The 69750-nt window shown below is 53.0% G+C and overlaps 1 protein-coding gene across 1 annotated transcript; it reads left to right on the forward strand.

Annotated features, from left to right (window-relative positions):
- The first annotated feature begins 20034 nt into the window (after positions 1-20034).
- TSPAN14 (tetraspanin 14) lies at positions 20035-47752 on the forward strand. The gene is made up of 8 exons (XM_032423821.1): positions 20035-20364; positions 34801-34851; positions 36677-36823; positions 38544-38714; positions 40656-40781; positions 41871-41915; positions 44248-44367; positions 45396-47752. Exons 1-8 carry the CDS (start codon positions 20284-20286, stop codon positions 45465-45467), a joined length of 813 nt encoding a protein of 270 aa, XP_032279712.1. The 5' UTR covers positions 20035-20283; the 3' UTR covers positions 45468-47752.
- The last annotated feature ends 21998 nt before the right edge of the window (positions 47753-69750 follow it).

A 69750-nucleotide genomic window follows, 5' to 3' on the forward strand; every position in this document is an offset into this window, starting at 1 on the left:
ACAGCCCCTTGACGCTGGACGACCCTCCCTGTTTGACCCTTGTTCCTTGGCTTCTGTACCTTGTATTTCTTGTTCTCTCCATCCTGGGCAAACCAGTCCGACAACTTTGTGGATCATCCTCCTCCTAGGGACTGGACTGCCTCACTTGTCTGAGCCAGGCCCAGGGAGGTGCTGTGTGTGTGTGGGGGGGTCTCCTTCCCCTGCCTGGACTGTGTACTCTGGGGCCTTCTGGTGGGAGCCCCTAGCCTCCTCCCCTGTTTAAGGCCTTCCCATACCTGCATCCAGCGAACCACGTGTGATGCTCCTTGTTGGCTCTCTGCCCGTCCTCTCTACTTGGTCAGTCCCCACTGATGACCTTGTTTGGTGTGTCTTCTACTCCTGGGGCAGCTCCTGTCTCAACAGCCAACTTTTTGGGAAGGAGGCCACCTGCTGTTGTGAGAAAGAAGGATGTGTGAAGAAAATGTGTTGGCTGTGGCTTGGGGGGCTTCCTCACTCCTGAAGCCTCCAGGCCAGAAGCTGGCTCTGTGCCCTCATCCTGCCTGCCAGAGTCACTGCCGCCTGTCTCCTAGGTACTTCCTGTGAAATACAAGTAATGGTGTAAGCACAGATACATTTTGAAGGGGCATCTTGACAAGGGAGTTGGGTGGTGGTAGTGGTGGGGTTTTCATTCCCCAGGGAGCAAAGAGGGAGGGAGTGGCTTGTACCGGGTGCAAGGGTGGCTCAGGGCCCCTCTGGGTTCGGGTAGCCCTGAACTGCTCTCTTGTGGGAAGACAGATGAGGTTGTGGGGCAGGTGCCAGCCGAGGTGCCACAGGATTTGGTGTGTTGAGGATCCGTGCTTACTTGGGGGTGAGGGCCTTGCCCACTCATGCAGGAAGATAGTTGGAGAGGAGCCGGTCTTGGTCTGATGGAGGGTTCTAGGATTCTGGGCAAGAGCCGCCGAGGGGTTGCACTGGGCCCACTGAGAGGGGCAGGGACTTGCTTCCCAGCAGCTGAGGTTTGAGGGCTCCAAGTGCCAGCCTGATTCTGCTTGTTGTGAAATCTCATTTGTGCTCTTTAATTGGGGGGCTACTAGTTGAACATTGAGCAGTCATCAGAGAGCATCTTATGGCCTAGGGGAGCCAAACATACACTCCCCCTCTTTCTAGCCTTCTTTGCCTGTGGCCTGGGCAATCTGTGAGCTTGAGGTCATTAGGAGATCTTCGCTGGGCTGGCCTGGGGGTGGTGGCAATAAGTGGGGGCCTATTTCTGCGAGGTAGGAAGAGCTCCATTCATGAACCACTCCCTGCTTTCCAAATGGTCTCACCCAAACTGTCTGGCCAGTCCTGGTTGTAATAGGCATTGTGTCATACCCTTCAGAAGCAGGAGAGACTGGGATGGTTATTATATTGCTCCTTAGGGGGAAAATCACTTGGAGGAAATACATCAGTGCTTCTGAGTGCAGAGTGTTTATTGACATGCAGTTAAGGGAGGCTTTTAAACAACATACGTGTATCCCTTTAGTAAGGAATAAATACGCAGACCCATCACCCGTCTCACTGACTCCATTTTGCAGTTCCCATTTCCCAAAAGGTATATACATGGGGTTTAGTGGCACAATTAAAGAGCACAAATGAGATTTCACAACAAGGGATTGGGGTTTTTGAGCTGGGATTTTGGAGAAACTGTTTTTAGCCTATACTTGGAGTTGGGCCAGGCCCAGAAATCTGTTGAAAAAGCTTTCTTTAGCTGCTAAAATTGGGATGGGTTCATACTACTAGGATCTTGAGCCTCACCAATGGCTGGGGAGGGCCCTGCGAAGGGTCCCTGCTGGAGGCCTGGGCTGCCTGAGGCTCAGCCTCCCCCATGCCTGCGCACATTGCCTAAAGCTTGGGGTCTGCCAGTCTCACCACGGAGTAGACCTGCCCCCAGGGGGTCCTTCTTGTGGGATCACTTCAAGTTTCCTTTCTGCCTTTGGCAGAATCTGCTCTTGGTCTTCCTGGGAAAACTTCTATTTTGGGACCTGGGGAGGAGTTGTGAGCAGGGAGCTCTCTGAGTTGGTCCTCTTTCTTGGTGACAGAAGCTGGCAAACACCCCCCCCCCATTTCATCCCTGCCCCCTGTTCTAGGGAGATACCAGAAGCTGCATGTGGAGAGTTACAGGTGCCATTTTTTTGTGTGTGCCTGCAGTCACAAACTTGAGGGATTTTATTTGTTTATTTTTAAACTTGAGGGATTTTAAATGTCAATGTAGGTTTAACTTTTTAATTAAAAAATGTATACACGATTAAAAAAACACATAAAGATACACAGTGAAAATTAGCATTTCCATGCCTGACCCCTTCAGTTCTGCTCCCCTGAGGCCTCCACCACCAGATGCTGGGTGCCTAGTCAAGCATCTCCTTTCTGTACTCCTCTTGTGTCCCCTTGCTAGTATACTAATTACTCTGTTCTGTACTTAGTGATTTTTACTCTAAAGCTTATTTTGGGATTGTTCCATTTCAGCTCACAGTTCAGTCCATTCTTTTTAACAGCAGCACGTTCTTCCGCTGTGTGGTACATCGTGATTCACTTTGTCAGCCTCCTACTGCTGGACATTGAGGTTGCTTTCAGGACCAATTTTGTTTCTAGAAGCCAAGCTGCAGGAATGCCTTGCACATGCTCGCAGGTCTATGATAGATGGCTGGGAGAGGGGTGCAGGCATTGAGTGCTTAACGAGAAAGGAAGCACGTTGTTTTGATTCCAAGGGGGAGAAGGAAAGTTTCCAAGCTTTTCTTTCGGAGGGATCTTGTATTTATTTCTGCAGGCAGAGCCCAGAGCTGGAGGGAACACACTGTGGGTGTGCTGGTGTCCTGGTTCCTACCGCAAGTCTTGTTTTGGTTCAGCTCAGGTTAGCCTGTCTCCGCAGAGCACCTGTTGTTTGCAGCCCTTGGCTGTGCCCTGTGCATACCCAAAAGTGTGATATAAGAGGAGCCGGCCCAAGTCAGATGAGGTCCTGGGAGGGAGGAGAGGCTTTGCGGATGGGGGTTTGAGCAGGCCCAGGAGTGCGCAGGACTTGGGTAGGGTGTGACTCCGGAGTCTTGGCTGAGAACCCAGCAGGGGCTGAGCATCCACTTTCTCCCTCAGTTTCAGGGGTTGGTGTGAGGGTTAGGCCTCCTGTCGTGGCCTCACTGGGCCTTTTGTTGCTCTAGGATTCCCCCCTACCCCCCACCCCTGATCTCCTGCCTGCTCTGCAGCCCCAGCTGCTTTAGGCCACTTCTGACTGCCACCCTGTGATTTTAAAAAGCCTGGGTGGAAGGCACCTGGTGTAAATAATAGATGGGTTTTCTCAGGCGGCTTCCTTTCCTAGCAGAAGCTGGGGGGGTGGGGAGGTGAGGGCAGCTGAGTTTTTCCTCCTGGGTTGGGCTGGTGGGGAGGGAGGGAGGAATGTGAGAGAGGGTGCATGTGGGAGCCTTGGCCTGGCATCCTCCTGGGAGTTCTGGGAGCCCTCTGTCTGTTTCCCCATCCCCGTGGCCACTGTGCGCCTCTCAAGTGACCACAGTCTTGCCCCCTGTGGCTCTGGCCGCCTGGGCAGGGCCGGAAGCAGGGAGATTTTAGGGCTGGCTGGCAGATGAAAGGGGGCTGACACGACCCTGAACTGGTGGGTTTGAGGCCTGTGCCCCTGCCCTGTGTCTCCCAGCACTGCCATCATTTGCTGCCCCTGTGAGAAGTCCAGAACTTCCCATGCCCACAGCTCGGTTGTATGGGGCTTGGGGCCTGGGCAGCACAGAGGTTTCTATTGTGGCCGGGTGGCAGCTAGGGGTGACCTGTAGGGCTGAGGAGGTGGGGCCTGGGGACTGACAGTGGAGCTATTCACAGGCTCTGCCCTGGTTTCCTGCTGCCTCCCATTGTGGACTTTTTGAGGGGGGGGAGGGGAAGAGGAGGAGGGTGGCTAGTGCTGCTATTGTTGTTGGCAGCGGGAGCCCTTTATGCTCCTAGAAGTCTTTTGGTAGACCGGTCTTAGCCACTCCAGGACCCTTCTTGTGTTTTGTGATGCTGGGTGAGCTGCCCAGCCCGGACTCTGCCCTCTCCCAGTGCCCCCCATCCCTGGAGGTCTAGGTGGGCCCTGCTTTTTGTGGTTACCTCCATCAGGATCTCCCTTCCCCGCCTCAAGTCTCCATGCCGTGCTTGGAACTGCCCGCCCCCCCCCCCCCCCCCCCCCCCCCGCCGCGCCGCCGGGGGGGGGGGGGGGGGGGGCGGCCCCCCCCCCCCCCCCCCCCCCCCCCGCGCCGGCCTGGGAAACTCCCCCCCCCCCCCCCCCAGCCCAAGAGTTCAGAGCAGCTGGGCAAGGAGTGGGAGTGCCTGTCCTGTCAGCCACCTGCCTGCCACCTCTGGGACTGGGTTCAGCCTGAGCTCTCCTGGGCCAGCTGTGGCCTTGGGTGGCATCTGGGTGGCGTCCAGGTGCGTGCCTGGGATGCTGTCAGTCTCGCAGGCTCCACTTTGCTTTGCACCTCGGTGCTCAGCCCAGTGTCCCCCGTTCCTGCCTGGCGCGCTCACTGCAGAACAGCCTGCTTGCTGGCGGGCTGGCCCGTAGCCTCCACGCTGCCTGAGCCCCGGCCATTTTCCTTTGTTCTGCCGTGTCCGCACTCTGGAATCGCAGGCGGGCGGCAGGCTGGGCAGGCAGCGGGCGGCGAGTGTACAGCACCGGCGGAAGCCCTTAGGACATGAATCTTCCCACTGAGCCAGAGGCAGGCATTCCCGGGCTGCACTCCGTTCTCCCAGCTGTCCCCCCATCTCCCCAGGGGTGCCGAGATCTCTCTTTGATTAGAGGCGGTCACCCCCTCTTACTGGATCAGAATCGTGGCGACTTGTACAGTGGGGACCTGGAGAGGTCCCACCTGTTTGTGGCCACTGAGGGGGTGAGAGAGAGAACACACAGCCCCTTGGGAGCGCTAGCCTCCTGGTCTTTGACAGAAAAAGCTACTCCCAGGCACCAAGTGTGGTCTTCCTTTACCTCCCGGCCCTCCTGCATGAAGTCGGTGATGAAGTCCGTGGAGGATCTCTTGGCATTTAGTGGCAGGGGTGGTTGAGAAAGTTTCTTTTTATTTTGGTCTATGGTTGTGGGAATTTTTCTCCCAACTGAGGGGACCCATCCCCTGCCCCTGTGTCTCACCTCCCCCAGTCTTTGGTGGGCATAATGAGCTTCCTCCTGGGGGGCCCGATTTTACCCACGGGTGGGATTGCAGGCAGAGCTGAGGGCTATTCCCAGGTACCTTTTTCTGGAGTTGAGCCTGCCCCAAACCAGAAGTCTCTTGCTTTGTTTTCTAAATGCAGCCAGAATCTGTAATAGTCACCTGCCTTTGAAGTAGAGTTGTTTTGCATGAGGACTAGTAACTCACTATTTTTATTGTGTTTCCATTTTATGTTATCCTTCCAAAATCCATCCATCTTTGAGGATCAGCCTGCCTCACTGAGGGGAGGAAAAATAATTTTCCCTCTGCCCTTCTGGGTTCTTGGCTGAGAGCTCCTGTAGTAAAAGACAGATGAACAGGAGAAAAACAGAAGTTTAGTAACAGGTACACCTCCTGCATACATGAGCGAGATCCAGGAGAACTTGAGGAACTCCCTGAAGTGGCCCAAGCCATCACCTTAAATGTGTTCTTCAGCTAAAGACACAAGAAAGATGACTGGGGCTGGGAGGGAAGACCAGGAGGCAGGGTTAGGTTGTTATGCAGATTTAAGTTGGGCTCTGTCTCCATTGATAAGAGTTTATGATTTAGTGTCACCCTAGTCTTCCTGGTACTGAGAGGAGACACCCTTACAAGTGGAGACTTCCCTTGTCAGTGTAAATTTCCCTTCAGTAACTTCTCCTTGGTTTTCAGAGCTTCTCCCCTGCCTGCTGTCTTTAAAAAAATAACCAGGTCAAGATAATCCTTATGCCAGAGAGGCAGATTTGGGGGTGGCAGATTCCGCTCCCCTCCTCATTAGCCAGGTCTCACAAATTAGGAAATGAGTTCCAGCCCTGGATGGGGTTGTACTTTGGAGTGGCATCATTTCAGCAAATGTCCAAGACGCAGCAAAAAGAGCTAAGTTTACTTTCAAGTGCACTGCAACACAGGTGGTGCTTTTACGGTAGTTGGACCCAGACAGGGTCGGGCAAGGTCATGATTGCGGCAGCACGGTGCTCTGGAGAAAGCAGACGGAGGTAGAAGGCTCGGGTTGAGTCCCAGCTCTGCCACTGGCTCTTTGCAGGTGACCGTGGCAATTCATTTCCATGGGCGCTGGTCTCTGGAAAATGGCAGCGTTGCAAAGATGAACTTCAGAAACATTTTAGCTGTGACTCTGAGTTCTTTGACTCTAACTCAAAAACGGTTGGTCACTACCTTGAAAGCCCTCTTGCTAACTCAGGATTTTTGGGGGAAGAAATGTTATCAGGTGGGATTAGCAGAAGGTATCTCTTCCTTAGGTTCTTGAGAGGTGGTGGTGATGGTCACCTCCACAGATGTTTTTCACATGGAAACTCACCCACCCCGAGGCCTAACACCTATACTATCAGTTCTCAGGGGCTGGGTGTGGTGCGAGTGAGTAACTGTTCTCTTCGAAAGGCAGCATTCCCTCTTTGAATCATGGGGTCAGGGGAGGAAAGTAAAGCTCTGCATTTTACCTTCCCTTAAAGTGAGGCCCGGCTGTTAAAAGTAAAGACAAAACATGGACATAGAGACACCCTTTGTACCTAAATATCCCCTCTCTTGTTCCTGCGGGGGGAGGGGGCTAGGTTAAATTTTGTCTCCATGTTGGGTTGTAGATTCCAGAAGGCAAAACCATCCTTTTGCTGGTGCCCCTTTAGGGTTGGTTTCTGGCCCTTTATCTGCCTTTCCCCACCCAGCCGCCATCCCCTGGGCCTCCTGAGCCTGCTGGCCCAGTGGCTTTCCTCCCATTGTCTGCCTCACCGGGCTCGGCCTATGTGTCACTGCTCTGGGCTGTGTGTTTCTGCCAGACCTCACAGCAGGCCTTCTTGGAAGATGCCCAAGAGGCAGGGAGTCCCACTTCTCCAGTCACTGGGTTAGAGAAGCTTCCACAGCTGTGAAATGGGAATAAAAATAACCTGTAAGGATCCAGTGGGATGCACTGAAATACCGAACGAAGTCCAAAACTACAGCACAGCTCCTGGAAAGCGGATTACATCCCGGGTCAGTCTGGTCACAGTCAAGGTGGGTGGTGGCCTTTCCTCCCAGGACTTGCCCTAATGGTGGTGGCTTTTCTGTTAGGCATCTCAGGTCTGCTCCGCTCACAGGCCTGTCTCAGGGCAGCATTGGCAACACCGGGCAGAGCTTGTTGAGCTGCAGCGTTGACATTTTCACAAAATTCCCAGGTGATTTGCATACACTTTCAAGTTTGAGAAGCCCTAGCTCAGACACCTTTGTTCCGCCCACCTGTTGCTCTAGCACCTTCCTTAGTCTGTTTTGTGGTTTTGCAGACCTCGCCCTCTTGCCCTCCTGAAAGTTGTCGACTTCCAACAGGTCTGGAGCTCTGGCAGCCCCTGTCCCCTCGGGTGTGCAGTTCCCAGCAGCTCTCCCTGGGTGCTCGGGGCGTCTGGGAGGTGGGGCTGGGAACCAGAAAGCACCCTCGGCCGGCAGCCGCGGGCACCTCCCCCAAGCCTGCTGGCGAGGTCATCTCTGGGGCGCAATGGGAGCCCTCCTTTGTGAAGGGGCGGCAGGCAGCCTCCCTCAGCCATCTGGTACCACGCGCCCCGCCCTATCTGTCCCAGCTGGACGACAGGATCAGAATCAGGTTGTAAATGTTTTCTCGTAGAAACACAAACCATTCTATAGAAAGATGTTATGGTGTATGGTATGTTGAAGTTCAAATAAATCGTTCAGAAAGGGGACTATACATTTATTTTTGGAGCAGAAAAAAGTTTGATACGCCTCCCCTGATATCAGTAGGATCGCCTGCCCACCTCCTGCATTCTTTTTTTTTTTTTTTTTAAGATTTTATTTATTTGACAGAGAGAGACATAGCGAGAGAGGGAACACAAGCAGGGGGAGTAGGAGAGGGAGAAGCAGGCTTCCCGCAGAGCAGGGAGCCTGATGCGGGGCTCGATCCCAGGACCCTGGGACCATGACCTGAGCCGAAGGCAGACACTTAACAACTGAGCCACCCAGGCGCCCCCACCTCCTGCATTCTGATGGGGGTTCGTGGGCCTGAGTCTGCCAGGCTGGAGGAGACCTGGCTCCCTGCACAGCTGCAGGGAGGGGGGGGCTGGCCTGCTGGGATTCTGTTTAGGGGCTGAGCTGCTAATCCCCTGACAGACACCTCTCAGCCTTTTTCAGCAGTGTCCCACCATTGATTTGCAATTTTTTAAAAAAATCTACTCTCCCCCCATTCCTTTTCTCTTTATGTTTTCAGTGCACAAAGTTCTATTTATTTTTTTCCAGCAGGCTTCATTTTTCTTAGCTTGTTTAGTAAGTTTGTTTTGTTTTCTTTGCTCTGTGACCTCCCCCGCCCCGCCCCGCACCGGGCTGTTTGCATTGCTGGGAAGAGGCCAGAAGCCAGGTTCTGCCCTGGCCTTGGAGAGCTCCCGCCCTGGAGCAGGATTCCGGGGTGCTCCCAGTGCTGTTCTTGGAGTGAAGTGGGTTGGTTGTCTTAAAACACAGGATACTGTAGCAGACTGTGCAGTGTTGGGTACAGGGATTTTTAACATTTTACAACTATAATCTTTATGCATTTCAGGCATGGAAAATTGGAGGAAAAGGAGTCAATGTATGTAATTGTCAGTTCTCTTACGTAGTTTGTGTGTGTGTGTGTGTGTGTGTGTGTGTGTGTGTGTTGGGGGCGAGCAGGCGGGGGCGGGGCAAACTACAAAGAGAACATTTCAGGTCTACAGGAGACATGCAGGTCAAATCCTTGCACTTACTGGAGCGGCGCCCCCCAACGGCGGCAAAGACTCAGTCATTGGAGCAGAGTTGATACCTCCCCACGAGTGGGCCCACTCATCATCTGGAAAATCCGTGGTGGGTGGGGCCCCAGTTGTGTCAGCTCTGCGGGGGCAGCCACGCGGGCGTGTCGTGATACTGTTGGCAGGGCCCGGCCCGGAGCGGGGCACACACCGGGGACTGTGCTGCTAATGGCCTTGGAGAGTCTTGGGGGTGAGATGGTTGGTCTGTGTTGCGCCGCAGTGTGGTGTCCCCATCTCAGGGCAAGTTGGTGACTGTCTTCGATGTGGAGCGCTTATCTCGTTCACATTTAAAGCATCATCTCTGTAGAGCGTTTCCTGACCAGCTTCCCGCCTCCTCCTTCCTTCCTGTGCAGGATCCTGCCCTTCAGCACCTTCCTGACGCCGGATTTCGTAGAAGGAAGTGTGTCCCCAGCCCCCTGAGTCAGGCGCCGGTCTCGCTGTGAGTGCTTGGCCTCCACAGCCTCTTTCTGGGCGCCTTGCATGCAGCAGGGGTCCGGACATGCAGAAGCAAGTTGGAGGTGTGTGTCTTCCACAACAAAAGCCTTTGCACGGGGAGGGACCGGCCTAGCGAGTTTGCGCACTGATGGATTGCTCCGCACATCATCTTCACTCGAGGGAGCCCGGGCCCCAGGCCCTTAGTTGAGAATTTCAGAGTGGACAGAGGGCCCAGTTAGATCCTCCTGAGGTCTAGACTCGGCAGCGTGTTGGCCTCCTGGGGTCTTGTCCCCATTGAAGATGTCACTGTGAACTGGGCCCAGATTCTCTGTATCTTGTGTACAGCCGGCTTCGGAGTGTAGACATTTCATGTGCACTTAGGGTTTCAGAGACGGGCCTGCCGTGATGATCGGGCACCATGCACCGTGGCAGCAGGGGCTCCCCATCCTGCAAACCGCCGGCTTCACCTTCCACGACGGAGGGGATAGCAGCTGGGAAGACAGGAAGGTGCCAGGCCTCCTTTCACCCAGCTTTCTGAAAAGTTGGGGGGCAGCAGCTGTGGGTGACTAAGCCCTGCCTCACCTGGGTGGGCCTGCACCGTCTCTGTGCTTGCTGGTGCCGATGGATGAGCTGCCTGATGAATCATCCTCAAGGTCTCTCTCTGGGCCCCTGGCTTGCTTTTTGTCCTAAGGTTGTATTTCCGTTTGTTGTTGTTGTTGTTTGTTTGTTTGTTTAAGGAAAATGGCCACAAGCTCTACCTTTTGACCTGAGGCCAGTTATTTTGTAGAATCTCCCTTAATTTGAATTTCTTGGATTTTTCCTTACAATTAGATTCATGTTCTGCGTCTTCATCAGGAATACCACAGAAATGAGGTGTCTTCTCAGTGCATCCCCTCAGGAGGGACCCGTGTTAGTTTGACTCATTACCGATGATGGAAACAGCAATGACTTAGTTAATAAGGTGGTATCTGCTGGGTTTCTCCACTGCTGAGTTACTATTATGTTCTCTGTAATTAATAAGTGTCCTATTGGGAGATGCTTTGAGACGATGCAAACATGCTGTTTCTCATCAAACTTTCATCAACTAATTTTAGAGCCCGCTACTGTCTGAACGTTTGTGTCCCCCAGATTCACATATTGAAATCAGTGCCCGATTTGACTGGCCTTTGGAAGGTACTTAGGTCTGGAGGGTGGAGCCCTCGTGAATAGGATTAGCACCCTTAAAAAAGACACCACAGAGCTCCTTGCTCCTTCCACCACGTGGGGACACAGCAGAAGGTACCAGCTTCGAACCAGGGAGAGGGCCCTGACTCGGCCATGCTGGTGCCTTGATCTTGGACCTCCCGAACTGTGAGAAATAAGTTTCCGTTCTTTGTAAGCTACCCAGTCTGTGCTGGTTTGTTGTAGCAGCTGTAACGGACCAAAACAGAACCCTCGGATGATTCTTGACACAAGGTTCTTGACAGTTCTTTCTGTCATGGTTGCTGAACAGTGATATTTTAATTCCATTAATTCCTTCTACATTTATCATTTGGCATTTTGCTGTAGAGAAGAGCTTTCTCTTCTCCATTTGTTTATTTATCCATGTATTTGTATATATCTGAGTGGACTCGCGGATTCTTATTTTATTCAGTGAGTTAAAATCCATTACTATAATTGTTTAGTCTGATGCTCAGATTTCTTCCAGATTTGGCCGGCAAGGGTCCCTTCAAATTGCTGTGAAGGACAGCTTTTAAAAATGTGAATTTCCAGGTCTGTCACAGTCCTATTGAACTAGTCTCCATGTGCAGTTTGGAAAAAGCTCCTTGAGTGATTCTCATGTTCTTTGGAATTTGGGATCCTCTGGACCAGGCCCATTATTTTCAGGTGTGCACCTCACGGAGCCTCCCCTTTCCTCCCAGACACCTGAGATGAGTGACCTGCTCTGCCTGTCTTCATGCTGGGTTTCTGGGTCAGAGTTCCTTTGAACAAAACCTCCTGTAGCTTACAAAGTAATAAAAATAGTAAGTTTGAAAATCACTGGATTAGGTGACCTCTATTCCAGGCCCAGCATTGCTCCCGCTGAGCCCTTGCCTCTCCGCTTCCCTCCTCTGACCCACTTCTGTCCCTCCCTCTGCTTCTTTCCCGGTGACTGCACTGAGGTAGACAAAGGTCTCTCCTCTCACCAGATCAACAAGGAGGCCCCTCGGTGCGCCTTAGACTCAGCAGGTTTTAGGTTGTGGGTTTTGGTGTGGAAACTCCTAATGCTGTGTTTGCTAAGTTCAGGGTTTCATACAGGAAACCAAGCACTTCGAACCCCAGGCCCATTGGGGAGCCTGCTGGGGCTCAGAGCTGGTAGCCTAGGCTTTCCTGGACCTCCACATGGGCCTCCAGTCTCTGAACACTGGGAACCTCCCTTTCCCCACACCTGTGTGCCAGGGGCACGGTGACCCCGTGATAAGGGAGGGTGGCCCAGCCTCACCCCTGTGTGGCTTTATAGTGTCTTCCCCTGAGGAAGAGTCAAACTTCTGGATACCTCTGAGTGGCTACTACCACCATGTCCAGTTCACACTGTTTCTGGCAGACCCTGGCTGTGAGGGGAATGGGCTAGAGTGGGACATAGAGACTTCTGACTCTGAGTGTGACTCAGAAAGCAGTTGAGAGCCTGTGGATCTGAGCCCTTCCCCTCTCAGTGGGTGACTGTGCCTTGGGGCTGAGGCCACATCATTCCTGTGGGCAGTGAGGCAGCCTACTCTGGTCTGCCTTTGTGAACACCCCCCCCCCCCCCGCCCCGAAACCTCTTCCCCTTCGTATTCACCTATGTCTTCCTAAACCTGTCACCTTAGGCCTGCCTGTTTCTTTGGCCTGAGAATGTTCCCCAGCCCCCAGTGGGCTCTGAGGACTCCCTTCTTGGGTGGTAGGGATGTCCAGGGCTAAAGGTATGCTACCTGGAGGTGCAACAGGGCCCCCAGCTCCCTGGGGAGTATGGCTGCCCTTCCCTGGGATGGGCCTGTGACTGGGCCAGGTCCAGTGCTGGGAGCCTTGAAAGCCACGTGGAAAGGTTGAATCTTGGTGAATGGTCGACTGGAGAGTGAGTGGGAGAGGAGACCGCAAGGGTAACTTGGGGGGTGGGGGTTCTAGGTTATGAGTGGATGGTGCTGTCCAGGTACAGCATAGTTCAGCTGGGATCTCTGCCTAGGGTTTCACGTGGTCCACATCTAGGTGTTGGCAGGGTTGCATTCCTTTCTGGATGCTCTGGGGAATAATCTACTTTCAAGCTCATGCCGGTTGTTGGCAGAATTCAGTTCCTGACTGTTGTAGGACTGAGGCCCTGCTTCCTTGCTGACTGTCGGCCAGGGCCACCCTTAACTCCTGCTCCGTGCACGTGGCTCCCGTACCTCAGATCCAGCAGTAATGCACTGCGTCCTTCTCAGGCGTGGAACCTGACTACCTCTGCCCTCAGCTGGTAGAAAGCTCTGCTTTTCAGGGCTCACATAATTCCCTTGGACCCACTCTGATAATTTCACTATTTTGAGGTCAATTGATCAGTCATCTTAATTACATCTGCAAGGTTTCTTTTACCCTTTCTTTTATATGGTGATAAATTACACTTTCTGGTTTTTCACTTTGTTCTGTAAAAAAGATGGCAACTAAAAATATTTTGAAGTCTTCCTAGAGATCTGGGTAAATTGGTGGATTGAGTGGACACACCTAATTTTACTTTATTATGGAACCCCACAGAAGTTAAGATAGAAGGAATTTGTATTTTTATTTGTTTTTTTAAGATTTATTTACTTGAGAGAGGGAGAGAGCGAGTGCAAGTGCGTGGGGTCAGGAGCAGAGGGAGAGAGAGAATCCTCTAGCAGACTCCCCGCTGAGCGCAGAGCCCGACACGGGGCTCAGTCCCAGGACCCTGAGATCACGACCTGAGCCGAAACCAAGAGTCAGCCGCTTAACCAACTGAGCCACCTGGGCGCCCCAAGATAAAGGGAATTTTTAAAAAGGAATCAGTCTCTGAGGACAGGGAGAATGGGAGAAGAAACGACAAGAAAAAATTTGCCAGCCGGGAAGAGATACACGAGTGACCCGGTTTAAAATAGAGAACTTGGTGTCACTACATCGTTATTTTGGGGTTGGGGAGGCAGAGGGGCATACAAGGTGGCTAAATGTAAGGATTATTGGAGAGTAGCTGATGTGGTTAGATACATAGATTCCTTTCTCCGCGATGCTTGGTGACACCCTCTCCCCTTTAGCTGGACGTTGGAGATTTATTCTGCTGAAGGAAAAACCTTCTCCAGAAGGTGAGATTCCAGGTATTCCTGGAGGTAAAAACGGAGAGCACATTCACTTCCCAGCTTTCTACTTCCATTTGGCTTCTACAGTACTAACAGCCAGCCCCGTCCCTTCCAGGGAGGAGATTAAAAGAGACCTCACTGGGAAAACCTGACTGGCCTAAGAGGAAAGAGTTAATGATGCCAACAACTAGGATTTCCCAGCAAATGGCAGCCGGATCAGCCTACATAGAAATACATCAAACACACAGATCAGGAATCTGAGTGGTTTCATGGCTTCTCAATATGCTGGAAAATAGAAGATGGTAGAGTGGCACCTTTGTCATTCTTTGTGACATTGATTCCAATTGTATACACAAACTTTTGTTCAAGAATGAGGGTAGTATAAAGGTGTTTTCAGACATACAGGGTCCCAAAACCTTGCCTTTTGCACAGAAGGGTTTCTCCATCAGGGAGAGCAAAGACTGGATCTCTCATGGGCTGTATCCCAAATTGAGGTAAAGGGAATTCTGCACACCAGTCCAGATCGAACTCAGTAAGCTCCAGGAGAGTTTTCTTCTGAAGAAGAAATGGAAATAGAACATCTGGTGTGAATGAACGTACTGAGAGGAGACTTGGACAACTGGCATTGGATTTGGGGTTGAATGTTGATAAATTTGCAGGAAATTAAATAGGAAAATAAGAGAATTATTAATTCCAGAGGACAAAAAGTAGGAACAGTAATGATGGTTTATATGGCTCACTCTGGTGGCTGAAGTGGCCATAATAATGTAAACTCTGAAAATCACTCCAGCCTTTGCTGGAGTTTGACTCCAGTTGGGGTGGAGATACAGGAAAGGAGAAGAGTAAGGGATTTCAGGGGACAAGTGGTTTCTATGGAAGTAAAGAGAGGTATATCCTTGCCTTCCAGGGTAGGAAGTGGGTAGGTAATACCTAGAACTGAAAAGCCAGGGAATAGTAACACAAGCATATTATATACAGAAATTTCTAGGAGCTATTGTATGGGGTATAAATATCAAGATCAGCCAGAAGTTGAAAGGGTCCCTTGGAGAGGGGGAGCCCTGGCCCAGGATCTGCTCTTTTTCTCGACACAACTTTTACAGCAGTTGCTTCTTAGATAATGTGTAGGCGTGATCTTGAAAAAAAAAAAAAAAGACGGAAACAGCAAATCTAGAACGCACAGCATGCAATAAGGGGAGGGATTGTTTCATGAGCTCAGCTGCGCATGTGAGTATGTGGGCGCTGGCTTGATTTTGTTAGTGTGTTTCTTACTGTGGGTCATGGTGAAAATGTGAAAACCAGTGTTTAGTGGTTTCTCATTGCCAGTTCACTTCTCATACTTCTGAATTGTTCAAATATTTTACAGCGGAGCATGAGCTTTTTTTTTTTTTAATTAAAAATAAATGGGGAGCTGGGGTGTCTGGGTGGCTCAGTCGGTTAAGTGTCCAACTCCTGGTTTCGGCTCAGGTCATGATCTCAGGGTTGTGGGATCGAGCCCCGTGTCACTCTCCGTGCTCAGTGGGGAGTCTGCCTGAGGATTCTCTCCCTCTGCCCCCACCCCCATGCACTCTTTCTCTCTCTCTCTCTCAAATAAACAAATAAAATCTTAAAAAAATAATAAACAGGGAGAGGGAGAAGGAAGGACTCTTACAGGTTGAAATAATCCCAAAGTAGACAAGCCCTGTCTACAGTGCTGGTAGAGGTCATCACGTTGAGGGGGCAGTAACCTCTGAGGTAGGCACACCCTTTTCCCCAGCAATGGCCAGTTTGCATTTATAATGCAGCGGTGGTAATGGTGAGCACAGCAGTGGAAATGTTTTTACAGAATCACTTAGAAGTCCACCGCCCCATGCAACCATTTCCATATTTTTATATTCCGTTTTGGCCTTCAACCACATGCTTACAAATTGTTCCATAATTGCAAACCATGATATTCAGATTTCATACTTAATGCATATTCCTTTTCCTCTGTTGGTTTATTTTCTGGAGGCAAGTTCTTAGTCATGACTTTATTGGATTAAAGGTATGACATTTTTGTTTGTTTGTTTGTTTTGAATATCTGTAACCATATTGCTTACCCAAGGGTAGTCACAGTTGACTCTCCTGCCAGCAAGGTATGAACTTGCCACCCTCACCATGGGCTTGCGGGCAGTAGTGCGGGTGATTTCGTTAAACAGTGTAACATGAGGGGCGCCTGGGTGGCTCAGATGGTTAAGTGTCTGCCTTCGGCTCAGGTCATGATCCCAGGGTCCTGGGATCGAGCCCCACATCGGGCTCCTGGCTCAGCGGGGGAGTCTGCTTCTCCCTCTCCCTCTGCTTCTCCCACTGCTCATGCTCTCTCTCTCTCTATATCTCTGTGTCTCAAATGAATAAATAAAATTTAAAAACAAAACAAAACAAAACAAAAAAACAGTGTAACATGAAATAGTATCTCTGGATTGTCTTTAGGTTTCCCGTCCAGTGATGTTGGACATTTTGCCATCTGTTAGTTATCTTGTCCTTCCATTTCATGTAGTATCCATATCCTTTGTCCTTGCAACACTGGAGTCTTTTAAGCATGGATTTTTATGTATTGTAGATTTTTACCCTTTGTCATAACTGCTGCAGCTGCTGAAAACATCATTTGTATTTCTTTTTATGTTAATGTTACTTTTAATTATATGGGAATTTGAAAACTATTTATCTGTTTCACATTGATATTTTTATACTTTGTATTTTTTCCTGTTGGGTCAAAGAAAGGGACGTCCTGAAATGCTCTGTTGTGTTGTGTGTGTGTGCTTGCAACCTTAAATATTTAGATTTATTTTGGCTTATTAGTTAGCTCTCAGACTGCTAGCCAGCTCTCTCAACACTATGACTTGATTCTAACCTTCCCCCTTGTTTTGAGAAGTTGATGTTTTGACAAACAACATGTCTATTTGCCCTGTAAATGCTTTCTTCTGTTTTAATAAGTTCTGGAACTGAGACAGTTTCAGGACTTAGAATTAAATTTTTCTGATGATTGTTTTCTATGTATTTCCACAGAATACGAAAGCTACAGAACAGCTTTTGGAGATCCTTCTCTGTTGCAATGTTAATTAGTACTTGTGAAAAGTTTAGCCATCTTTTAGGATATTTTGTTATTTTGTTAAAATAAGATTCTTTGTGTATATTTTAAGGTAGATGGTCTTGATGGGGTTTTTTTTGTTTGCTTTTTTAAAGATTTTATTTTTAAGTAATTTCTACACCCAACATGGGGCTCAAACCTACAGCCCTGAGACCAAAAGTTGCCTGCTCTACCTACTGAGCCAGCAGGTGCCCCTAAATGGCCTTGGTTTTCGTTGAATTCCTTAGTTGGTGGAGAGCTAAGTTCTGCCTTCCTCTGATGTGACTGGGTTGAGCAAATAAGGTGAGCTCTCAGGGAGCACAGTCACTTTGGAGTTGTTTCGGCTGAGTGTTGAGTCAGATCTGGGTTCTAGTGAGCACCGGTGTGTTTGTCCACTTCTTGGGGTTCTTTGTTGGTGTGGGTGACCCTCAGGTTGGAGGCTCAGGTGTACCCATCAGTCCTTTTTCCTTCACTGAGGCAGTGAGGCCACTGAGCCAGACCTTGGGAGCTCAGCGCTGGCTTTGTTCTCCTCCAAATGGGGTCCCGAGGACCTTGTGTTGGAGGGTGTGGCTTAGGCTGGGGTCCAAACAAACCTTCCCATTACCTCATTACCTCATTACCTGCTCTAGTTTATACCCTGGGATGCGCCCCTGTGGAGACAGGCTCTTTCGGTGACATTGAAGTTCAGGATCTGCTTCTCCACCCTCTGGCCAGCAGGATAGAGAGCCGTGCGAGGGTGAGAGGCAGCTTTTCCTCCCTGCTCCTCAGGTCCACGGGAAGGGGTGGGCGGGGAAGGGGGCTAGCTCTCCCCACCCCATGGTTAGTTGAGTGCCTTATCATCCCATGGGGAGGAATAAACAAGTGGGTGAAGAAAGACTGAACTGTTTCCCCTCAACAGTTTCCTCATTTGTGAGTGGGATGGGGAAATGGTGTCATTGGGGCATTGCCACCCCTAGGCCGTAGAGGGTTATCTTGGTTCAACAGAAATGGTGTGATGCCCCGTGTGAATGCTCTGGGTTGTGCATGGCAGATGTACAGGGACACGTCTGAGTGTGGTACACTGTGTTGTGGATGCTTAGGGTGTTTCTGGTCCTTCCCCAGTGTGGACCTGGCTAGTGTAGTTCCAAATGTCTGAGTTTCCAGGAAGTAAGGGCTGGGAGTGTATGTCTTGGTTGTTGAGATTCTCTGGGTCTGGGTTTGGACCCTGACGTCTGTGAAAGCAGTTTTACCTGGGTGGTTGTGTGTCTTTGTGGGGCGAGGTCTTTGGGGCCACATGAAAGAGGGTGAAACCTAAGGTGAGGGAGGCCAGGTGCCCTGTGGAGAATTCCCCCCTCCAGAGCCTGCGTGCCCATGGAGTTCCTGTGGCCTTTCTGTGTTCTCCACGGTTAACCGGTCAGAACTGAAGAACAGGGATCTCCAGGTCGAGAGTCTCCACATCACCTCAGGGTAATCATTTCCCAAAAGCCCCAAGCAGGGGGCAGGGATGAGGTTGCCAGTACTCTGGAAAACAGACAGACGTGCTAATTAGCTGGTTTCTCTGTGGAGGAAGGGAGTCTGGCTTTGTTTACTGCTTCAAAGCTTTTGAGAGAGAGCTTTACCATGGTTAGGTTAAATGATGCCCAAGGAGTACTCTCTAGGACTCCTAAACTTTGGGGTACTGTGCCTGAGCAGCCTTCCCCAGTCTCTGGGGTTCAGTTCCACGGAGGGTACGGCCATCCACCTTCCAGGCTTCTCTAGGAACCACGAAGAAGAGGAGGCTGTGTTTGACAATTCTAAGAAGCAGGATTGTCTCGTCCATAAAAAGGAACAGGGTTTCTACCATTTAGAACATTTTTCCGCCTTCTAGGGCATTTCTGGCCAAGTTGACTGTTTTCTGTGATAAACTTGCCTGAGCTTTAGGTTAAAAAAAGTTTATTTTTCTATATGCATGAAGCTAGTCATCTGTAGTTGGAGAAAACCCCAGAGCTTTGGGGTTTTTGTCATGTGTGCAACATGAATGGGTGAATGTTGGTTCCCTTTAGTTAGTTGCCTGCCACGAGCCATCCCGACCCTAGCCCTGGTCTGCGTGCTGGGCTGCAGCTAGCAGGGTCCTTCCGCCTTTGCAGGAACCCTAGAGGGACCGCAGCCCTTGGTGCCCAGGCTGATACCTGGTACGTTGGGCATGTCAGAATCACCGGGGAGTTTGTCAAAAATGCAGATTCTGGGCCCCACCCCACACCTACTTCTCAGAACCTGCAGAGGGGAGAGGCCCGAGATCTGTATTTGGAATGAGTCGTTCGATGCTGCCAGCTGGGTCCCTCAGCTCCAGGGACGCTAAGGATCAGTTTTAGTTGAGGATGCGGAGGCCTGAAGGAAGGAGCTCGGCTCCCTGCAGCCGGCGGCGTGGCCCAGGCTGTGTTCAGGCCTCCTGTGTGCCCTGTGCCTGGGGGTGTCCCTGGTACCCGGGATTCCATTCATACTCCCTCCTTGGAGGGGACTTCTGTGGAAGTGCTGTGCTGAGGGTGGGGCCGGGGGCTGCTGGGTCGCGGTCCCCTACCTGGCTGGTTTCTGAGGCCAGACGGGCCCGGGCCAGACTCTCGCATCCCTGTCGGAGGGAAGAGGTGAGCAAATGGAGGCGTCCAGACTGCTGTGCTGGTTGGTGCTGCCCCGTGACCAGGAGGTCGAGTGGGCACGGCACCCATTTCCAGAGGGGTGTGGTTTGCATGTCCCTGCTTGGCGTCCCTTTCTCAGAACGTCTCGAGCCCGTGGCCAGGCCCCTGAGGCGGCTCCCAGGAAGGGATTTTGCAGTAGCTACTCCTTGCGGCAGCAGCTGGTTTCTTCCTGGCAGGTGTGGGCCGGTTGTCTCCTCACTGCCCGAGTGGCCTTGTCTGTTTTGCCTCGGGCCCTGTTACGATTTGCCCTTCTCCTCGGCCCCAGGAGGTGGGAGGGGAGCAGGGGCTGAGGGTGAGCATTCCCCAGTGAGCCCTAGGTCCTGCCGCCCCCCCAGGGGTCAGCTTAAGGCCCCCACCTCCTTCCCCACCACTGAGCCACGGCTTTGGCAGCAAGGGGTGGTGGAGGAGTTAAGGGCCCACCTGGATTGCTGTCGGGTTCCAAAAGGAAAGTAATGGGAGCACCTGGTGGCTCGGTCGGTTAAGCGTCTGCCTTCGGCTCAGGTCATGATCTCAGGGTCCTGGGATCGAGCCCCACGTCGGGCTCTCTGCTCCGTGAGGAGTCTGCTTCTCCCTCTCCCTCTGCCCCTCCCCCTGCTCATTCTCTCTCTCTCACAAATAAATAAATAAAATGTTTAAAAAAATAAAAAGAAATTGGCATCCTCCATTCTTTCAGAAATTCTCTTCTTTTTTTGGCTCTTTTTGGAGAGTTGACTTAACATGATTTTTGCCCAGTCTGTAGCTGGCACTGATGGTAAAGCAGTATCTGGACTCGTGCAGGAACACGGAAACGATTTGGAGCCTTCTGGAGTCTGTGTGTGAACCTCACCTTTGCTCTTTCTGGGGGAGCAGGTTTGGGGGAGCCGTTTTGCAACTGAACCTGTCATCTCATCACTCCCGTGTCTGTCCACAGATCCCGCTTCTCAGAAGATGCACTATTATAGATACTCTAACGCCGAGGTCAGCTGCTGGTACAAGTACCTCCTTTTCAGCTACAACATTGTCTTCTGGGTGAGTCACCGAGAGCGGCCTCGGGTCCCTCGCTTCGTCCTTTATTCAGTAGATATGATTGTTCACGTACTGCTGATTGGCCGGGGCCCCTGCGAGGCTTGGAGGAGAAGGTGGGCGGGGCTGAGAGCCCAGCTCAGGCAGGACCAGCGACAAGTTAATTATAAAACCGGCTGTTAACAGTACTGTGACAGGGATGGCCAGGGTGATGGAAAACCAGGTTAATGGGCCCCTAGCCCAGCCTTGGAGGTTCAGGAACGCTCGGAGCTCTGGCCCACACGTAGGTCTGTTTTCCCCCTTCCCTGCCCTGGGGATGCTCCCAACGACACATGGGCAGCAGGGCGCTTCGTGCCCTCCTGACTGTGGGCCGGGCCCTGTTCTGTGCTCTGGGAGCGAGGAGTGGACCTATTCCGTATGGTGCTTGTGTTTAACCAATAATGGTATTAGCCTCCTGAGCAGTGGAGCAGGGAGGGGAAGCTCCTTGGCTAGGGAGGTGGGGGAAAGGCATTCCAGGGAGGCGACTTAAGGGCTGAGACCAGAGTACCTGTGAAGAAGCAGCCAGTGGGGGTCTGGGCAGAAAGCTGCAGGCTGGAAGAGCAGCATTTGCAAAGGCCCTGAGGCAGGAATGCGCTGGGCATGTGCAAGGGACAGTGAGAAGGCCCTGTGGCTGGAGCTCAGTGAGTACAGGGGGAGGGTACACAAGTGAGGACAGAGAAATGAAGGAGCCAGGTCATGTAGGACCTTACAGTGCTCAGTAAGTAGGTGGAATTATTCTCTGCCTCTTTTAGTAACTGTTGGTAGGTTACAAGTTGGATCTGATTTTGGAATGATTCTGCCGAGTGAAGGGATGGGTGGTGGTACCACGTTCTGAGAGAGAATTTTGGGACAGACGTGTTCAAATGGTCTCTTGGCCGCATGGAGATGTCCGTTTCCTATGTCTGTGACCATCTTGGAGATGAAAGTCTGAGCCGCATCAGGGGAAGGGGGGGAGGCTCGATGAGATCATGGAGGGAGAGTGTGTTGACTGAGAAGAGGAGAGGTGTGACTATGGAGTCTTGGGATGCTAGAGGTGACCTTGCAGAGGAAAGTCCATTCCAGAGTTGGCTGTGAGTGGGTGGGCTGAGGGGAGGCTAGGAGACTCTGAGGCCTCCCGCGTAGAGAGGACAGTCAGCTGTGCCGCAGGGGGGGTGACGTAGGATGAGGACAGAAAATTGGCATTGGCTTTGACGAGGTGGAGGTTGTTGGTGACCCTGACCAGAGCTGCTGCGTGCTCTGGGGGTGGATGGAAACCTACCTGGGGCTGGCTGAGGAGCCAATGGGATGTGAGACAGTGGAGACCGTGACTCAGCGCGGTTCTTTCAAGGACTCTTGCCTTGAAGAAGACCAGGAAACTCAGGCACTGGCTGGAGACGGTCAGGGCGTCAGGGGAGGTAACATAGCATGTGTGTGAAACCAGTGGGCTGGTTCCGGGGAGAAGCAGACACGGTGTCCATGCAGGTGGCTGAGGGGACGCGGTCGTGCACCTTCAGCAAGTGTTGCTTGTCAGCTTCTGTGTGGGGGGCACTTGGAGAAGAAGGGACGGAATGATCGGCCGTCATGCCACATTTTGCTTCAACTGTGGGTGTCGGCATGCCCTGTTTGGGCCTTGTTTGCCTTGCAAACAAGGCAGATTTACTAAGACTTCTCAGCTTTTTACCCTTGATTTTATAGCATCATCTCCCAATGATGTATCTCAAAGTTTTGGGGGGTTTCTGTCCTGGAGAAACAGGGTGGGATTCAGTGGGTTGGTCATTCACCCCACGTCTTTTTTCTGTGCCCGGACAACCTGTCCCCAGCAACTTCATCATTTCCCTTGAAATAAGGCAACGCAGGACATCGTTCCTGTGGGCTTCTCCTAACGGGAGGTGTGTGTGGCTGCCTCATCCCCGCAGCGGATGGCTTCCCAGACCGGCCCTGCCCCCTCCCTGGCCCCACCAGGAGGCCCTGCCCACCGGCCAGGTGTCTGGTGGAGGGCCCCTTGGCCTAGGCAGGCAGGCTGACACTTGGGACACTCGGACACCTAGCTGACGTGTTGTTCTCTCCCACCCCCAGGCTGTGCTTGCTTGGCCTTTGCCCTGCCCTCTGAAGGTCATCCTGAATTTTGCAGCAAGAGCAAAACTTCCCGCTGCTGTGGCTGAGGGCCCGCTAATCTCCATTTCTTCACATTCTCTTCAGAATAGATTCTTTGCTCTTGGGAAGCTTTTTCCCAACTTTCCCAGTAATAACAGCTCGGCCGCCCCAGATTCGAATAGCGGAGCTCCTGATTCCAGAATCGTAGCAAGTCTGCTTGATTGAAGGGTGCTGCCGTGTCATCGGCCTTCTGCAGGATTGACAAGTCTGTGTGGTCGAGAGTCTGTTTCTCAGTTGGTGTGCGCTGGGGCCCAACAGGAAGGGACAAAAGCAGTCAGGAAACCAAGGCACAAGAGAGCTTGGTTGGGGAAATGACCCAGGCGCCTCTCTGCCGGGTCTCTAGCAGTGATTGCTCTCTTCATCTGCCCAGGAGCTCAGGGGTGGGGTGAGGCCTGAGAAGCGGGGGGTAACCACCCGGGTGCCAGGCTGGACTCGCACCCACACTGAGTGATCCCGAGGAGTCTTCGTGTTTTCATTGTGAAATGTTGATGTCACAGGCCTGCCGCCTGCCTCCCAGGGTCGCTGGAAACAGATACAGTCGTATGCCAAGCCTTACCTCGTCAGAGAAGTTTTCTCTTTGAAATGGAAGAAATAACCAAAATCAAACGATCTAACAACCCCCCATGTTCCCATCACCTCTCTTCAACATTTATCAACTCATAGCCAATTCTAATTTATATCCTCCCCACACCCCCCTCCGCCTGTTGTTTTGAAGCAAAGCATAGATAATTGTTTTGCACAGAGAGTTTTTGTATTTGTTTTGTTTTGGCGAATGAACAGAGGGACAGGATTGCAGCTTTGCTGGCAGACCTGGGCTTAGCAAGCAGGTTCAGATACACAGAAGGCAAGCTGTGGTTGCTTTGATCAGTACTAAGGGCTAGAACAAACAAGGTTTTGTTGAGCGCTTTGCCCCATTCAGAATCATTTGCACGCTGACATACTTCACAGCCAACACCTGTGCACTCTAACAGGGATTTTAAAGCTCTCTCCCTCCAGTTCGGGGCTCAGATTTTCCTGAGGGACTGTTAGTACTCGCTTGGGGTGACAAACGGGGATGCAGTTGATGTCTGTGTACGGAGTGAGTGGGGAGCAGGGCTTCATGCAGTTCTCACGGGGTTGTCAGGTAAACATGCTTCTAGACGACAGCATTGTGAGGGCACTAGCACTTTCTACCTTTTTTTTTAAAGATTTATTTATTTATTTGACAGCGAGAGAGGGAACACAAGCAGGGGGAGTGGGAGAGGGAGAAGCAGGCTTCCCACCGAGCGGGGAGCCCGATGTGGGGCTCGATCCCAGGACCCTGGGACCATGACCTGAGCCGAAGGCAGACACTTAACAACTGAGCCACCTAGGTGCCCCACTTTCTACTTTTTAAAAAAATGTATTTTATCTATGTATGTATGTAGGCTCTATGCCCAGTGTGGGGCTCGAACTCACAACCCCAAAATCAGGAGTTGTATGCTCCACCAACTGAGCCAGCCAGGTGCTCCTCTACCTTTTTTTTTTTTTAATCATAGCCATTCTTTGGTTGTATTAATGAGACCTGTTTCAAGTGCAGAATGTCACTTTGACTTAAGAAAATGCAAATCAAGGAGCGCCTGGGTGGCTCAGTCTGTTAAGCGTCTGCCTTCGGCTCAGGTCATGATCCCAGGGTCCTGAGATCGAGCCCCACATCGGGCTCCCTGCTCAGTGTGGGCGGCGGGGGGGGAGGGGCCTGCTTCTCCTTCTCCCACTCCCTCTGCCCCTCCTCCCTGCTTGTGCGCTCTTTCTTTCTCCCTCTGTCTCTCAAATAAATAAATAAATAAATCTTTAAAAAAAGAAAATGCAAATCAAACGGCAAGAAGATACCATTTTGCACCCATTAGGATGGCTATTATTAAAACATACAAGCACACACATCCCCCCACCAAAATAACAGATGTTGACGAGGATGTGGAGAAATCGGAACCCCTGTGCACTGTTGGTGAGAATGTAAAATGGTGCAGCCGCTCTGGAAAACAGTATGGAGGTTCCTCAAAATGTCAAAAAATAGAATTACCGTATGATCCAGCAATTCCAGTCTGGGCATAGACCCAAAATAATGAAAGAGCAAGATGTCTGCACACCTATGTTCACAGCAGCTTTATTCACAGAGGCCCAAAGACAGAAGCGGCCCAAGTGTCTACCGACAGATGAATGGATAAGCAAAATGTGCTCTGTACATGCAGTGGGATCTTTTTCAGCCTTAAAAAGGAAGGAAATTGTGACATGTGCTACAACATGGGTGAGCTTTGAGGCTATCATGCCAAGTGGAAGAAGCCCATCACAGAAGGACAAATCCTGTACGGTCCCACTTAGGGGCAGTACCCAGAGTAGTCGGATTCACAGAGACAGGACAAGGGGGTTGCCAGGGGTGGGGGGAGGGACAAGGGGAAGTCAGTGTTGAGTGGGGACAGAGTGCCAGTTTTGGTGGCGGTGTTGCTCAACACCGTGGCCGCCCTGAGTGCCCCTGAGCTGGCCTCGCACACATGGTTCAGACGGCTAAATTCTGTATTGTGGCTACTTTCCCACAGTTGCGATTATAAAGCAATCTCTCTGACTTGCAGAGGAGGGGCAGCTGGGAGAGGTAAACCCTGGAGGAAGGGCTGTGGAGGGCCCTGTTCTTTGTTCTCACCCCACCTGGTTCCACAAAGAATTTGAGCCCTCGCGGTCTGGCCGAGTGACTCCTCTGGAGGGGATGATTCAGATGATGTCTGCAACTGCAGGATCGCTTCCCACCGGCATTGAGTTTAATCGGCGAAGATTCAGATAAAGCCCTTGCCTGGATCTATTTCACAGTTGGATTGAAAGTGAAGAACTGAGGCCCCTTGTGGCACAGACAATGAGCCCATGTTCCGAGGATAGGAGAGCCCCCTGCCACTGGCCTTCTCGGAGATACGGGCAGCTTCCCTGTGCGGGGAGTGCGGGCATTAGCTTCGGAGCCCAATGGGCAGCCTGTTTGTAGGTGAGCAGAGAGCCACAGGCCTTTGGACTCTTGACCAGAGTCGCTTCAGGTCCCTTCCTCAAAGCCACAAAGGCCTCCCATGAGTAGGGTGACAAGTCGGGAAACTTTTAAGGGTGAAAGAGAGGTTATTAAGAATTCGGCCAGAACAACAGGTGTATCCCAGGGCTGTCCCAGGCACACCAGGACATGTGGTCACCCTACCCAGGAGAGGCAAAGCAAGTCTGACATGGAAGGAGTGAAAGGTCAGTCCCCTCCCCCTGCCCCCAGCACCTTTGTGGGTAGAGGGTCTAATTCTCTTTGGCCTTATGGTGTGCATCCTTTGATAGGGGACTCCCCACATCCTGCGGTGAGCTCGTGTCTCTGGATCACTCTGACTGATCTAGAATTGCCCTTATTTGAGCTGAACTCTGTTCATGTAACACCACATCCCAAGGGCCTGACACCCCCCGCCCCCCGCCTCAGATCTCAAATGCAATTTCTCTGCTTCTGTCTGCGTAATTAGTGCAATCAAAAAGGAAAGTCTAGGGCTTTAATAATGAATGCAGAGTATTTTCACTTTCATTGCTGAGAAATGGTACCTTTTTCTCTTCAAGTTTTATTTAACAAATTTTTGTAATTGCATGGAAATTCTAGGAGACTACACAAGGCATCCCAGCTTTGCCCCGTTCCCTCCCCATGCTCCATCCTGTCTTCAGTCGCACACGCTTTCCCATCTTTGTGAGAGCATCCTTGCAGTCATGAGGTCTGCGTTCTCATGTCAGCATCCCCTAGCATAGAACATTCTAGGTTGCCACATAGTTTTCCTGATTGTATTTTTGGAAATTCCCGTATTGGAGATTTCGGTTGTTTCCAATTTTTTTACTATCCTAGATAAGGATGCAGTGATTAGTTTGGTGTAGTACAGATTTCTCCCTTTGGTCAAGGGAGGGAAATTATTTGCTGGGATAGAGTCCCAGGAGTGAGACTAAATGGGTCAGAGAGTGTTTATGTTGTTTTGACCTGGTTGACATATTTATACAGTCAAAATTACTTCTCTAGAAGGGCTGCCCCAATTCATAGGAAATAGACCGCCTTATCTCCTAGGGGTGTGTGTGTATTTTTCCACATTTGCACTTGCCAAGGCCGAGGGCAAGGATTGCTTAATCAGGGATTCCACTAGAGCGCCCTGATGCTACTCCCTGTAGGCTTCAGCTCCTGATCTCACTTGGGCATGTGGGAGGCCGGGATCATCAGCAGGGATTTCTGACGAAGGGCTGTTCACAGCACACTGTGATCATTGCCCGGTGCATGTGACTATTATATGCTGCCGGGGTGGTGTCAAGTCTGGGTACCTGGTGATATGTATAACTCTGCATCCTTCCCTAGTAGATAGCTGGCAAGGCCCAGTCTGCTGATTTGTCTCATGTGCGCGAGTGCCCTGTTCCCATCTTGGTTCCCATCTTCCCACCTTCTTCTCCTCTCTCTCGCTCTCTTTTTTTTTTTTGCTCTAGGGAGATGTAAATATCACCTCTATGGAGGTGTAGATTTGATAGAGTAACACTTACTCACTTGCAGTGTATAGTTCGACGAGTTGACAGTTGTATACTCCCATGTAATCACCGTCACCCCGGTGAAGGCGTAAAACCTTTCTGTCCCTCCAGAAACTGTCCTGTACCCCTCTGCAGTACTTCCCTCCCACCCCGTCCTCAGGCAAACCGTCCATCTGCCTCCTGTCACTCTGGTTAGGATGGACTCTCGGATCTGACTTCGTTTAGTGTAGGTGGTGTTTTCTCTGTTGTTCTTCTGTTCTGAATTTCACTGATATCTTTAAAGACTTTAAAAAGTATTTTTAAATTTTATTTTTGAAAATTGTAGTAAAGCATACAGAATGATTTAGAATTGTCGTCATTTTTCGATGCACAGTTCAGGGGTATTAGGTCCGTTCACATTGCTCTGCAGCTGTCACCACCATCCATCTTCAGTCTGTTTCATTGATTCCTGCTCCTATTTTTTAATTATCATTTTTAATTTTTTTTTTTAGCCAGAGAGAGAGAGAGCATGTGTGAGCATGTGGGAGGGGCAGAGGGAGAGAGAGAATCTCAAGCAGATTCCCCGTTGAGTGTGGAGCCTGACACGGGGCTCGATCTCACGACCCTGAGATCATGGCCCGAGCCGCAATCAAGAGTCGGAGGGTTAACTGACTGAGCCACCCAGGCGCCCCTGCGCCTATTTTTATTTCCTTGATTCTACTTTGGGATTACTTTGCTTTTTTTCTAGCTGGGTAAAATAGATTAGATCATTGATTTTAGATCTTCTTTCCTAGTATAGGTATTTGATACTCTGTGTTTTTTGCATCCACACATTTGATACATTTTCATTTCATTTGGTGAAAATATCTTGTGTATGTGTACTCTGTATGTAATGTGTCCTTTCTTCTCCCTTTGGCTCACTTCAACAGTTTCTCTTTATTACTGGATTTCAGCAGTTTTATTATAATACGGGCTGGTGTGGTTTTCTTTATTCTGTTTGGGGTTCATTGGGCTTTTGGGATTTGTGGGTTTATAGTTTTCATCAGATTTAGGACTACTTTGACCATTATTTCTTCAAATACACACCTCCTCCCGCTTTTTCTTCTCAGACTCCTTGTTGTCTCGTGGGTCACTGAGGCTCTGTTCAATCCCCCACCCCTACCCTTTAGTTCAAATAGTTTCTATTGCTTTGTCTTCAAGTTGACTCATCTTTTCTTCTGTAGTTAGTGTCTAATTGCTGTTAAACCCATCTAGTGAATTCTTCATTTCCAGTGTTGTATTTTCTATTTCTAATAGTTCCATTTGGACCTTCTGTTTTCTATTTCTTTCCTCATTATATTTCCTTTTAAATCCCCAAGGGTGTGTACAATATCTGTTTTCATGTCTTAGCTAATTCTACCTTCTTTGTCATGTTTGTGTCTTTTTCTAGTTACTGAATATTTTTCCTTGTTATAGATCACAAGGAAAAGTAGATTTATTTCCCTTCTTGCCTATCTAGTAAATTTTTTGTAATTTTTTTATTTTAAGTAGGCTCCATGCCCAACTGGGGCTTGAACTCACAGCCCTGAGATCAAGAGTCCCACACTCTACCTACCGAGCCAGCCAGGCGCCCCTGTCTAGTAACTTTTGGTTAGATGCTAGATATAGTTTTCCCACTTAAGCATTCCTCCTGTTTTGGTCAGCTCAGGCTGCCATAACAAAATACCATTGACTTGTTGACTTCAATGACAGAAATTTAATGTCTCACATTCTGGAGGCTGAAAGTCAGGGATTGGGGTGCCGGCACGGTTGGGTTCCGCTGAGGCTCTCTCCTTGGCTGGCAGATGGCTGCCTTCTTGCCGTGTCCTACATGGCAGAGAGAGCTCTGGTCTCTCTTTCTCTTAATAAGGCTACTAATCATGGAGGCCTCACTCATGACCTCATCTAACCCTATTTACCTCCCAAAGGCCCATCTCCAAACACCATCACATTGAGAGTTAGGACATCAACATACAGATTTTGGGGGACACAACATCCAGTCCATAACACCTCCTTAACAGTATGATGTCTTCTGAATCTGGCATTTTTTGCTAACTATTGTGTGTGAGATTCATTCATGCTGTCGTATGTAGTTGTGGATCATTGGTTCTCACTGTTCTATAATAGTCCATCGTGGGGATGGATCATTTGAGATTTTTTACAGTTTTAGGCTATTTTTTATGACCTGTTCAGGTACTTTAAAGACAAGACCAGGTTGGAGACCTGAATTATAGGGATGCCCGGGGGTTCGTGTGGCCAAGCTGAAGGAAATCCTGTCTTTGGTCTCTAGGTCCAGATGGTTTCAGTGTGAAAGTTCAGTGCAGGACTAGGCAGACTGCGGCTCACAGGCCTGGCTCTCGGCCGGGTTTTGCACATACAAGTTTATTGGAACACAGCCCTGCCCATTCGTTTACGTATTATCTCTGGCTGCTTTCCTGCTATAAAAGCAGAGTTGAGTGCTTGAAACAGAGATCATCAAGCACAAAGCTGAAAATGTTTACTATATGGCCCTCTACAGAAATGTCAACTGCTGGCTTAGTATTTTGGTTTTCTCCCCACTGTTCCTCACTGAACGGTGCCGGCAGTGGTAGAGGCTGGGGTGAAGGTGGGGCTGAGGCTGGGTTGGGGTTCCTTCTCTCTGTGCCTGGGGAGCTGCCTCTAACCTCCCTGGATGACTCTGCCCTTCCTCCTTCCTGTCAAAGGCCTTGACACAGTGATTCCTGGGCGGGGCTTGGTGGGGGTGGGCTCTCTGTTATCTGGACACTCAGAGACATCTGTGGAAACTGCCCGAGTCCTCTGGGTAGTCCTTCCCCCTCCTCACCGGGGCCCCTAGCATGTGTTTGCTGGCTGTGCTGGGAAGGGCACACACGCTTCTTATTTTCAGAACCGCCCTTCCGGCAGGAGGAAAAGCTGGTGTGTGATAGCTGTGTGACCCCGCGCAAGGCACCATCCTGCCCTGCGCTTCGCTTCCCTCTGTAATGAGGAAGCCGGGCTCCAGTGTCCCTTCCGTCTCCCAGACCTTGCAGACTCCCACTGAGAAGTGGCTTAGTTTTGACTCTTTGAACGTGGGACTATTTGAAAGTGGCATTCCCTGTACTCTGTAGGGTTCACAGTGGCTACAGTCTTGAAGGGCGAGGCTTCCTAACCCCGACAGATATCTTGAGACTCACTGTCAGCCCCCCGGGCTCTCAGGGTCAGGTTGGGTCTAGAGTCTCTGCCCTCTGGAGTCCTTTCTGGCCAGTAGTTTGAGTTGTTGGCATTTCAAGTGGTCACGAGCTCTCTGGTGTTCTCTGAACTCACCAGGTCTAGAGTCAGGGTTTCCTATCCTGGAAAGTGCCTGGACCGTGGGGTTGCCACCCTGGCATGATTTATGAAGGCAGAGCTTAGGCCGTGGGAGGTGTACAGGCCTTTGCAATTACCGCCTCCAGCTGCTCAGTTTTGCAGACTGGCAGACTGAGGTCCAAGAGAGGGATGGTTTGCTCAAAGCCACAGGGTGAATTAGAAACAGAGCTGAGGTTCTGTTCTAGCTTCTTCCACTCTGTCCTGTTTTCTTTCCATCATTCTTTCTTACCTTACTTAAAAAGCCTTCAGAGGCCCTGTTTCCCTGAACTCTACTTCACTGTTGTCTCTGAGACCCAATAAAACAGATGCCTCTGGAAAGAAGGACTTTCTCTTAGGACAAAGGCTGGAGCTGGAAGTTATTGGGGGGGTGGGGCGCAGAGAGTCTAAAGGCCAGCAGATGCTGGTGGCATCTGGACGGCCCCTCAATGCCTCTGCTCTGCTCCCCTCCCTTGCAGGAGGGCAGGGCTCCCTTGGGCCGGCTCCATGCCCTGGGGTAAGCATGTCACTTGTGATATACTTCCTTCAATCCCTGCAACCCTCCTATGACCCAGGAAAGGTCATTCCCATTGTGCAGAGGAAATCATAGGCACAGAGGAGTTCCTGGACTTGGCACGAAGTCCTGTCACCAGACAGTTGCAGAGTGGAGACTGGAGCCAGGACCAGCTGACTTGTGCTGTGTGTTCAGCACTACTCAGGCCTTGAGTTTGGCTTACTCTTGGGTTTCCTTCTCGTTTTCATTCTGAGACTCCCATAGGCAGCCCTGTGAACGTCAACCTCTGACAACCAGGGGATTTGCAAGAACCAGAGGCCAGTGGGCGCAGAACCTGAGAGCGTTGCATTGCTGCTGCTGGTTTGACTTGAGCTCCCTGCAGGGAGGCCTCTGAGGCCTGTAAGAATTGCCCAAGTCCTTTTACACACCCCGAAATGAAATCTTGCAAGGGGCCAAGGCCACTGATGTGTGGGTGATGATGGGCTGCTTCTGAGCTGCTTGGTTTTGGAACCCTGCTCCTGTCCAGCCTGCCCAGTATCCTGGCCAGGTGTCTACACTTCCATTGTCACTTGAACCTGCTTGGGTGAAGTGCCCCAGGCTTGCTCTCGTGGGGAGTGGATTCTGTGTAGCTTCTAGCCCAGTGTCCAGAGAGGACCCCTCACCTTCCACAGGGGGCCTTTGCCTCGGGGGGAGGGGTCAGTAATCTTTACAGTGACACCCCGCTTCCTGGCCACAGAGTGGGCCACAGAGTGACCCTCGCCACCTGAGGATATGGGTCGTGGGCTTCAGAGTTGCACAGCCCGAAAGCCCCTTCTGCGGAACTCCCGTGCCGTGGGGCCCCTGTGCCTGCCCCTTGCGGTGGGGGGCTCAGGCAGCCGCTTGTCTTCCTGGCCCGGGTGGCTGCCCTGTGGGGGGTGGGATAATGTGCCGTCAGGAGGGTCAGAGACACCCAGTTTGGTTTGAACTCTGGCACTGGCTAGTTGTGTGCCTTTGGGCAAATAACCAAGTCATTCTACATCCGAGCTTTCCTGTTTGGAAAGGGGGGTAATAGTACCACACACCCGTGATGGGGTGTGAAGGGGCCCTTTAAGCGTAGGAGGTGTTGAATGCCGGCCTCGGCGCCCAGGAAAGAGCGGTACCACTTGCCATGGTGACCACAGTGCTGTACATACCTGATGGCCCAAGGCCGGCCTCCCTTTGGGCTTAGTGGGAGTCTGGCCCCATCCTTTGGGAGGGGATTTAATCAGGTCATAAAAGACAGACAAAGGAGGTTACTCTGAGGCTGGAAAGCACCCAGCTGAACTGTCGCTCCCAGATGGTTGGCCGCCAGGGACAACAGCCCAGCCCCACGGACCATCTGCCCCAGAGAGATCCAGGGGAGGGGGCCCCACTGGAAGCTGGGTGAAGCTGGCAAGTGTCCCGGCCTGGCTCATTCACGGGGCCACTTCCCCTGTCTGGTCCTCCCTCAGTCTTCTCATCTCTAGAATTGGTCCCCAAAGTTCCTGCCTCGGGCCAGTGTTCACTGAACTCATGATCGGACATGTAATCCCCCCCAGCCTGCCGGTTCCTGTCTGTCTGGTGCAAGTTCACGTTAGTTCTTTCTTTAAAACCGAATGGAAAAACCCATGAGCCCTTTTCTTAGTGCCCAGTTGTTGTAAGAGAAGGGAATCTGGGCTGCAGTGGGAGGGAGCTGGCCCTGACTCAGCCAGGGGTCTCAGAGGGGCAGGATTCTCTCACCATCCACCGTGGTGCCAGATGGGAGGTGGCTGTCATGGAAATCGGTTAGGAGGGGCTGCAGTGCTGTTGGGGACACTGGATGAGGCATAGGGAGGGACAACTTCCAGGACAACCTCCTGTCCTGATCCTGATGCCTCTTTGTAGGGCGTGACCATGGACCTGGCCCAGGCTGGGCTTTTGCTTGGCCCCCATTTGCTCTGAATGCATTTGGAGAGCATGAGGTGTAGGTTTTCTCATCCAAACAACCCAGTGAGGTGGCCATGGTGCCATTTAATGAGAAGGGCAAGAGTTGGCAGGGGCTGGTTGGGGCTGGGAGAGCAAGGCTCCATTTGGGGCCATGTGAAGACTGAAATGTTGTCAGCTATCTTCCGTGCACAAGTCAACGTGGACATTAAGTATGGAGGTTTGGATTTGTGGGTCAGCTGTGTAGAGATGGTGTTTCAAGCCATGTGAATTACAGCCTCATCTGGAGAACCTGGGGGAGGCGGAGGAGTCCTGGACAGAGCAGTGAGGCTTGCCAGCCTATAGAGGTGCCTGGGGGAGGATGAGCCAGCAGGCAAGGCTGAAGAGTGACCAGTGCTTTGTGTCGCCACAGCTGAGCGCCTCAGCGCAGGAGGGAATGACCAGCTGTGTCTGGTCAGATCAAATAAACAGAAAAAAGACTTGACCTCTAGCTCTGGCAAGAGGCTAAGTCATTGGGGACCTTGAGGAATGGCGGGGAGGGCAGCCTACCGGATTCAGTGGGCAGTGATTGGTCACCTTCAGGCTTGCCTGCCCTGCAGTGTAAGATGCTTGGGGAAGGAGAGGAAGTGCTCATGCACCCCATCAAGAAAAACCAAGGCCTTTAGCCACTAGTTAAATCAGCGGAGGACCACAGAGTTGCAAAACCAGGGTGGTGTCACCAGACCGCGTGTTGTTTCCTGGAGTCGAAGCTGCAACAGCATCGGGGCTTTGCCTGCGTCCTCAGTGCTGGCCGTGGAGCCTGGCACTTAGGAGGGCCTCAGGCAGTATCTGTTGAATGACTTGGATTCTAGGCCCTTCTCCTCCACTGCTGGGTGTTTTCATCTTGGCCCTCTTGGGCCCATGTTCTGCTTTGTAAAGTGGACGGATCGGGTGCAGGCAGGGCTTCTGTGGGAACCAGCGGTGAGGGGTCTGTGAACCCTCTGCAATCCCATCCCAAGTATTGGGCATGGAAGCATTCTGTGAAGGTGGTTTGTGATTCCAAAGAGGTTGCGATCTCCTGGGGGCTTTCTTTGAAGGGCCTTCCCTTCCCACTCCAGCCCCCCCGGGGCCAGTAGTGAACAAAGGAGGCAGGGATTCTTAAAGTGTGAGAATATGCCTTGGAGAGGTGAGTCCTAGACAGACCTGGCCCCATTATTTACCGGGAGGTACTGATGAATGGCAGGCAAATGCTAGCGTGGTATAAAGAACTTACGGAGAAAAATAGGCAGCTTAATTTTCAGAGGCCAGGTGTTTTGTTTTATATGGAAAAAATCTCTGGTTTAGAAACCTGTGTGGTGTATGGGGGGCGCTTTCTGTTGTGGTACAGTGAGGCAGCCTGGTTCCAGTGGGGTGGAGGGGGGCTGCTTTTCTGGGGTGAATGTGTTGTTTAGCACAGGCCTATTTTAATTCAGTAACAAATAACCCAGTAACCAATAACGCGGAGCACACCAGGGCTCTGGAGAGAGGCTCTCCAGCACGGGGAGCCTGTGAATGCACCTGGGGGGCTGTCACAGAGGGTCATGTCTTCTTTATACCAGATCCTGCACTGAAGTGAGTTCAGGGGCTTTGGGAATGTGGAGGAAACAGGGCAGGGCCATCATGATGTGTCTCTGACTCCATAGTGTCGAGGGCAGCCTCTGCTCTGAGATCTTCCTCTCTGCTCCCTGGAGCGTGGGGGCCATTGAGTTTGTCCAGATGTTCAGGGAAGGTAGGTGTAAGTTACCCCAAACGCCTGGCCATTCCTTCGCTCTGGGGTAGAGTTCGCGTCATCTGCAGGGACCGAGGGCTTGCCTTGCCGCTGGCCCGTCTGCACGGACATGAGCCAGGAGCGTCCCTTGACTAGCAGTGTGGACGTTCCTCCCAGAAGCATGTTCATGGTGCTGGTTTCAGACTTAACTAATTCTCTCCCTCTCTCCCTCTCTCCCTCCTTCCCCACTTCTCCCCTTCCCTCCCCCCCCTCCCCTGCTTAGTTGGCTGGAGTTGTCTTCCTTGGAGTCGGACTGTGGGCATGGAGCGAAAAGGTAGGTGTCACTGTTACCAGCACTGTGGAAGCATCAGGTCTCCTGGAGCAGGTGTGTTCAGCTTTAATTGCTCCTTCCAGACTCCTCCCTGACAAGCATTCTTGCATGGGGTAATGGTTTATAGCCATTGGTCGTCACAGAGCCAGCTCTGGGAAATAGTTACTGAGCTTGTCGTGAGACCTCCTGGGGCCCTGGGACTGGCTCTGCTTCCCTGTGGTGGGGTCACGGCTGGGCTGGGCTGGGCTGGTTGGGTTTTTGAGCTCCGGGAGTGTGGAGAGCCCTCTGCTGTTCCCAGAAGCCTCAGACGGCCTGGGGGCTTGTCTGCCCTTGTGTCTGGGGCGGGCCTGGGCCGCCTTCTGCTCCTGTCGGTGCCTCTGGGAGCGAGCACCTCCCTGAACACAGTTGTGTTCATTCCTGAAGTTCTTGTCCTTCTGAGATCGGGGGCAGGGCTGTGTGACACGCCCCCTGGGCGCCCTTCCTTACTCCCCTGTGAACCCCCTTGCCCAGCCTGTGCAGGAGAGGGGAGGTGGGGAGACCAGGCTCTTCCTGCCCAGAAGGACAAGGGGCAGTGGACGCTCTGAGGAGGGGACCAGATTCGCGAGCTGTTGAGCCAACATCTGCTCCGCTGGTGGGTGCATGCTGGGGACGCAGAGCTGAAGAGGACCCTCGCTACAGGGCGGGCGGAAGAGGGGACAGAGAAGGAGCAAGGCAGAACAAGTTGCCCTGGGCCAGGCAGGAAACTGGGAACCAAAGCATCGTCGAGCCTCAGGCCCGGGACCCTCTCTTACCTTCAGTGGAAGCTCCCTTTGGTTCCAGGAGAAGGAGGCAGGAGCGCTTGGATCTGTGGGCTTTCTTGCCATGGCCTTAGGAGCTGAATAAGGCCCGCCTTGGGGTTTAGGCATCTTCAAGGTAGCCTGTGAACCCCTAAAGGGCAGGAGCTGAAGTGCAATGTCACTTTGTCCTGCGGACAAACCCCGCAAGCCCCTGCAAACCGTGACTCATATCGCCACCGTGTGGCCATCTCTTGAACGGCAGCAGCTCCGGCTGAGCCCTGAGCGGAGGCCTGGCTACCTGGGAGCCTGGGAGCCTGGGAGCCGCTGGGTGCTGGGCCGGTGGCTCCTTTCTCCTTCCTCCTTTGAATCCTGTAGAACTCCGCAGTCGGTTTTGGTTCTCCCTAGCCACATGTGACTGTATGTATTTAAATTAGTTAAAATGAAACATGAGTTAAAATTCAGGTTTTCAGTTGCCCTCAGGTGCGCAATAGCAATGGGGCCAGTGGGTACCATTTGGGACAGTGCAGATATAGAACACCTCCCATCATCACAGCAGCTTTCATGGACAGTGCTGCCTTCGTCTGCGTGGCTGTTTCCACCAGGGTGTGCAAAGTGAAGCTGTTTTCAGCTCAGGGTAGTGGGGTTCTCCACAAACTGAGTGCAGAGTAAGCTGCCACATGGCCAGAGGTCAGGGTGAGGCTCTGGCCCTAGGGTGCCCTGCACTCCAGGCCTGGCACAGGGATCCTGCAGTCTCCAGAAGAAGTATGGCTTCTGCCTGGGAGGGACTCACAGCCGAGGTGCAGCCCAGGATTGCTGCATGCGAGGGCCCTGGGAGCTGAGGCGGGCAAGGATCTGTGGGCAGAGAGGCCCCTAAGAGGGCAAGTGGGCAGGGGCCACGCTCTGTTCTGGCCTGGCTGTTAATGAGAGGGCTGAGCCTCAGAAGACAGGTCCCTGTCCTTATTTAGCTCTGGACACAACCTAGCGCCCTGCACCCCCTCATCCCCCAGGCACCCTTGACTCCATGAGGCTGATGCTTTCTCTGCCTCTTTCAGGGGGTGCTGTCTGACCTCACCAAAGTGACCCGGCTGCATGGAATCGACCCTGTGGTGCTGGTCCTGATGGTGGGCGTGGTGATGTTCACGCTGGGGTTCGCTGGCTGCGTGGGGGCCCTGCGGGAGAACATCTGCCTGCTCAAGTTTGTGAGTAGCCACAGATAGAGGGGCGGGAGGGGTGTGGGCTCTGCGGGGCGGGCTTAGCCCTTATCTGGCCGGAGAGGGTCGCAGCTCTTACAGCCTCCCCCACCCCTGGGCCCCAGCAGTGCGGGGAGGAGGCTGCCCACCAAACGGTAAGGTTTCAGGAAACAATTAGCTGAACCAGCTCCTCATCCCTGGAAAAGCTGGGCCCCTCTGGTTTTCAGCTCCTGGAGGGAAGAGATGGCTAAGCAGCCAGCTCCTCTCCCCCTCCCTTGCCTCTTATTTCCCTCAGAAGTTGTAAAGGAATTGTTTGTTTGCTACTCACCTTTGCCCTTCTTTTTTTTTTTTTTAATTAATTTTTTTAAAGATTTTATTTATTTATTTGACCGAGAGAGAGATAGCGAGAGCAGGAACACAAGCAGGGGGAGTGGGAGTGGGAGAGGGAGAAGCAGGCTTCCTGCCGAGCAGGGAGCCTGATGTGGGACTCGATCCCAGGACCCTGGGATCATGACCTGAGCTGAAGGCAGACGCTTAACAACTGAGCCACCCAGGTGCCCTCACCTTTGCCTTTCTTAGCTAAGATCAAAAGACGTTGCCAGTAAAGTTAGGAAACCATTTCCCTCCTCCAGGGTGTGAATGTACTGGGATGTGCAATGCAGAATCCTTAATTTCCTGGCAGAACTGCCAGTTACGAAGAGTTTGATTTTATATTTAGATACAAATTCACGTTGAAATGCATTCAGTTAAAATTAAATAGCACCTGGGGGGGGCGGGGAACACATAATCGTGTTTTGCAATATATTATTTGTTGAATTTATTAGATCAAGCCTTCTCTTCCCCAGGCTTAATTTAAAAAGCAAAACATGTGTTGTTGTTTTTTTTTCTCTCATTTTTTTTTTCCTCTTCAAAATATATGTAGTATCTTCCTTCTGTGTGAATGGAGGTTGCGTTTTGGAGGGCCTTGTGCGTATGTATGTTTGTGTGTGTATGTGGGTGTTTCCCCTTGTCTTATTCTGAGACCTTTGCCTGCCGTGGCCTCGCTCCTTAGAGCGCAGGGTGACCAGTGGTGGTAATGGCCAGGAGAACTCACTCACTGCTGGCCGGATGTCTGCCGGATGGGAGGGGTGCGGCTGCGGGGGGCCCTTGCAGAAGGCCACCACTGTGGTGGCCAGGGGCGCTGTGCTTCTACGGAGGTCTTGACACGTACAGAGGGACTCAGATGTCCTGCATGAGCTGCGTGACCTCAAGCAAGTGACATGCCTGAGTGGTTTCCTTGTCCCTAAAGTGTGGGTGACAGTAGATTTCTAGCAACTTGGATGGTTGTGTGTGTGAGGAGAGTGGTCAGATACTGTGTCTGGGCCCCAGGCTCTGCCCTAAAGGAGCTGATGGCCTGGTGGGGTAGGTTAGCCGTTCATTCCTGGAATGGGGCTTGTTGGGGAGGGAGGCTACCTCACAGGAAATGGGTGACACGGTGGCTTGGAGCTTTCTCGTCCTTTCACTCATCTCTTACCAATGATGCTGTGATGTGGGTGGGGGTGCACATCTGCATTTACAGATGGGGCGGGGCTGCCAGCCAGTAACATGGGATCCCCGGGGGCTCCGGCGCTGGTCTCTCGGGTGTGGAGCCCACCCTATGTGGCAGGCACCGATCCCGGGTCAGATGAGGTTTGGCCCCGCCGGAGGCCGGAGGTGTGATGACTCTCAATCCCATGTTTGCCCCATGCAGTTCTGCGGTACCATCGTGCTCATCTTCTTCCTGGAGCTGGCCGTGGCCGTGCTGGCCTTCCTCTTCCAGGACTGGGTGAGGGACCGGTTCCGGGAGTTCTTCGAGAGCAACATCAGATCCTACCGGGACGACATTGACCTACAGAACCTCATTGACTCCCTTCAGAAAGCCGTAAGCACCGCCGGCGCTGGCCTCCCGGGTAGAGCGTGGGCTTCCCTGGCCGGGGACGCTGCTCCAGCCTCGGCTAGCAGGGAACCCGGGGCGTCCCTCCTCAGCATGGCAGGTAGCGGGGAGGCCGTGGGAGGTGCCGCTCCTGCCTCTGGTCAGTTTAGCTTTGCCCGCTCGTGGTTGCCTGGCTGTGTGGGCGTGTTCACAGTGTGTCCTCCCCCACTTGCATGGGGCAGGTGGTCTAGCTGCCCCTGCGGCCACCCTCCCCCTGGGCCCAGATCTCTCCGGTCCCAGCCATGCAGGTGGCTGCAGGTCCCCAGGCGCTGTGGGTACCCAGGGGCAGAGCGTCTCCTCCCCCCAGCGTGTGACTCACCGTCTGAGGCTATTCCTGTCCCCTTCCTCCCTGGGACCTTTTCCCCTTCCTGTTCGAGAGGGCAGAGCTGCCTGGAGGAAGCTTCCCCAGATGGGGAGGAATGTGACCTCCCTGGAATATGTCCCCAGGGGGCTGTCTAAGCCATCCCAGGCCTTGGCTTTGACTCCATCTGGCCCCCGTCCCCCTGTGTGCGTCTGCACCTGGAGGCTTGGACCACAGCCGTCCCCGCCCTGGGGGGGCCCACTCCCCGCCACCGGCTGGGGCAAGGCCGTCGTGTGATCCGTCTTTGCACTGCCAGAAAACCTCGCTTCCTCAGGGACTTCATGTGGAACGCTTGGGTTCTGAGAAGAAAATAAGCAAGCAAGCATTAAAAATAACTCTAGTCCGCTCTCATGTTCACGAAAACTTGTTTACCCTTATGTCGGGGATCCGGCCAAACCCACTTATGTGACCAGAGACGCTGTGTCGTAATAGTGACCGGCACTCGTCTGTGACAGCCCTGTTGCTGCCACTTCCTCCCGCCCCTCACTGAGCCTGCTGGCGGTTCCCGTTGTCCCAGCACCCCGCTGCGCCCGGGTGCTCCTGCCCACACCCGCCTCGAAGCCAGGGCGCTCTCCTTCAGTGCCGCCTTTCCCCTTGAAAATACATTCTCCAGAGGCACTCGGTAAATTGTGGAGATTCCTCACGCTGAAGTACTCGGGAATCATGAAAGCAGCTGGAACAGGGCAGGGTAAAGGGGGGGCATGGGATTTTATCTTAGAAGTGAAAGAAGACAACCAGGAATCCTGGTCATGTGTTTGTTGTGATCACGGCCACAGCCACGTTAGTAGTCAGGACGAGGGTGAAAACGGAGTCTGCTCCTGCTCTGGGATGCCCTTGACATCACTGTGCTGTTGTCAGTGTTTGGCTGTTTTACAACTTTTAGATGAATGGCGATTCTCTTTGCAGCTACACCAGATAATGGGGGGTGCAGAGACCCCAGGTTATGGGGGGCAGAGCTATGATTGTGTTACTGTCCACCCCGCTCACAATTCTGGCCTTGGGAGTTAGACGTCCAGCAGCTGTGTTTTGTAAGGAGGCACCTAAGGGAAGTAAGGCCAGCTTGGAAATTTCTCTGAGAGGGAGCCGCGCTCACAGCCCACAAGGCGGGGTTCTTGGGGGCACCAGAGAACTGTATCAGAGGTACTGAGTGGCCTCCAAGGAGGGTGAGGAATCTGCTCTGGGCTGAGGGGAGGGGAGGAAGGGGAAGCTCTGGGGGGAGGAGGGTCTGGACCAGAGTGCTGCGCCCCAGCGGAGGCGAGGGGGAACTGCGGAGCCAGTCCTGGACCGGGCCCCGGGGGGGGGGGGGGGGGGGGTGGGGGTCATGACCGAGTTTCCTGGTTTCCTTCTTAAAAGGCTACCCAGGTCACCATGCTCAGCATCTCTGTGCATGCAGGAGGTCGCTGGGGGGCCTTGATTTCTCTGTGTGTACGTGAGCAGCGCTTCCTCTCGTGTCCCCGCTCCCCTGTGGGTGGTCAGAGCCCTGGCTCAGAGCCAGAGCCCCTGACAGCTCTCGGGTTTTGTGATCCCAGAACCAGTGCTGCGGGGCATATGGGCCTGAAGACTGGGACCTCAACGTCTACTTCAACTGCAGCGGTGCCAGCTACAGCCGTGAGAAGTGTGGGGTGCCCTTCTCCTGCTGCGTGCCGGACCCCGCGGTGAGTTGGCCTGCCCCGGGGCTCGTGGAGCAGTTCCGGGCTCTGGAGGCGCCGGGCTGCTTCTCTTCGGGCTGCCCTGTGCTCCCTCCGCACACCACCGCCTGGTTCCTGCAGTGCCGAAACCCTCTGTGTGTAAATCCCAGGAACGGTTTTGCATGACCTGCCCTTGCTCTAGTGTTCTGGGTGAAGCAGGAGAAAACCAGTCGTGTCCCTCCCTTGAGGGGCTCTCACGCAGGGTGCCTGGACGAAATGCTAGAAACGCGGTGAGCCCTGGGCCGCCCTCTTCACTGTCCTCTGGAGAGAATGCCTGGGCGGTGGGGGTACTCACTGTCTGGGGTGGTGGAGGATTCTCGCCTTTCTTCTTCACCTGTTCTCATTCCCAGCCCATGGCCCGGGTCCCTGGGTTCCAGAAACGGGGCTCTTGGGGTGACCTGCGAAGGGGCACTGAATGTTTGCTAGAACTGTGAGCCCTTTACAGCTGCGGTACTGGGCTCCGGGGCTCCAAGCAGGCCTGCTCCTCCAGCCCAGGAGAGGCTCGGGTTTTGCTGCGGCCGCACAGCTAGGGCCTGAGATCCCCACTGTGACCGTGAAATACCGAGCGAGCGGAACTTGCATCTCCCAGCGCAGACACTAGCGAACTATGACCCGTGGACCGGATCCAGCCTCCTCTGTGTGGGATCTTTGAGCCGAGAACAGTTTCACCCATTTTTAAATGGTTGACAATAAATGAAAGGAAGGATAATATTTTGTGATAGGTGAAAATTATATGAAATTTAAATTTCAGTGTCCATAAGTGAAGTTTTGCTGAAATATGGCCATGTGCATTTGTTTATGCATCATCCATGTCTTCCTTCATGCTCCGAGAGCAGAGTTGAATAGTTGCTATGTAGACAGGTCTCCCTCACACACACAGCTGGCCAACCTTTGTCCTAGTATGAAAGGTTAGTTGGCATCTGGATTAAAGGATGTGAGCTATAGTGGAATTTGTACAGGTGTTTGCTGATGTTTGGTTGGGACTTTTCTAGAGCCTTCCACCATTGGCTTCCCAAGAGAACAAAAATGACCAATTTTTTCCTGCTTTTCTTACAGCAAAAAGTTGTGAACACACAGTGTGGCTATGATGTCAGGACCCAGGTGAGCACCCGATGCATGCAACTTTGAGTTTGTCAGGTTTATTCCCTGTGGTCCAGCATCCTGATTTAGCACAAGTGCAAATTGGAGTGGGTGAGACTCGAGTCTGCCATCTAAGCTGGGAGCGAGCTGGGTAGGAGCCGCTGGTGGCAAGACTCCCGGGAACAGTGAGGGGGGTGATTCCCAGCCCTGTGAACTGCAGTCACAAAATCTAGCAGTTACTGCATTAGCGGAAAGAGGTCAGATGAAAGTTTCGGGAACAAAGCCTATATTTTTAATGGCTCCTTGGAGTCCCAGGAGGTGTCTGTTCTCTAGGAGTTCAGGATGAAGCTGTAGGAGCGCGTGGCTTGGTTTAGCTGCCATATGGAGGCGGGGGTGACAATGAGCAGGGAGACAGGTCTTGGGGCGGGAGAAAGGCTGAGTCCTCCAGGGCTTTCTTGAGGCCACAGGGGGTGTGGGGGTGAAGAGAAGTGAGTGTCCCCCTCCCCGCCAGCACTGCTCGGTGGCCTTTGGTGGTATGAGTGACTGATATTCTGAAGGAGGGAACTTGGGGAATCCACGAGCACCCCTCCTGTTGACCACAGACATCAGGGATGTGTGCCTCCGGTTTGGGAGGCCCGAAGCCCTTCTGCAGGGACCTCCGTCCGTTGCATGGGATGGGCCTGCACCAGCATTGTCCTCTCATTGCCACTTGCGTTAGATTCTAGGGCTGTCATAACCAAGTAGCACAGACTGTGGCTGAAACAACGGAAACGTCTCTCCTCAGAACTCCGGTCAGAAGTCCGACATTAGGGTGTTGGCAGGGTTGGTCTGAAGCCTCTCTCCTGGGCTTGTAGGTGGCTGCCTTCTTCTGTATGTGTGCCCACCTCGTCCTCCCTCTGTGTCTTTTGGTGTCCTGATCACTTTTTTTTTTTTAAAGATTTTATTTATTTATTTGATAGAGAATGAGAGAGAGAGACCATGAGAGGAGGGAGGGTCAGAGAGAGAAGCAGACTCCCTGCTGAGCAGGGAGCCCGATGCGGGACTCGATCCCGGGACTCCAGGATGACCTGAGCCAAAGGCAGTCACTTAACCGACTGAGCCACCCAGGCGCCCCTGATCACTTTTTATAAGGACACCAGTTATATTGGATTACAGCCTACCCTGATAACCTCATTTTAATTTATTTACCTTTTTTTTCATATGGTATTTCTCTTTCTCTGACTGACTTATTTCGCTTAGCATAATACTCTCTAGCTGCATCCACGTTGGTGCAAATGGCAAGATTTTATTCTTTTTTTATGGCTGAGTAATAATCCGTTGTATATATGTAACACATCTTTTTTTCCCTCAGATCTAGAGTTTGGGTTCGGTTTAGGGCCAGCATAATGGTTAGGGTTGGGGTTGGGGACAGTGTGAAGGTATGTGCCTATTATCCTGCAGTTTAGAGACCTCTGTGGAGGGATAACTTTAGAGTTAGGGTTATTGTTAGGGTCAGGGGTTAGGGGCTAGGGTGAGGGTATGGGTATGTGCCTGGTATCCTGCTGTTCAGAGATCTCTCCAGAGCATTGAGTTTAGCGTTAGCGTTAGGGTTATGGGTTATATTACCTCTTTAAACACCCTGTCTCCAAATGCAGTCACATTCTGAGGAATTGGGGGTTAGGACTTCAACATCTGAATTTTAGGGGGACACAGTTCAGCCCCTCACCCCACTAAAATGGATTACTAATCCATCAGTGTTGCCATGGGCGAGGCTGTGTGTGGGTGAAGGTGGGCTGTGTGTGCTGAGGGCACCTCCCGTGTGCCTACTGAGTCTCCGCTAAGGGTCAGGATTGGAAGGAGCCCGTGGGCTTACGACCGTTCCTGTGACCCTGGCTGCTGGAGCCAAGCTTAACTGGGTGGGGGACACAATCTGGGAAACCACTGTCCTCTCCTTCCCCAGCCAACTTCTCTGACTTAGAAGATGCTGAAGGCCCTTCTAGTTTCTCTCTTTAAAGGCACATCTTCCTTCTTGAGCCCTGAGGCCCCTCCCTCCCTGTCCTTCAGATGTGGGCTCTGGGGGTGTGTCCCTCTTTCAGTCTGGGGAGGCCCAGTGGGAGTGGGTAAAGACCACCGCCAGGGAGCCTTTGTTGGGGCAGAGTAGAAGATGCAGACTGCCCGGGGAGAGGGGAGAGGGCAGAGACCGAGGCAGGTGGATGCAGTTCTCCTGGAGAGTTCTGTCCGTCCTTGGCACCTACCTTCCAGCACCCTGGCTCCCACCGAGCCTCACCCTGCCCGCTGCGGGAACCCTCTGGGGAGCCGGGGTGGGGATGCCCCGCATGCCTTGGGCTCAGGTCGCTGTGGTGTTTCCCTGCAGCTGAAGAGCAAGTGGGACGAGTCCATCTTCACAAAAGGCTGCATCCAGGCGCTGGAGGGCTGGCTTCCGCGCAATATTTACATCGTGGCCGGCGTCTTCATCGCCATCTCCCTGCTACAGGTTCGTTCCCCCTGCCCTTTGTGGTTTCCTCTGTCCTTGCGGGTCGCACCTGTTCATTTGAACCAGATGGCATGTGGGAAGACTGGTGGCCGAGAGAATGGGGAGGAGGAGGGGAGGCAAGAACTCTGCGAATCCGAGAAACCAGGAGTTCTCCGGGGTGCCCAGGGCTTGGGAGGAGAAGCCGGCAGCCCCCAAGCAGCCTCTGGGACGGCCGCCGCCGCCGTGCGCAAAGTGCGTCGTTCACCTCCCACACGGTGCAGTGAAGAGGGCTCCTGACCGCGGCCCGGGGTCTGCTCACCATCCACACACCCCTTCCTCCTTCACCCCGCGAATGTGTGTTGAGTGATCTCCGAGGGAAGCTTAGACACAGAAGCACCTAGAAAAGGAAAGAACAAATTTACTTGCCAAATGGGCAGAGCAGTCAGACTTCAGAAGGACTGGCTCATCAAATATAAACCACAACAAGAATTTAAAGGGGAAATAAAATTCCAAGATTTCCGAGTTCACGTTGGTCTGTTTCTGGTAGAAAAACTGTCTTCCCACATGACGATGCTGGTCACCAAGGTCAGACGGCCGCACAGGTAAAATCAGGGAGAACCTTGTTTTTATTGTGGAATCCAGGTTTTTTTTTTTTTTTTTTTTTTTGTGGAATCCAGGTTTACAGGAAACATCGAGATTTATTATTTTGCGTCGAAACCAGTCAGGTGACTCTGTTATTTTTGGTTTAACCTCGGGTGCAAAGTGTGCCCCAGCTCATGGTACGTGACGTGCGTGGCCCTGTCGGAGGCAGGCCTTCTGTGCTGTCCGCTGTGTGCCCCAAACTTCTGGGCCCCAGGGATCTAGCAAAACAGACCCCAGGACTCACTTTTTCCTGGTGGGTGGGTCTTGTTTTGCCACAGGCCCAGTTGTTCTGTGTGCTGCGTCCTCAGTGTGCAGAGTGGGCCCGGGGCTGGTGTGCAGTGCAGGCTTCCCCGTGCACCTCGCCGTCGGGCCCCACCGCTGACAGCCTGTCCTGGCTTTGGTTTCAGATTTTTGGCATCTTCCTGGCGAAGACCTTGATCTCGGACATTGAGGCGGTGAAGGCAGGCCATCACTTCTGAGGAACAGAGGTGAGCAAGCAGAGCTGAGCCACGCCATGGAGGCCAGAGCCCTTCACGCTTGTCATGTCGACATCCAGAGGGAGAGAAGTGGACGCACCCAGCCAGAGCCAGCACCCTGTCTTCGGCCTCAGCGTGCCGCGACCTCCCCGTTTCTGTTTGCTGGTGCTGAAGACCGAGGGGCCCCTCTGACCTGCACGGACTTGGGACGGAGACCCCCCCACCCCGGGGTCTACCCAGAGACAGAGAACATGTCTTTAAGCGGGGGTGGTGACTCTGAGGGGCAGAAGGCTCCCGTGGCTGTGAAAAGGGCTTGACTTGGTTCTCCTGGAGACTAAGCGTGTCTGCAGGGCACCCTGGCCTCCCCACTCGTGTCACTGGTGCTGGCCCGGAGGGCAGCCTCGTCTGCTGCGGGTGGGACATGGGGGCGGGGGGGCCCAGCAGACACGGACGAGGCTTCTCCCAGCAGCAGAAGGACCTGGGGAGGGGAAGGGGCACAGGTGGACCGTGCCAGCAGAGCCTGTGGTGTCTGCATAAGTCGGGGGATGTTTGCAGGATCCTCAGCCATGTCCAAGTAAGCCTGAGCCATGTGTGGACGGGTGCCACGGAGTGCCCCCTCCACTGCCCCTGCCAGGGCGAGACCCGCCTCCAGCTTCGCCAGCGGTGTGCCCGATGGCACGGGGGGAGGGGGGCGTGGGCAAGGTTCTCCTCTGAGTCGGCTCTCCCTCTCTGAAAGTGTGTAAATAGTTTATTTATAGGGATAAGAATGTTCTCACACCGTTTCTTCATTTCCTCTGGCATTCCCTCCAAGCAGCCTTACACGGTGTCTGGGACTGAAGCCATCCCTCTCAGTTCCCTTGAGTGTCTCAAGAACCAACCCCATCACTTCCCCTTTTCATGCCTCACAGCCCAGGTGCACACGCGCGCTCCCCCTTCCTCTGTGCACCCCCAGCTCACATGCACCCACTCCCCTCCCCAGCTTGGCCTCGCCGGCTTCTGGTCTTGGTGCTACTGAAACCGCCACCTGGAACTTGAATCCTGACACACACACCCCACCCCCTCCCCCCCCTCCCCCAAGGCAAGGGCCAGAGACGGCCAGCCTGGAACCTGTGACCAGGGCTCCTGTCGAGGCCACATGCTAAGGGCCGCTGGTCGGCCTGGCATTTGCCTCTCCCTGGAGAGCGGACCTGCGGCCGGGCCCCTGTGTGGAGCCGGAGACCCCAGCCTGCAGCTGTGTAGAAGCTCGGGATGGTTCTTTTTTTTGGCTAACCTTTGTGATGACCCCCCTCCGCTGTCCCCAATCAGGATATCTGTGGTGATCATGTCCACCCTCCCTGGCAGGGCTATCCTGGGGCTTGCTCTTGGAAATGAAGTCTGTCTTATGTACCGAATGGTTTGTGCGTCTTTGGCTGGGCCCCTATCTTACCGCTTCCCTGGATCTTGTACCAGTTCTGTCCTCATCATTCAGGGATTGAGTGCTACCTTTACTGACTCGCCGAAGTGTCCATGCTAGTGTGGTGTACACTGGTGGGTGTTTGTTGATGATGTTATGATTTTTGTTTTTGTTCTTGTTTTTTTTTTTCTTTACAATTTTCTCTGTAGACTAGAGGAAGAAGAATGCTTGTGTTTTCAGGAAGTATGATGCTTTTCTTTGACTGCCAAACTCTTTTATGGAATATATCTTTATATTAATGCTGTTGTCCTGGTGGTTTTTATTTTGAGTGACATCAAGATGGCATTAAGCATTGCAGGGGTAAACTCAGCTGCCAAGGGAACCAGGGGGACTGTGTGTGACTCGACACAACAGGACAGTGGAGGGTAACGGCAATCATGGTCGGCACAATCCGGAGTAACTTTCATCAAGTGATTTGTTTTAGATTCTGCATGCCACTTTCAGTTATCCTTTGTGTGGAGGTTACAGCTGGACCAAGCGGGCTTGTGGCTTGGTTATGCTCAGCTAGAAGCACGAGGCAGAGCTTTGACTGCAGGCCGGGAGGAAGTGCATTAGGCTACCTCTGTCCAGCCCCGGGCGGTATGGTCCAGGCAAGAGAGCTTGGGGACACTGGGTCGGGATCTGGGCACTGCTGCTACACGGGTGTGTCTGGACCTGCTGGCCCATCTGTGAAGGGTTAGTGTGCCTCTGACCCATCCTGCCCTGGGGGAGATGGTGGCTCCAGACCCAGCGCTGCTGGTGCCTGGACCCCCAACAGCTTAGCTTCCTGCACCGCTCCTGCTGGCCCACCTCTCGAGCTCGACTGGGTGGCCGGACCCCTTGCAAGTCTCGACAGCTCACAGCCCAGCTCCGGGTGAAGACTAGCTATGACTTTTTCGAAGTTGAGTTTGTTTTTCAATTAGTTTCCAAAACTCTGGCCATTGGAGCCATCCCCTCTGACTCTGAGCGGTTGGAGAATAGAGAGGAGGCCCAGCGGAAGTGGTGCACGTGTGGCCGTCTCCAGTGAACCCGCCTCCGTATGGAGCCACGGTGCAGCCGTCCCGGCCCTTCCCTGCGCAGCCCCCGTACTCCCTGCCCTCCCAGACCGGGTGGAGGCCAGTGTGACCTGTGCACGTCCCCTCCTTGCCCCCACATACGCTCACTGTAACGTGTCTGGCTCTTCCCTTATCCTGCCCGCGCCCCTCCTGCCCCCTCCTCGAAGGACTCGGCTGCATCATTGTTTTCCCATGTCCTCTCCCACTCACACCATTACATCTTTCCCCATCTCCGAAAGCTTGCTTCGGCCCCCTCGCCTGCCTTCCTTCCCTTCCCGGGGAGGCTCATTGTCTGGGTCTCTGTTCCCAGCCCTGCCAGAGCCCACCACTCTCCTCCCTGACTGAAAGCCGCTCACCCCCTCACCAAGCCCTGTTGGCCTCTGCAGCTCCCAACACTCTGAATTATCTTCTGCCTCTGTGGCCCAGGCTCGCCAGGTCTCTGGCGCTCGCCCGCCTGTCCTTGTCACGCTTCCAGCTACGCCTGCCACTGCCCAGCTCACCCGTGTCCAGGGGTGCCCCCTGCCTGAAGGGCAAGGCTGTGAGCTGGGCAGGAAAACCACCCGTGCTGGTGCACGGGAAGCCTGTGCTAGGTTTCCCCACATGAATAACAATAAAAATGAATTGGCTACAGAACCTCCTGGAACATAGGAAGTGCTCTGGGTACTTAACAGTTAAATTCAGTCACCAGAACAGCTCAGAGGAAGCCATTTTCATGCCCAAATGTGAAACTCAGAGAAAGGGGAGCTCCTGTTGAGGATTTAGGAAGATCTAGATTCAAACTCTGGAAGCCAGTCCCAGAACCTGTACCTATTAAAATAGGCCTGGCTCCTGCTGAGCAAAACCACATCAAGGGCAAGCCTGGGGAGAAGCAGTTTTCTGAAGATTGTCCAGCTAACGAGCTCTGTGGCAGATCAACAGGCATTTGGAAAAGGCAGGGGAGTGCTCACTCCTGCCTCTGGACCTGGATTTGGGAGAATATGGTTCTCAGCCTTACTCAAGGCGCTCAGATCATCACGGTGCTCAGCCTTGCCCGTGAGGCCCTGGCTTTGGGCAGCAGGCTCACTTCCCTGCAAGGCCAGAGCTGCCCTCCACCCAGCAAGCCCACAGAGGTCTTTCTGCACCGGGTGGTGAGGAATCGGACATGGCCTTCTCTCCAGGGGATACTATGTAGGGGACTGCCACCAGGGTGGTAATGGGCACTCATCTGAGTGTGGGCCTCTGCAATCTTAGGGACCCTGAGCAGAGAGCTCCCCAGAAGAGGAGTCCAGCAGCGAAGGAAAAGCCTCAGTCTCGGTAGCAGGGGCCACCTGACCGCTCTTGGTCAGCAGCCTCAGAGCACGGACTGCAGAGGCACAGAGAAAGGCGAGGGGCTATTGCAGTGGTCCCAGCACCCAAGGAAGGACCCAGCATCCCTGGAAGTCCTGCCCAGGCGGCAAGTGCTCAGGCCTGCCACCCAGAGGCGCAGTGCCTTAGCAGTACCAGATGAGTAGAATGACTGTATGACCTTCACAGGTGGGCATTTCCAGCTCTAGGGTCATGCATGGTGTCTGTCCATGGGCCACAGGGTTTTTTGGTTGTCTGCCCCTAAACTGTGGTAACTTGTCCCAAATGATGGATCTTGGTAAAGATGCGTCCACAAGCTTGTGTTTGTTACTCAAGAGGTTGCTGCCTGGCCTGCCAGGGCCGACAGGACACTCTGAAAATCCAGAGAACCGTATACCTTTAGTGCTGTTTTAGCTCTCTGCCAACCCAGCAAGACCTGGCTTTTCCTCCTCTAGACGGCAGTAAAAAGGTACGTTCATTCTCAGAATGCTGTTGGGGTCTCCAGATGCTTCCAGAAAACCTGCCGTGGGCGCTGTGGAATAAGGACTGGGGAGTGACTTTGACAGGAAGAAAAAGGCAAGCCTACATTCAAGTGGATGCTGTTCTGGTGAAGTGACTGATTTCAGAGAGCCCAGCTTTGGAGGAGGAGGAAATGAAGTATTCCTCAGGAAGGTCAGAGACCATTCTTTCTTCCGCCTTCTTCCCATGCCCCGCATCTCATATTTCAGTGGGCGCTTCAGAGGCATGGTTTAATAACTACCAAAGTAAATTATCACCTCGGACTATAATTTTATCACCTCAAACAACTTTAAGACTAGTCATTTTATATGTATAAGCAATCTAAACGTGGGCTAGTATAATGTGAAAAAGTACGTTTCCCGTTCCCCAGAGGCAACCGCTACTAAGTACCCTTCCAGAAAACGTGGATGCATATTCAAATATCTTTTTCACACAAATGAGGATCATGTTTTATATAGTAGTCAACAATTAATTTTACTTAGTATATCTCAGAAATCTTTCTCCATGAGTGCCTACCCATCCACGGTGCATTTTCACAGTCACACTGCCCACAGCAGGACCGGCCAGCCAGTGAATGAACCTTGCTCTATTCAGGGGAGTATGTTTACAGTTGCAGGTAACAGAAAACCCAGTTCAAACTGGTTTATACAATGAGGGGAGGTTTTTGGCTCCTGAAACTGGAAAGTCCGGAGGTGGGGTGAGCTTCGGGGTTGGTTTGATCCAAGTGGCTCAGTGACGCCAACAGGATCTGGTTTCTTTCATTCTCTGTGCTCTGCCTTCCATAGTGTCCCCATGGGCCAAGGCAGAGGGAAGGCAGACCCGTCACGGACTAGCTGGGGCCTTACTGTGATGGGAATGGCATCTTAGCGAAGCCATTGAGGGAAGCTACTCCCCACCCCCACCCCAGAACCCCCTGTGCTCGTCCTTCCTACTCAGACCACGCGTCAGGGCGACAGACCCCTGTGGAAGGGGGTGAACATTGAGGAGGCTGCCAACAACCCTCATGATGCTTTTAGTGGATGTTTTAGTTGGTGTGGTGTTTTGTTGTTACAAGGGCTTATAAAAACTTCATGGTATTTTGTTGTCAGAATGACTTCCTAGAAGGGTTTGCAAGAAAAACATGTTTTTAAAGGAGTTCTCCAAGGCGGTGGACTGACACTGTAATGATCGGGTACTTGGGGCTGGGGCATGCTGTGAGCATGAGCATCTGTGATGGAAGTGTGGGCTGGTTCTGGGCCAAGGGGGTAGATGGGTGGGGGGGTGATGTCTCTCCAAGGACCCCTCCCACTAGCCTGTGGCTCTCTAACAGCACAGCTTCCACAGAGGGGCTGAGCAAGATGGGCAGGGGAGCCCTAGCCCGTGGGAACAGTGTTGGGTGGCATCCTTGTTTATCAGTGAGGACAAGCACTCAAGGCCCAGTGCTGCCCCTGAGGTTGCATAGGGAGGGAGCTGCAGAGCCTGGGCAGGCACAAGCCTGGCCCCTGCCAGCCTGGCTGAAGCTCTAGGATGCGACACTTGTGAAGTCAAGGAGCCACCCCATCTGCCCGCAGGCCCTGGTTCCTTGCTATGCGGCTGTGGGGTGCAGACAAGCTCACACGGCCTGATTGCGCCCCCTGGCGGCTGGGCGCTCCTGGAGAAGGGAGGCGCCCGCGCTGGGCTCCGCCTGCCGGCAGGGCCACTTCCCCAGAGAGGCAGGTACCTGTGGGAGGAGAAGCTGGGAAGGGAGAGGAGGAGGTCTTGGCTCCGTGGGGGTGCAGCCCCAGTGGAGACGGGGATGGGCTGTGGCGGCCTCTTCCACTCCCCTGCAGCACCAGGCTGCGGAAACCAGAGTCATTATGTGAGAGGAGAGGGAGTCCGGACCCAGATTCGATTGGGTTAGGACCTGTGCTGTGGTGGGAAGAAGCCTGAGCCTGAGCTGGAGTTTGGGCTAAAAAAAAAAAAAATTTTTTTTAGTACCTCAGTTTCTTCATTTTAATTATCTTTCTTTCACAAGGTGCCCAGGAATATTCCGTTCATTAGTGGAGATGAAAGAACACGGGGAGCCATGACTCCCCAGCCACCTACTCCTCACTAACCGTGTGGCTTTTGGCAAGTCACTTGACCTCCTTGAGCCCTCTTTGTAAAATGGGGGCAATAATGGCCCCACATGGGGTTGTCTTGAGGATTACATGAGCTGAGGTGGTTTACCCATCACTTAGTCTGTGCCTCCCAAGTTACTGCCGATAAGATTAGGGAAGAGCAGCTCGTGGTGGCGGCCAGACTGGGTTCCAAGTCACAGCTTGGGAGCCCAGCCAAACGCCCCACTTCTCTGTCCGTTCAGGAACAAGGCTCGGAGGTCTGTAGGGAGACTCAGCAGGCATTTGGAGTTCAAGGTGTGTTTGCTTTCTGTGTCACAGAGGTGGGGAGGCAGGAGAGGGTGTCGCTTGTTGCCTGGAGTTTGGGTCCTGTCGGAAACCAGCGCAACCCCAGAGGTCTCTGGAGCCCCTGGAGGAAGCAGAGTGGCTCTCGCCGTCCTAGGGGACGAGGGCTGTCCGCGGAGGCCAGCCCATGGGAACCAGCGTAGCACCACAGCCTGCCTTCAAGGGGCTCAGCAGGGATGACGTGGGGAGAAAGGGTTCGAGCAGCTTGGGATGGGAACCAGGTGCTGCAGGAGACAAGCCCCAGACACGGCAGGACATCACGTTTGGACAAGGTGGACCCCTTCTGGTGCCACTCTGGTCAGCAGCACAGATGCGCAGGGAAGTGCCGGGACCCGCCGAGGCCTGAGTGCGGGCCGAGGCCCGGAGGCCTTCTGTGTCCTTTCCACCGCTGACAAGTGAGGGTGTCCTTCCAGGTGGTGGGGCAGCCTCAGCAGGACAGAAGCCAGGAGCCAGGGAGACGAGTGTGTGTGTGTGTGTGTGTGTGTGTGTAAGACAGGTGCCTGGGCCCTCACTGTGCTTGCTCCCAGGAGAAAATCTTTGTGTCTAAAAACCTGCGGGAACCCCCAGGGTCAGGAAGGTTGCCGGGTCGAGGTTCTAAGACACTGTGAATCCAGTGGTCTCACCTGTGTACTCACTGCTTCCGTCTTGCTGGTGGTTCTCCCTCTCGCCCTCCCTGCCCAGCCCATTCAGCCTAGCTGTGCCTTTGCGAAGAGCCCAGGGTTGCAGGCCCTGTTTGTAGATGATTGTTTGGATGCAGTCATTCATCTGTCTGCAGGAACTGGGCCCAGGCCTGGTGTTTTCTTTTAGTTTTAGACCTATTTTTCTTTTTCCTGTTTTTTAAAATGAGCACAACTGTGGGCCTATCTGGACAGAGTTGGAGTAGCCTCTGGGAGGGACTGAGCACCCCGTCTCTGGAGGTATGCAAGCCCAGGCTTGCCATCTCCTGGTGGGGGTGATACAGGTGGGGCTGGGAGCCGGTTTTGCGCTGCGTGGACCACGGACAGTCTTCCTTCCCATCTCTGACAGGCAGTGGTCTTTGGTGTGCCTTTTGTTAGAGATTATGTCCCCCACAAAAAAGCATTACTTATGTAATATTACATATGCATGTGTCAAAAATTTTATTTAACTCATTAATTAAGTGAGGGAGCTGGTAGGATTAACAGTTCGAAGGAGAAATCACATAAATCTATATGGAGTAAGGGAATGTGAAGACTGGCTTTTTCTTCAGGGGGAGAGGGGGTAGTTGGGTTTCATTCAGATATGTACAGTTAGGCAGGTCCATAGACAAGAAGTATTTGGCATTAACTCTACAACTTAGTTGTAAAGCCGCTCAAAGGTAACGAAAGCCTAGAATCAGATCATTGGAAGAGCATGCTCTAAACAATGCGTTGTTATTCCAAAAAAGATTTCCTTCCACCTCTCGTCTTTCTGGCCACAGCTCATTTTATTTATTTATTTTAAAGGTTTTATTTATTTATTTGACAGAGAGACACAGTGAGAGAGGGAACACAAGCAGGGGGAGTGGGAGAGGGAGAGGCAGTCTTCCCGCTGAGCAAGGAGCCCGATGCAGGGCTCCATCCCAGGACCCTGGCATCATGACCTGAGCTGAAGGCAGACGCTTAACGTCTGAGCCACCCAGGCGTCCCACAGCTTAATTTTAATAAATAGGACCCAGGCAGGGAATCCAAAGGAGCCAATCTCTTACTGTGAAAAATGGAGTCTGGGGGTTAGCGTATCTCCCAGGTGCCCTAAGTAAAGGTCAGCCCCTGTTGGAGGCGTCCTGGGGGCACTGGCTGCCCCCTTAGCAATGGACGGATGCCTTAGGTCCTCAGGCTGTGTCTGCTGCCTCGAGAGCCTGGGTGTCAGCCAAGCTGCTTTAGCCCCATGGCCACCCCTGCAGACCCATCAGGAGCTACATTCAAAACCGAATTTGTCTTCTCTTCCCCCGGTACCAAATCCCGCCCACACCCCAAACTTTTCCTCTCCATTTTCTCCCATCTCAGCTGAGGGCCCCGCCATCCACCCAGCAGCCAAGTCCAGGAGGGTGGGCATCATCTGGGTTCCGAGCATGCCGTCAGCTCCTCCGTGGTCAACAGAATGCCAGGTCATCCGTTCTCCAAGAAACGTCTCGTCTGATTGGGAGATCGGGAGATCCTTAACGCTTCACTCCCTGGGACAACCAACGTGACAGATTTCGGTGTCCTTCTCCCTTTCGTCCTGCTGCACGATTCCTGGGACTCCCCTGGTTTGTAACATGTGCATTCGAGCCTCTTTTCAAGCATAATTGCATTTTGAAGTGAGTTTACCTCCCCTCCCTGTGGATCGCCAAGTGACTCCTGGAAGCTGCAGGGCGGGGACGGTTTTCAGTGGTTTTCTCCCATATGAAAGAGACTCTGATGGGCGCTCTGTGGGGGATCCGCGCTGGCAACACAGCGCTCAAGAAAGAGCCAGGAACCTGGTGCCGTTTCCTCAGTAAAATGGGCATAGTTCTTCCAACCCACAGCTTAGGGGTAGCGCTGAGGTTCTCAAGCTGTGGTCCCTAGACCAGCCGCTGCAGCATCACCTGGGAACTTGTCAAAAGCGCAAATTCTGTGGTCCCCCCTCCAGACCTCTGGAGTCAGAAACTCTGGCATGGAGCGCAGTCATCTCTTTAACCAGTCCTTCGATTCTAAGGCATGCTCCAGTGTGAGGACCACTGCGTGAGGGTACGGTCAGAATAGACTAGCCGCTGTAGCAAGCATCCCCTAAACTTGAGTGGCTTTGAAAAATAATTATAGGTCTTTGGAGTCCTTTCTAGTCTGCTGGTGGTTGGGGAAGAAGGGGGAGGAGGGGAAGTCTTAGGAACGAAGCCTGGGTGGCGGGCACACTACTCGTGCTCCCATTCCATTGGCCGGAACACAGATGCTACGCTGAATCACAAGGGGCTGGCAAAGGTCTAGCCGCATGCCCAGGAAGAAGAGGAGAGGTCTGATCTTGGAGGACACCAGTGGTCTGTGCCCCAAGTCCCACAGTTTAGGGAAATGAAGACCGGAACTGGATTTACTGTCTTCCAGAATCTCCCTCTGCGAGGAACCAAGGGCACCGTCTGCGCGGGGCTGGCTTGCCTAGCTTACGGTCTCTGCTCAGCCACGTCATGGCTTCACAGAGTGGCTGGAGGCGCTGGGCACCTCACCGTGCTGGGCAGGACTGTGGACTCCACAGGGCCAGGGATGTGGTCTGCGAGCAGATCGGCGGGCACGTGGCACACGGAACTCCTCTCAGTGCCCTTCAGGTTGGCCACTGGGGAGGTGTGGGCATGGCTCCGTGGCCCTAGAAGGACTGTCCAACTCAGAACACGAGTAGGGGTGGGGGGAGTGGGCTGGAGGTTAGGCTGGGGTGGGGTGGGAGGGGAGGGACCTGTTCCAGCTCAGCATGATGGCTTTAAGTGCTGGATCCATTAGCAGCTGTTTGGCCTTGACAATAAAGCTGACCTTGGGATAATAGAATCTCTTGCTTCATAGTCTTGTTCTGAGAATTAAATGAGATAGAGGAAGAACGCCCTTGGCACAGTGCCCACTGCCACACGGTGGGTGTGTAAGAGTTAGTAGCAGCTCCTCCCTGCTTGCTCGGAGGAGGAGCACAGGGGGATGGGGGCTCAGGGTTCCCCTGGGGCCTGAGAACCTGGCCCGGGGGGTCTGAGCTGCTTGCAAGGCGAGGGCACTGCTTCTCTCCAGGGCTCAGGACGGCCTCGGGGCCTGGTGGGGCTGGGCCTGCGGTTTGGATGTGACCGTGTCTGCAGCTACGAGGTGCCACAGGCTGGGCTCACAGGCTGTGTGGCCCTCGGCAGGTACTAGGGGACCTGGGGGGGCACTTTGTGGGCAGTCGCCTGTGGTGTAAGCCTGTTTGCCCTCTGGGGCGCCAGAGCTGCCTCCTGCCCTCTGAGTCAGTAAGAGTCAGTCCTGGGCTGAGACTTAGCCAATCTGTTCTATTTGTGCTGAGTGGCCTTGTTCCAGGGGAATTTGGATGGAGCAGAGTGTGTCCTACTTAGCAGGACTAGGGCTCTAGGAGAGATTTGGGGGGCAGGAACGCAGGCAAGTGTCGGTCGTCTGTCTGTGTCCGATGGTGGGTGGGGAGGTGGCAACCGGCTCAGAACTTCCTCCACCCCGAGGACCCAGAGCCTCCTCGTCCACTCGCTGTGTACAGGCACGAAGGGCTCGCCTCCTCTAGGAACTGCTCTTCCTTTGCTGGGGTCCTGGCTTCCTGGAGGGAGACAGAGGGAGTGGGACTGGGCAGCAAGGAGGTGGGGCGGCTGCGTTCAGAGACCTGGGGTCTGGGAGGACTTCCTGTGAGAAATGGACCCTCAGGAAGAGCCCTCCGAGAGGCCCTGCCCCAGGTGCCTTGCCTTCCTGGTGTCCTGTCCACCTCTGAAGCAGCCGTGGCAAGACAAATGGAGAGAGAGCCAAGCCACTGGGGTGGTCAGGATGCATGGTTGGCGGTGACCTTAACTCAAGCAAGGTTATCAGTTCCTAGGGCCGGGAGGGACAGCGGGACATTCCTAGACAGAGAGGGAGCGGGGCTTTGGGAGGGGACCTCACACTACTGGGGTGTTCCCTCCATCAGTGCCTGCTTCTCTCTGCATGTCGGCCCTGTTCTCCCCTGCTGCACACCAGAGACCTTCTCCCCTGTGGGGAAGCAGGAGGGTCAGCAGCAGTTAGAACTGTAGTGGAACATCTGCCGATTTCTCCCAGTGAGGGCACGTCCGTCTCAGGCCTCCATCCCACATGTGTCTGGGGAAGCTCTCTGGGCAGACAGAATTAGCTGCCACAGCTCACCACCCCCACCTCATAGTTTGATTCACCAAGTTAGTGAGGAACCAGGTCCCAGACTGAGGAGCGGGGAGACAGCTCACATTGGCACCTACTATGTGCCTGGGCCGACTCTGACATGACTTACCTTACCTGTTTAATGCTGACAGAAGCCCCGTGTATGCCACGATTACTTCTGCATGTACAGAAGAGGAAGATGAGTCATGGAAATGTCAGGGCCGGTGGGCTGCAGGCCTGGGCTCTGCTGCTATTATCACGAATGCACAGTGTGTCCGTACTGTTATCTTTTTGTTTGCAAATGTCAGCGTGGGTGTCCTGCCCTTCAGGGGTCCTTGGAGCCCACCAATTCCATGGAGGGGAGAGCCCCAAGCCCTTCCCACGATTTCCGCTCATTCCAGGGACCCACGCTCCCACGGGCCTCCAACTCCTGTGCCCCTTAGTGGTCTCTGTTTTGTCCCTCCTCTGTCCTGGCAGAATTGGATAAAGGTTAAGGATGGTTTTTTGTTTGTTTTGATTTTGGTTTGTTTTTTGTTTTTCCTGTAAATAAGAAATCTCCTCATAGCAAACCTTTTGAGAATTAAATCATTTTGATGAAGATTTGGAACAGCCTTGGCTTGTGTGGTCATCTGTCATTTCCCTCTCTCTTTCCCCTGCTATCTCTGCCACTCTGGAACCTGATGTCCAGCCTGGGTTACATGGAGCTGCTCAGTTCACACCAGCACGGCCTCCCAAAGGGGCACATCCAGACCTAGCAAGGTTTCCAGATCACAGGCTTTTCTTGTTATTTATTTATTTTAAAAAAGACTTTATTTATTTATTTGAGAGAGAGTAGGAACAGGGAGGAGACGGAGAAGTAGGCTCCCCCCGCGGAGCAGGGAGCCCGACGCAGGGCTCAATCCCAGGACCCTGGGATCATGACCTGAGCCAAAGGCAGGTGCTTAACCAACTGAGCCACGCAGGCCCCCCTAGGCTTTTCCTTTTAATTGGACCTGCTTAGTCTCCTTCAAAGGCAGTAGGGGTTAAAATATTCTTTTCCTCATTCATACAGCTGAGACCTTACTACACATACTATTTTACAACCCGCTTTCTGTCTTAGCAATACATAATGAGCACCCTTTTATGTCAAAAAATATTCTTCTCAACAGCAATCCTAATGACTGTAGAGCATTTTATCCTATAAACCTGCCATGATTTACTAATCTATACCTCATATATTGAACGCATCAGTTACTTTGAAATGTTCGCTCTCATGACTAATACTGCACAGACTCCAGAGTTCACGGCCACTGGTAAGGATGTCCTGGTAGGATCACAGGTGACAGACAAGGATCTAGCTAACTATTTCTGGTCTGTTTATTGAATGAATATTCATCCTTTCCCCCCCTATTATTAACTGCCATTTTGACCATGTACTAAATAATTACGTATATGTCTGGGGATCTGCGTCTGGGCTTTCTCACTTCAGTCTGCTTATTCTTGTGTCAGGACTGAAATGTTTGCTTTATAAGTTTGAATTGGGCAGTACAGAGTTTCTGTACTTCCTTCTGTACTTTCTGTACTTTTTCGGTACTTCTGTACGTTTTCTAGGCTGTTCTCATCTATTCATTTTTTTTTGTCGAACTTGGCAATCATTTTATCAAGCTTCTCCCCCACTTCCCAATTAATTTCCAGGTTTGGCCTGAAATTGCACTAAATGTATACATTAATTTGATATTGTATTGCTGCATAACAAATTACCCTGAAGTCTGACAGCTTAAAACAACACATATATATCTCATACCCTCTCTGAGGGTCAGGAATCTAGGAATGACTTAGCTGGATGATTCTGGGGAGGTTACAGTGAAACCGCCGGCCCAGGGCTGCAGCCTCACCTGACCAGATCTCTGCCCACCTCACTCAAGTGACTGTTGGCAGGAGACGTCAGCTCCTTACCACGTGGGGCTCACATGGCTTCCCCAAAGTGATGAGAGAAAGAGAACCCAAAGGAGAAGCAGAATGCCTTTTATGCACTAACCTCAAAAGTGACAGATCACCATTCTAGCATTTTCTATTGATGGCACAGAAAAACCCTGACACACGGGGGGTCACAAATACCAGGAATCACGGGGGGCCACGTTGGATGCCCACGAACACAGATGGATTACACATTTTCTGGCATTAGATCTTTCTGATTGTGAATGTGTTTTGTTCCTATGCCACCTGAAATCCTAGGCAGGCTCTCAGTGTGGAGTTTTACTTTTCTTTACACAGGTCCCCACATTGCCAAAGGTATTCCCAGTATTTCATATCTGGTTCTTACTGTGAGTGGGACCTTTTTCATGTTGTATTTTCTACATAGTTGTTGTACTCATCAGGGACACTATTGATTTTCACGGCCACGATTTTTCAGAGCAGCTTAACTGGTGACAAGGCAGAAATTACTCCAGACTTTCACTGAGCCCCGGATTGCAAAACTGAGACCAGGTGAGATCCCAAGTGTGCTCTTGGAAGCAGCTTCCCCCAGTGACTCGCCAAGGGAGGTGAATGGAATCTCAGGAGAGCCTTCCTGTAGCCGATCCTTACATGGTGGCTGCACCCAGGCTTTCCCGAGGCCAAGATGATGTGGTTCTCTGGTCGTCACTTGATTCAGCCTTCAAGGGACCGTGTGGTGAGGTCATGGGGGGGGGGGGGGGGGGGCAGCAAGGGCAAGGGTCCTACAGCAGGGCCATCAGTCTACCTAATGCCCCAGAGATTTAGCTTATCTCCTCATGACTCCTACGTCCAAGTCTCCAGCAACCTCACTTCAGAGTCCTGTTCTGGATGCCTCCCCAGCATTTGCACAGGCTCCAATCAATTCCCCCTTGCAAGTTCCTTCATTCATTCTCTTCCAATAGATATTTATCTAATAGCACCTGCTGCAGCCTAAGCAGTGTGGCAGGCACAGAGAACATCAGTGAAGCACTGCTTGCTATCTAACAGGGAGAGAGACAGAAAAACACAAAATAAGTAAAATGGTGTTTTACAAAGCAAGTAATAAGGAAAAAAAGTCGAGCAGAGTAAGAGAGGATCAGGAGTACAGAGGAGTTAAAAGAGCAAAGACTTGAAGGAGGTGAGGTTCCAGACGGAGGGAAGAGCCCAGGGGCGGCCCTGAGGAGGGAGCATGCCTGGTGTGTTTGTGGAAAGCCAAGGAGGCCAGCAGGCTGGGGCACAGGTGGAGGGAGAGGGCTGGGAGGGCTTATCTGAGGGGGTGAGGGTGGAGAGAGGCAGATCCTGGAGGGCCTTGTGGGCCCCTATGAGGACTTGGGCTTTGACTCTGAGTAAAATGGGAGCCATGGCAAAGTTTTGAGCAGAGAATGCCATGATCTGATTTAAGTTTTAAAAGGATTTTAAACAGATGCAGAGAGAACCTGACAGGAGGCTCTGGGATAAGAAATGTCTCCCAAGTCTCCCCTCCTTGGTCCCCACTGGCAGCTCCCATACAGTCCTTATCACCTCCCTCCTAGACTTTGGCCAAAGTCGGCCGGCTTTGCCTGCCTCCTGCTCTTCCAGCCTCCTCTTGGCACCAGCGCCAGAGCTGAGAAATGCCTCCAAGCCCTTCTCTGGTTTAGGAACCTCTGATGACATGAACAGTTCATCCATCCCGACACTCTAGCCTTCCTGGCCAGGGAGCTCTGGCTTTGCCTGCATCTCCCTCCCTCCCTGGGGGTGGGTGCTGGTGTGGAGGCCAATTATTTGGAATCACATTTTAGGACTTTTGAAAGACATTTTGCTTCAGTCGTATGTATTCGATATCTTACTGTATAAAACAATGCAGAATTGCCTATAGTGGTCCCCCTTCCCCTTCCAAGAAGAAGGCAAGAAGCCATGTGTGGGGGTGCCTGGGTGGCTCAAGTCATGATTCCAGGGTCCTGGGATGGAGCCCCGAGTCGTGCTCCCTGCTCAGCAGGGAGTCTGCTTCTTCCTCTCCCTCGCTTACCTCTCTGCCTACTTTGTGCTCTCTCTGTCAAATAAATAAATCAAATCGAAAAAAAAAAAAGAAGCCATGTGTGCTCCATATTTGTCCTTTGTCTACATAAAAGTAATCAGATACAAATTCAAATAATGAATTACACTGCACACAGTATTCTGTGGGTCACCTTTTCCTTTTATCTGCCATGGATATCTTCCCTTGCCAAAGCAGACAGTTCCACCCATCCTTTGTGACAAGTGTAGTGTTCGGTACTGAGCAGCCCCCCAGCCCACAGAGGGACATTCAGGTGGTCTCCAGTCCCTTGGCGTGTACTCCCGCCCCAGAAGCAATTGCGTTAGCGTGCAGAATTAAACCAATCACGCGCCCAATGACAAATGAAAACAAAACAAGGGCAGCTGAAAAGCGGCAGACAACCATCTGCAGACCCAGGGGCCCCCTCGCCTCGTTTTTACTCGCCGGTACTCCTGTCGTCTGCGCGGCCCCTGCCGCTGGGGTCGCGGCCGCTGACGGCCACCGTGTCCCCGCCGCACTGTTTGGTGGTGTCCTCCCCGCCCGGATCCACCTCTCCGCGCCTGGTGCCCCGGGGCTCCGGGCAGGCGGGCTCCCGGGCTCCTCGAGGCGCCCACACCGGCCGCCAGGGGGCGCCCCAGGCCAGGCCGAGCGGCCTCCTCCGCAGGGCAGGGTGGGCGGGAGGTGGCGCCGAGCGGGCAGAGCGGCTCCCACCCGTGCCCGGCGAGCGCGTCTTTCCGGAAAGTGGACCCGGTGGCGCCCCGCTGCGTTCGGTTCCTGAAGGCTCGGCCTCCCGCCCCACCGACCTGGGATTGCCCACCCACCCTGTCCCGGCAGAGGGGCCTCCGCATGGGTGCCATCGGCATCACCCCGCCCGAGGCGCGCGTGCAGCCTGCCCGTTCCTGCTCTCAGTCCCCTCCGGCCTTTCTCCCTGCAGGCGTCTCTCCCCGCCCGCCCCCTTCCCCGCCCAAAGAAAGAAGGAGGAGGCTGCCAGCAGGAGGCCGGACTCCCCTCGTGCCCCTGTTGCCTCTCCTCTGGACGCCGTTCTCCCACCCAGCCCCAGGGAGGGCGCGGAGAGCTGTGCCCGAGGCAAGGGAAATCCTCGCTGTAAGAAACAGGGAACCGGCACACAAGTAGGGGAGTCACTGGAATGTCTGAGCTGGGAGGACAGAGAAGAGGACGGCGTGGCGAGTCCAGGGCGACGGCTCTGGGTGGTCGAGCCTCAGTGTGGAGGCTGCAAGGTCTCGGTCGCGCGGCAGCAAGCCAGCCAGGCCTAGGGGAGGGGCAGCCTGGCCCTCCACACTTGTTTTTGACCCCGTGGCTTGACACTCATCCCAACCGCTTCATTATTCTCCCGTTGGTGCTAACCCAGCAGCGGGAGAAGAGAACCCAATCACACCTGCGGTCCATCACCCTCGGGTGTCTGATCCACCTTTGGCCCTCATGGGGAGGAAAGGGGACATGAAGATCACCAATCCTACCACACCACAGTGCCAGACCCGCACCGTTGTTGTTTTTCTCCTGGTCGGGTTACATTTTTAAACCATCAAAAGATTCACAGTTGCCAGTGGATGTCCGATTTGAAAGTAGAGTCCCAAGGTGGCAACTTAGGGATTGGGTAGCAATAGGCAGGTTACTTACCTTCTGGAGCCCAGTTGCCTTGTCAGAATACAGGGGCAGCTGTGAGTAGCTGTGAGCACCTCTTAGACCCGGTCCTATCCACCTGAAAGCAGCATCCCACTCTGTCCCAGGTGCTTCTGATTCAGGGCACAGAGAAACCGTATCATTCTGTTTGGTGATCTCCAGACACCTGCAACCAACAAAAAAAGATCAACTGCAACAACCAAAACTGAGCCCTGGAGGGTTAATCTGTCAGGACATGCTCGGCTTTCAGAGCTCAGGATAGGGAAAGGAGAGAGGAAGTCGGCCACCTGTGTGTCCTCGAATTCCATCCACGGTAATGCCCCTTCCTGGTCCCTATTGATTCTATCGTGTTTCCTTTCTGGGCGCTAACACAGTGAGAGGCAGAGTTTTAAAAGCATTACCTCAGGATGCCAAATGTCCTGGAATAGAAGAAGGCTGGCAAGATGGGAGCAGGTAGAGGGAGAGGCTGAAGAGCCTAGAAACTGCTGGCTGGCTCCTCTGGCCGGTTTGAAGTTGGGTCAGAAGTCATGGAATGCGTAGGCAGCCCTGCCTTTTCCTCCTCTTACCTGCAGAGGAGAGATCAGTTCCTGGCTGGCCCGGGCAGTGTCATCGATACGGCTGGTGTCATCGTTACCTTCCACTAACAGATCACTCGACACCTGTCGGTCCAGGCAGGGCCGGGTCCGCACATTGCCCTGCAGAGCTGGAGCCTTTGATCCTCCCCATTGTCCTTGAACCCCAGGGGAGGCCAAGACACAGGCGCTGCTGGGATGTGGCAGTTGGTGACCCAACAGAAGGACTAGATTGCTCCTGATGCCTGCCCCCCACCCCTTGCCGGGGCCCAGCTGCCTCTTTGCTTCTTGCTGCCTGGTCCCTGTTGCTGTCCCGGGCAGAGGAGATGCGTTTGTCCCTGGCTGGGCGCTGAGGCAGCGTGACGATGCTACACAAAGGGACACCCCAAGTGACCCTGCAGTGAGGAGCCGGGGGTGAGGAGTAGCCCGGGGTGTCCCACCTGGCAGGGCTCCTTGGCTGGCTGCTCTTCTGGTGGGTGCACCCCAGCTGACATCATGCTGCAGCAGATCCTGCACGACATGTACATCGACCCCGAACTCCTCGCCGAGCTCAGTGATGTGCAGAAGCACATTCTCTTCTACAAAATGCGAGAGGAGCAGCTGAGGCGCTGGAGGGAGCGTGAGGCTTGGGAGGTCGTGGCCCAGGCGGAGGGCCTCAGGCCCCCGAAAGTCAAGCGAGGTATGTGGCTGGGAGTCAGCAAGGGGTCGGTCCCTGGCCTCCCAGGAGGTGGAAAAGTTATTGATGCCAGGCTGTCTTCTTTAAAAGGAGCCCAAGTGTGATGAGGGCTGGGGACTCGAAACCCTTGTTCCGGGAGGATCTGGCCCCACTAGCCCGGCCTCTATGTTTTGATCAGGTCTGTGAGGCTCCAAGGTTGCAGAGGGGGCTCCTGATGGGGTGAGGGAATGGGGACTTGCTTGGCCTTGTGGGAGACCCAAGTTCTGGGAAGACTCCGTTGGGATCTCCGATTGGGCTCCGACACAGGTGATGATCCCTTGGTGAGGGAGAGGGCGTATTCTTGACCTTCACCAGTGGTTCTAGGATGGAGGGCCAGCGTGTAAGGAGGACATGCAGTTCCTCCCTCCCTTGTGCGTGCCAGCACAGTGGTTCTCAGCTAGGGCCAGCAGAGAGCACCCGGCCGCTGCTCTCAATCTGTGTGTGAGAGGAAGCCTGGGGCTGTGGCTGGAGCCTCGCCAGGCATCTGGAGAGAGGGTGTCAGGGAATGTCCTGCACAGAGAATGACCAGCCCCGAATGGCAGTAGCAGGTGCAAAGAAGAAGCAGGGGCCCAGCCTGTGTTTCGCGTTTCAGGTGGTGTATATGCAGTCCTGTGCCCGCGGGCTGGTGCGCCCGGGATGAAGATACACTGAAGTAGTCAGGACCTGGTGGAGGACTCCGGGTCCTGCGAGGGATGGTACTTTCTGAGGCTCCTGCACTTGACAGCACGCAGAGCCCATTCATCTTCTCTCTCATTCACTCCCCCTAACAACCCTCCTCTTGGCCTCCATACGGTTCAGCAGAGTGAAGTATAGACTTGATCTGTTTAAAGTTTCAATCCAGGACAAAGTCCTATGTCTGGACTGGGCGTGTAGGCCCCCTGGTGACCTAGCTCCTTTCCCCCTCCAGACTCCCCGCTGGGCCGTCCTGGCCACACTCACAGCCATCTGCACATGCTTGTTATACCTAGCCTCTGTCTTAGCACGAGTGGTTCTTCCTATGGGGAATGTCCCCTTGCCTGCTCCCCCTGACAAACTCCCCCAGGACTAGTCCCTGCCCCCTGGAGTCTTTGGCGGGTGCTCCTGGTGCAGGGAGCCCCCCCCCCCCCCCCGCCTCCACACTGTCTGTTATTTATCATCTGCTTGCCTGGCTCTCCCAGGGGTCTCAAAGCCACTGGAGCATGAGACCATACTCCATCCTGTCTTCCATCCTTTGGTCTAGCACAGAGCTGGCACACGGTTAAATCTGTGTTTTGAACGAGACCCACAACAGGACCCCAAGGGGGAGAGCTCCGACTTGGCTGGGCGTGGCTGGTGTTCAGGCTGGGGCCTCCCTAGTTGGTGAAAATGACAGGCTGCCTTTCCAGCCCCGCCCGGCCTCAGCCCTGGGGCCTCACACCGTCTGTATGGTGGCTCTTCTGGGAGGAAGACAGATGCCCAAAATTTTAATGCCAAAAACATTTTTATGGCAATTTGTCACACACCGACATCTACATTTTCATGTGTAAATTATACATTAAACTCATTTGGGTTTCTGGTGCAGAAGACTCTTTTCCGGGTAATTAGTTTTCTGATTTATAAAGAATGGAAAAGAGGAAACACACTGAGGAATGTGTGCATTTCAGGTCAGGATCTCATTCAAATCTCAGCTCTTGGCTTCAGCCCCACCTGTGGAAGCATCTGGGTGGACCATGGGGAAGCCTTGGGTGGGGTGGGGGGGGGGGGTCTGGCTTAGCAGAGCTTTTGCTGCAGGGTCTGGGATGCACTGTGTGCTGAGACCCTGTTTCAGACGAGAAGCCGTGGGCCACGAAGTGACTCAATCCACCTAACGTCACCTAAATGCTAAGAAGTGGAGTCAGGAAGCACAGCTCGTGACTTTGACCTTAGATCTGGTGACTGATGTTTTTCTATTCATTAGCTTCTGAACTCAGACTTGAATTCCACAAATGATCTGTGTGTGCATTCACTTGTTCATTTCTTCACTTATTCCTTCCCGTGTGCAACATTGTTAAGTGCAGACTTTGGTGAACTGGACAGAGCTTTGGCCCTTGAGACTGTGGGTAGACAGATCACAGGGGCCACAGCCGACTGGAGTGCCAGCAGCTGGGCTTGGCGCACAGCAGCTGCATGGTGGCTCAGGGCAGGAGTAAGTGGGGACATGCTCTACTGGCTGGATCCTCTCTCTTCCTTGCCTTCGCCACCTCCATCCCATTCCCAGTATGTCCGGAAGGAAGCATCTGCTATGCTTTGCTGAGGTGTGTGCCAGCCCCTTGGGGTCCCCGAGCACAACTTACTCAGTCTGGTGAGCCTGGAATGATGCTTTGCCTCCTCCTGCCCATTCCCCCAGTCCTGTCTTGTCCCCTAAGGCCTCTCTCCCACTGTCTCTTTTCTGGGGACATTTCCCAGCTCCTAGCAGATCTGACCTTGCTGTCCCAAGGGCCCCTGTAGGACGGGGCAGGGCAAGGTGTGCCTTGTCCGTGAGAACTTTCCTGCTATCCAGTCGTTCCTGGAGAGGGTAGTAGTGAACACTGGTGATACGGATCATTCTAGTTTATAGCAACTCGGGGTCTTTATGGATCCTTGAACACACCTTTGAGGTCCACGCAGAAATGAGCTGGGGTAAAGATGATGGTCATGGCTGGGCATGCATCACTCCCCTGACCAGGCGGGCATGTCTTTTTTGTCTTCACCTTATGCTTTGGTGAGCACCTTCTGCTGTTCTACCCTGCTGTGGAAGATACAGACCCTCAGCTGTGTTTTCCCATCTACCATCATGCTTGCTGTTTCGTCACATTTCTAAGATTCAATGTCTGACAGGAATTGGTGCTGTTATGTTGAGGCTCTAGGACTCCAGCTCGCACTCAGCTCGAATCTGCTTGAGGTTCTCCGTCTCCCTCTGCCCCTCCCCCAGCTCGCGTGCGCTCTCTCTTTAAAAAAAAAAAAAGTGTTGTGCAACCACCACCACCATCTAGTTCCAGAACATTTTCAGCCCAGAAAGGAAACTCATTTTACCCATTAAGCACTCACTCCCCATCCCTCCCCCACCCCCCGCCTGCCCCCTCAGCCCTTGGCAACCGCGCGGGTCTGTGTTCTCTATGGATTTGCTGCCTTTTTTTTTTTTTTAAATGTATCTGTTTGCTTGTTTGTTGTCTGTCTCCTCCATTAGCCTGAAAGTGCTGCGAGGCCTGGAGCCGGGAGCATCGCTGGCTTCTGTGCCAGCATCTGGATGTCTGGATGCGGGGTGGGGGTGGGGGCGTGGGCGTGGGTGCGCAGCTTGCACACACGTGCTGTGTCACAGGAGCTGGACCGAAGGGGAAGGGACGAGTAGTAAAGAAACTTTGTAACATGCTGATTAGCTCCTTCATCTCCCTGCCTCAGTGGCTTCCATTGTATTCAGAGAAAATAGGATGCTATTGAGTGAATGTTTGTGCGCTCTGCAGCGTGACCCCTCCTCTAGACCTTGAAAATCTGCATCGAAAGTATCGAAGTCCCAATATAGTTGTGTTGGGGGATGGGTTATAGAAGCTGAACTACGATGTATAACAACATATAAGTCACGGCGGTTCTGTCACCTTTTCACTCAGGCTTATACTTCATTTCAGCTTCCTTCCTCATTTTCGGATTTTTGATTTGGATGTGAGTTTGACCAATACAACATTTTTCCCCTTGCGTCTTTTTGTTTTTTTAAATATTTTATTTATTTATTTGAAAGAGGGAGAGAGAGCATGAGCAGGGAGAGGGGAAAAAGGAGAGGGAGAAACCAGACTCCCCGCTGAACGCAGAGCCTGATGCAGGCTCCATGCAGGGCTTGATCCCAGGACCCCGAGACCATGAGCCCCACCGAAGGCAGATGTTTAACCCACTGAGCCACCAGGCGTCTCTCCCTTACATCTTCTTAGTATGTGTATATATACATATATACACACACACACACACACACACACGTGTGTATATATATATATATATATTTAAAGATTTTATTTATTTATTTGAGAGAGAGAGCACGAGCAGGGAGGGGAGGGAGAAGCAGACTCCTCTCTGAGCAGGGACCCCCGACCTGGAGCTCGATCCCAGGACCCCGGGATCATGACCTGAGCCGAAGGCAGACGCTTAACGACTGAGCCACCCAGGTGCCCCTTCTTAATGTATATTTGCCTCTACCTTTTTTTTCTTCCAGCTTTTTGGTGCCATATTAAAGAGCATATGCTGTTTTAAAACTTATTGTAGGGGGTGCCTGGCTGGTAAACTGGGGCTGAGTGTGGGTCTGAGGGGTCAGTTAGGGTAGCAGATGAGCAGTGGGGGAGCAACCAGCTTCCTACTGGGAACCCGGAAGTCAGGCAAGAAGAACATCATGAGAAGTGTATCTGTGGTGACACAGGGCTGTCTACCTGAGCCCAGAGAGGTGTCCTAGGACCCATGACTTGGAGATAGGCACCTGCAGCTCTTGGGGTATATTTGGGGACAGGCAGACCATGTTCATTCTTCTAGACTTTCACACCGGAAGGGATACTCTATTAACTCATTTTCTGAGGTGCTCAGGGGTGGGAAATAACAGTCACTGATCAATTCTTCACTCTTTGGTTGGGTCGATGCTATTTTCAAAATGCCTCTAGCATGGTGGAATGGAACCAGGTCTCCTGATTTTCATCTTGGTTCCGTTTTGACCTTTGAAAGTCACCTGTGCAATGGGAATAACCACCCTTTCTCAACAGTCGTTGGGAGGATTCATAAAGCTTCTTCAGCAAGTGGGAAAATCTCCTGCTGCGTGAGGGGCATTTAAGAGCCAAGTCCTATTCCTCTCCTTCCTCTCCTCCCTCTTCCCCCCGACTCTGGGGTCAGACCGTCTGGGGACTGGCTCAGCCTCTTCCTGAGAGCTCCACCACTAGACCTGGGGTGGCTGGGGGGCCAGCTGCCTCCTGGCCTGGCCAACCTCTGTTTTTCTGGAGCCTCAGCCATAAGGGGGTGGAGTCTTGCCTGTGTCTGTCAAATCACTCCTTGTGTGGCTTATTTTTTAGGATAAATTGGGAGGACATTCAGTTATTTCACTAAAAGGCTATCCTGATAAACACCTTTCCTATGGATTGGGCAAAGGTGTGATACGGGGAGTGCAGGACTAGTCGATGGGCAATTGCTGTGATCTGCTGACTGTTGGAGGCACGGCACTATGTGGCCTGAGACCACCCTGTCTGTGACTGTGTGGCTGGGCGTGGGGCCTAGTCCCGGGCAAGGCAGTGGAATAAAGGTGAGGGATCTCTGAGAGCCGTGTGTGCGTGTACGTGTGTGTGGTACGCATTTTGCTGGTACTTTGGGGCATAGAGATGGGGGCTGGGGCCAGACCCCCCGTTCCACCCGCCTGGACTGTGAGACCCAACGTGGGCCTTCCACCAGTAGGTGCTCTACCCAGCTTTGCGGACTTGACTTTGGGGCCCTACTTTCTGGTTTGCTAGCGTCATGTTCTGCCCCCATGTGGCAGACAGCAGGGTGGGCCGGCTGCGCTGGCCAGGGAGCTCCTGGGGTGATGTCACTCTGCTTCCTTGCAGCTCCCTTCCTTCATCGGCAATGGGGGGCGGGATTTTGGAGTGGTTGTGAGGAAGTAGGGGCCACGGTGTCAAGTTCCGAACCAATGCTGCATGCGCAGCCCTGGCTGTGGGGGCCCCTGCTTCCTTTGCAGCCCACCACCTTGGCCCCTTTCCCTTCCTGCCTTCCCCAAGCCCAGCGCTATGGTGCCTCAGTCATGAGGCAGCCCCGCCTGGCCACGGGCGCCAGGGTCCTTGGCTCCCCATGTCCAGTGCCAGCACTTTTGAAAGTGAAAAGCCTAACGTCACTAGTAAACCACAACAGGGCAA

Source organism: Phoca vitulina, unplaced genomic scaffold (assembly GCF_004348235.1).
Source record: "Phoca vitulina isolate PV1807 unplaced genomic scaffold, GSC_HSeal_1.0 scaffold29, whole genome shotgun sequence".
NCBI lineage: Eukaryota > Metazoa > Chordata > Mammalia > Carnivora > Phocidae > Phoca > Phoca vitulina.

What these genes read in the sequence shown, in the direction of transcription:
- TSPAN14 (XM_032423821.1), top strand. Translation starts at nt 20,284, where the DNA reads ATGCACTATTATAGATACTCTAACGCCGAGGTCAGCTGCTGGTACAAG. An exon ending in GCTACAACATTGTCTTCTGG is followed by an intron (nt 20,365 to 34,800) that starts GTGAGTCACCGA and finishes TCCCCTGCTTAG; the next exon opens with TTGGCTGGAGTTGTCTTCCT. An exon ending in ACATCTGCCTGCTCAAGTTT is followed by an intron (nt 36,824 to 38,543) that starts GTGAGTAGCCAC and finishes TGCCCCATGCAG; the next exon opens with TTCTGCGGTACCATCGTGCT.